Here is a 72,089-nt window from a genome sequence, read left to right on the forward strand (position 1 = left end):
GATTGCCATCACCAAATCACTTGAAAGTTTTAAAGACACAATACAGTAAAAATACTGATACATAAATATTCACTTAACAGGAATGTTCTATTGATGGATATAATTTCATAATAACCCTAAACATAAAAAATATATATATGTATATATATATATATATATATATATATATATATATATATATATATATACACATATATATATATATACAATTTAAACTATAAGGTAAAGTATGTATATATATATATGTAAATCTCACATGCAAATACAAATCCTGTGTAATATCTATTTATTTCAAAATGGGCAAATGTAAGCCCATTATCTCATAAGTGCTTTCATTTTTAGAATACTGCCTATAGAAACAGAATCGTTTAAACCTGGATGGACCATGGCATTCAATTTTAACTGCCATAAAAGTTCTTTTTCTTCTAATTTGAGTGAAGTAGGTCCAACCCTCTTATTTTCACATATGCTATCAATAATCATGAACTCAAATTTATGACTTGGATTGTAATGTATGTGGTTTGCTAAGGCGTTATTCAAATTAGCCTTCCCAACTGCATAAAGATGTTCGTAAATTCGGTTTTTCAGGGGTCTATCTGTCTCTATGGAGAGGGGATGAACAATCTGTTAAATCTTTCATGGAAGAAATAATGAATTATACTGAATTCCTGAAGTTTACATGGGACTTCCACACTGAAAGAATTTCTTATTTAGATGTGGATATAATTAAAGACCGTTCTAACTGTAGATTTCAATCAAAAATATATAGGAAACCCACTTATTCCAACACCTTTTTACATTTTAATAGCTGCCATCCAGAATTTCAGAAAAAAGCTGTATTTAAAGGCCAATTAGTAAGGGCAGCTAGAATGGTTTCGTTGGAATCAGATTTTGTTGATGAATGCAACAATTTGAAAATTATGTTTTTGAAACGTGGGTATCCTGAATATTGGTTGAATGAACTTGTTGATGAGGTTTATCAGAAAAGGGTAAGAGGTTGGGTTAAGCCACTATTGAATGAAATATGTGGAAACCAATTGCTGAATTCAGATGTTACAATTTTAGAATGCCATTCTAACCTCAGTGTACATGATGTTCTAGATCAAACATCAATTGATGTATCTATTAATTCTATTAATAACAATAGTGTAGAACCTAATAATGATAGATTGAGTAATAATGATAGATTGAGTTTTATTACCACATATACTCTAGATTCCTCTATTATTAGGTTTATTCTATATAAAAATTGGGGCTTCCTAATTGAGGATGAGAACATTCAGAAAATTGTTGGTGAACGCCCAAGATTTACCTTTAGGAGAGGTATGAACATCAAATGTCTTTTAGAGAACCAAACATTACATGAATTTTCACCTTATAGTGGCATGTACAAATGTGAATGCTGTAAATGGTGTAAATATATTAAAATAGGTAAGTCTATACATATCCTAGATAATAAATATGACATACTAGGTAAATTTAATTGTAATTCTAAAGGGGTCGTATATATTGGTGTTTGTAAATTTTGCAACGCTTTTTATGTTGGAAAAACAGATCGACCCCTGAAAAACAGAATTTACAAACATCTTTATGCAGTTGGGAAGGCTAATTTGAATAATGCCTTAGCAAAACACATACATTACAATCCAAGTCATAAATTCGAGTTCATGATTATTGATAGCGTATGTAAAAATAAGAGGGGTGGACCAACTTCACTCAACTTAGAAGAAAAATAACTTTTATGGCAGTTAAAATTGAATGCCATGGTCCATCCAGGTTTAAACGATTCTGTTTCTATAGGCAGTATTCTAAAAATGAAAGCACTTATGAGATAATGGGCTTACATTTGCCCATTTTGAAATAAATAGATATTACACAGGATTTGTATTTGCATGTGAGATTTACATATATATACATACTTTACCTTATAGTTTAAATTTTATATATATATATATGTGTATATATATATATATATATATATATATATATATATATATATATATATATATACATATATATATTTTTTATGTTTAGGGTTATTATGAAATTATATCCATCAATAGAACATTCCTGTTAAGTGAATATTTATGTATCAGTATTTTTACTGTATTGTGTCTTTAAAACTTTCAAGTGATTTGGTGATGGCACTGTTTAAAATTGTATATAAGTGAAGTATTTTAAATTGAATTTGTCTAATGAAGTTTACCTATGAGAAGTAAACGAAAGCGCTAACAAAATATTGTGATTGGGTGTTCATTTTTTCATTTTTTGTGTTTATTTTGAAACAATACTAATTTCATGAACTTTAATCAAACCTTGACTTAGGAATGGGATGCATTCCACTCATGGTATTAGAAACCCAAAGGATTTGGAGAAATTAAAATTAGGGAATGAACTTTATATCACTAGATGGGTATCCTGTTGGTTCACTGACAGAACACATACTGTCAAAGTTGGTGACTCGACCTCGAACAGTAGACCCATCACCAGTGGCGTACCACAAGGTTCTGTGCTGAGTCCTTTACTATTCAGAATCTACTTCTCTGAAGTCCAGACAACGTTTGATAGACTTTGACTTACCAAGTTCACTGATGATTGCATATTGTGTGCAATCATTGAGTCCCCAGTGATGTTAACATACTACAGGAAGGGGTAACACAGACAAATGACTGGTGCCAAAGCCATGGTCTAAAACTAAATGCAAAAAAGTGCATTATTATTCCCCTTGGCAAAGTAGAATTCCCCACTAACTACAGTATTTACAATACCTTCCTAAGATCAAACCCAATGGTGCAAGACCTAGAAACACAGGTAGATAGCAATATGAACTTCAATAACCAAGTTTCCTCTGTTTAGGGCCATCATAGAGGTGCAGGCACACTCCAATAAGGCTTTTGAGGAAATGCTTAGGGTTGTAGATGTGGCACAGGCTGGCATGCATGACTGCCTCCACTGTGTTGCCGATTCAATGGATTGGATGAATGACACATTAAAATGAGTGATGTCTATGATGCAACATCTGCTGGGAGGGACACGGCATTCATGTGACATAGGGTCAGCCACATCATCTGATGTTAGCCAATGTGGCCATGCCCGATCATGCTCCTGTAGTGGCATTACTTCCACTTCTCCATCAGTGGTTGAGATGTCTGCACCAAGACATGGCAGGCCATAGGGTCATGGTCCTGGGCATACTCATGTGGACAGTTTGTCCAGCAGACTTCAGTCATGTTCAGGTAGCAGCAATGTAGTGCAACGTCTGACAGAGCCAGTTCTCAGGGTAGGGAACAACGACGATAAACTGTCACCTCTAGCATGCACAGCTTACACCTGTCTGACATACCAGGATGCAGAGCTAGCACAGTGCTTGGCTGTCTTCTTGCAGACACTCACACATCATTTTCACCTGAATTGCCCATACAGACACACACACATAACAGTTACATAGGTCAGTAGTGAGGCTTAAAGCTCATTCTGTCTCAGTGACCATTTGATACTTTATCCAAATGTCTGCCTGTTTCTCTTTCTTACTGTAGAACAGTGACTATGTTCTGTTGTTTTGTACCTTGACAGCCACTGTAGTTAAGGCAGTAGGTGGGGGTGATGCTAAGCAAGTCTTGGATGGGCATGCAGATGGATTTATGTTAGTGTACAATAAACGGCTGATAACTTGCAATCTCTGATCCACTTGTCATTCAACATGGTGTCAGAAGTCATCAGCAACTAAGTCTCCTCAAAGTGCAACAAGTGACTGAAGTGCAAAAGGTAAATGCATATACACTGACAGCATGGCAGAAGGATTTCATACACCTGAACCGCTGGTGTTTGATGGCAATGTCATGGAGAATTGGTATGTGTTTGCACAAGAATGTGATATTTTCATAGCGGCTACACATTCAGACAAAGATGCATGTACATGAGCATTTATACTTCTCAATTTGGCAGGCTTGGAGGCTATCCTTTGAGAATGTTCTTTTGTTTATGCACCCAATTATGCAGGATAGGGAGAAAACCACCATGTCATTGCTCAAGCTGAAATGAGTGAAGATCCAGAATGCTTAATACGTAAATTCTAACAACTGTGTAACTCCCAGATGAATATAACAATGGAGAGTCATAAATTCAATACAAGAAATCAAAAGCCTGGTGAAACTATTGAAGCATATGTTACTGATTTAAGAAATAAAGCAAAGACATGCAGATTTAGGGATCTACAAAATGATTTAAGTAAGGACCGCATTAATAAGCATACAGTGAGGAAAATTCTACTACATGATAGTGAATTAACATTGAACAAAGCTATTGAAATTTGCCAGATACATGAAATCACAGAAAAACATACTACTATGCTTGTTGTATCTGCTGCTGAAGATGTCAACAATGTGCAACAAAAAAATAAGACAATATGGCCTCATAAGTATAAACTAAGGAGCTATGCCACACCACCTCCCATTGTTAGTTGTCGCAATTGTGGAGACAGTCACGAACCTAAATGAGAAAAGTGCTTAGCCTATAGTCAGCAGTATCACATATGCAAAAAGTGGACTCCTTTTAAAAAGTTCTGCAAATCAACATAGACTCATAATAAATGTTGTCCGAAGAAGACCGTGGATCAAATTGAGACTGTAGCAGACCCTGACGACAGTGATTAAACCTTTTATGTGAATGGTATTTCTGTGGTCGGCAAAACAGTTGATACAGTGAATTCCCACTTGTCAGCAAAGAGTGAAATGTTTTGCACTGTACAAATTAATGGGAAAACAGTATAGCTTAAGGTAGACACTGGATCCAAATGTAATGTCATGTCAGCAAAAGTTAAACAAAAGTAAAAGCTGGAGAGAACCTTGACTCAACAATGAGCACAAAACTAGTTGTTTACGGTGGCGAAGAAATTCAGACAGATGGCATTGTAGTTCTTTCTTGCCACTCTGAAAGTGACACCTATGATTTACAATTCTACATAGTCAGAAGAGATGTACATTCATCACTAGACCTAGAATACAGCCTAAAAATGGGATTGATTTCACTGAATAAAGTTCATCATCTAAACACAATTAAAAATGAGTTTTTCACAACATATTTTTAAAGATTAAATTGATAAGCATCCAGTTACATATCCCATGAAGCTGAACCATGAAGTAAATTTAGACCTGCATGTAAGATCCTGGTAGCAATACAAAGTAAAGTAAAAGCAGAATTAAACAAGATGGTAAATTTAGGTGTTCTTACTCCTGTGGCAGAGCCTACTGAATGGTTGCTGCCGACAAGAAAAGCACAGATGACTTTCAGATATACATTGATCCTAGAGACTTAAATAAAGCCCTTAAACACCCTCATCACCCAATGTGCATAGTAGAGGAAGTAGCAGCACTAATGCCAAATTTGACCGTTTTCTCAGTTTTAGATGCCAAGAACTCCTTTTGGCAAATCTCGGTGGATCACACCATTTGGGAGATTCAGGTTTTTGATGATATCTTTTGGGATCAGTTCATCCAGAGAGGCATTCCAACATGCCATGGAACCAATATTTGCTGGATATTCTTGTGCCATTATTGTGGATGACATTATTGTTCAAGGGCAATGGAGAAAAGGAACATAACAGAAATCTCAGGAAAGTTCTAGACCATGCAAGTGAGGTCAATCTCAAGCTAAATCCTTTAAAATGTAAATTTAAACTGAAAGAAGTCACCTACGCTGGTCACATGTTCACACGTTCAGGGCTACAGTCAGATTCTTCAAAGATAACAGCAATCAGTGATATGCCAGTCCCAGAGAATATTACATCTCAACAGCATTTCCTGGGTATGATTAACTACTTAAGAAAATTCATCCCAAACCTTAGTGAGCTTTCTACACCATTGTGTGAGTTGACACTTAAAAATACAAAGTGGTCTTGGTTTGAACAGTACCAAGAGGCATTTGATACTATAAAATACAGAATTGCCAGTCCACCCACACTGAGATGCTATGACATCCATAAGCCTGGGACACTTACCTGTGATGCCTCTTGGTATGGACTTGCTGCAGCATGTCTTCAAGAGGGCATTCCAGTTGCATAAGCATCCCATATCCTGACTCAAACAGAGATGGACTATGCACAAATAGAAAAAGAACTTCTTGTTGTGTTTGCATTCTCCAGATTCAATGACAATATATACAGAAGGCCAATCCAGACTGAAACAGATCACCAGCCACTAGTAACAATTTTGAACAAGCCGATACATACAGCCCCAGCAAGATTGCAACACATGATGTTAAAGCTGCAAAAATAGAACTTTAGCATTGTCTAAGCAAAAGGTAAACATGTATCTTGCTGAGCTTGTCACTTGCACCCAGAAAGACAACAGAACAACACAAAAATGAAACAGCTGATTTTGAAGTCATGGAAGTCAAGCACATTTCATCATCATCACAGCTTGAAGAGTTAAGAAACCGCACTGCTACAGTCCAGTTCTTCAAAAACTGACTAATATTATCAACCAAGGCTGGCCAACATGTCAAGTAAGTCTGCGACTTGAAATTTAGCAGTATTTACCATTCAGGGATGAGCTCATTGTGGAAGATGGCATCATTATAAAAGGCCCAAAAGTAGTAGTTCTTAAATCATTTCAAAAGGACTATATAAAAATTCTGCACAGAGGCCACCCAGTTACAGAGTCAACTAAATATAGGGCAAGAGACATTGTGTCGTGACCCTCAGTTAAAGATATTGAAAGAGAGACATTTTCATGTTCAGTTTGCAACAGTAACAAACATCAGCAAAAAGAACCTCTTCACCTACACCCAATCCTTGTTTTACCATGGTCAACAGTAGCAGTAGATATTTTTGAGTGGAACGGTCAACATTACCTGGTGCTAGTTGATTCATACTCCGGATGGTTTGAAATTGACTTACTAAGGTCTATTAGTTGATAGACGACACATGTTCGCATAAGTCAGTGCTGTCACATCTTGATGTAATTGTTGCAAAAATCACCCACTTTATACTTAAGTAAGAGTATGCAATGATATGCCATTCATTTGTATTCTTAGACATTTGTTTTTCTAGTCCAACCAGGTTCAACACTTTCTTTGGAAATCCAGCAGATGCAAGAGTTCAGGGCTGACTCTGTCTGACACTAGCAATACACAGCCATTAGATGGGTAAGTAAAGGTTGTGAGTGTAGCCTGGCATCAATGTTACTGTAAGTATTACTGTAGGATGAAGGTTTTAGTCCCTTACATGGTGGGTGGGTGTGCTATATATTGCCTCTTGGCCAGTGCAAGGCAATATTATGCAAGTCTACATCTGGCTACATCCACAGAGGCTGCTGGTTTCCCCTCTGACTCCTCACCTGCATGTGGCTGTGGTAACCTTGCTTATGGAGCTAGGATGTGTGGCCCTTTCCCTTGCAGTTCCTGCTGAAGCTGTTTACTCAGGATAATGTTGTGAGCATGGCACAGATGGTGAATATTTCAGCACATGTATGGGGTTGTACTGCAGGGTTCTCCCAAATGTATCTAGGCACCAGAACCATGAATTTAGCAACCCAAACACATGCTCTATATTTCTTGTTTGAGTGTGTGCCTCATTATAACATTCTTCTGTTGGTGTGTGTGCATTTCTGATGGCTGTCATCAGCCACAGTTCCAGTGAATAACCTGCGGCCCCCAGTAAATGATATGGGATATACCCCTAGTAAATCATCTAATACAGTTGACAGTTGTGCCAGATATGTGAGTTGTGGTAACTGCCTGGGTTGCCAGCAGACACATTCAGGATGATTCCCTTAGCTTTACACATGACCTGGCAGTTAATGGAGTGGTAGCTCTTTTTATTTATGTACACCCTTCCTTGTTCTCTGGGTGGTGCTTTGATTTCTGCGTGTGTACAGTCTATGACACCAAGGAATTCAGGGTAGGGTGCTACAGGATAGAACTCCTGCCTAGTTCTGGCTCTGTCCTCAGGTGTACGGGGAAAATATAGGTACTCATTGGCATGTTGCAGCATAGCATTCAGGAAATGATGGAGGATCCTTGATGCTGATGCCTGTGACACCCCCAGCATTTCTCCTGTTGGTCTCTGGAAGGTTCTGTAGCTAAAATTCTAAGTGCTACACATAAGTAAGTCACCACTGGTATTCATTCACCTTGGTTTGCCTTTGCTCTCATTTGAGGATGACAGAGGTTGCATAGTTTGTGCAGTTTGTCTCTACCTACTCTGTAGCTCTCTATAATTTCCACCTCTGCAGATTATGAAAAGGTAAACAGGCTCTAAAAACCCTTCTGTTTCTTGGCTGTGGTCTATTAGCAGCACCAGCAGCATAGACATGGGCCTGCTGCACATACACATGAATAAGAGGAACAGCAGCCCCTAACATTCTTTTCATGTAGCGTAGTTTCCATGGCTGTATTCCAATAGATTTTGGACTTCACAGGGAAAACCAGCACTGAGTCTACATGGTTGTTTTATAGCTTGCAGAATAGCCCCTGCATCTCGGATTGGTTAACTAGCATAAACTTCAGCTGCTTATGCTGTAATTAGCATGCCAAGATATTTACCATGTTTGTGTGGCTGTACATGGTGTGTGGAGCCACTTAACAAATACAAAACAGTGCACTATTGTGTGCCCATCATGCCACAATGCACAAACAGTTTTAGCAGTCCATGCAAGATTTGTTGAATCTGCACCTGTATCTTATTCCAAAAGTCTCTTCATAGTGCCTATATAAAACAACCAATCTTCTTTAATTAATGACTTGCATTTCAACAACAATATACTTTTTACTAAACATTTTTCTATTTTGTGTGGGGTTAAGAAAGCCCCTTATAAGAACTTCGAAGTGAAAAGTTTAAATTATAGTTTTGTTTTCCCCCCTTAGGATATTAAAATATTTTTCCAAAACACTTGGATAGCTTGTTATAAGAACTTCCAGCAGGAAACATGTATGTTATTTTTACATTGTTTAATTTATATATTTTAGATAAGTATGAGTTACAATAGTTTGAATTTGTTAGTAGATTTGTGCAAACGTATAATAAAGGTGGATAATTCATTTTTTCTCATTAGGTCATTAATGTAATACATTAATTAATGCTTTGCAGTATTAGCCACTCAGTCATTTCCATATCATATCTGTGTACTATATAATCAATACTCAAAGTATTAAATCTTTTTAAACACCAATGCTAATATGTAATCATTTTTTTCTTTTAGTTCAAATATTTTCAAAAAGTTACAAATTTCCATACACCTAGGTATACTAGAAGTGGCTCAAATTGCAAAACTCCATTTTAATATTAGGATGTTTGAAAGTGAAATTTCTAAATGTTTTCAATATAGTGGGTTTATATTATTCCAGCAAAAGTGCTGTTGTGCGAATTTGAAGAGTGACACAAATACATCGAAATACATTTGAGCGTTTCAATGTATTTGTCATAGGGCAAGGAGGTAGTTGGCCAACTACCTCGGGTTGCCCTTTCTGTTGCTATAGTGCGATCTTGGGTGTTGGTATATTTAGTTAGGTGGGGTGTGAGGGGCACAGCCCCCCCAAGTTGGGGGGTGTGGATGGCAAAGCCCCCCATCTATTTATGCTTTTAATTTAGTTTTTTTTTTTTTCAGGAACGGCCGTGTGAATTTTTTCCCTAGGAATAAATTCTATTTTGTGTCCGTTCACAATTTCCAGCTTTCGTGCATTATGTGTCAACATTTATGTAGTTGCAGATATAAACCAATAAAAAACACAAAAAGGAAACACATAAAACAGTGTTTTGCAGGGGGGCAAGCCCCCCCGTGCCCCCCACATCCCCGCTACTTAAATATACTAACTCTGAGATTGCACTACAGTGGGGAAAAGGTAAATTCTCTTTTCCCCACTGTAGTGTGTGCTTCGGCGCCCCAGTGTTTCCTTTTTCTTTTCTTATCAATTCGTTGAGCTGATATTCGCCAAAGTGCACTTTCATTTAAGTGCACTTTCACGTAAGTGGTCCTCTACTTTTCTTTTTCAAAATAATGAAATTTCGACAAAGAAAAGTAGACCCTATATATATAGATATATATCAAAGTAGGATACCGAAAGGAAAAGAGGAATGAAGAACAAAACATTCCACTCATTATAACGCCAACAGTGTTCACTGAAACTGCAGTAGAGTATGTGTTACATTTTTGGCCTTTCCCTACTATGAGTTGGTATATACTTAGCAGGAGGTGGGGGAAGCACCATCCCACATGGGGAGTGCAGGGTACTGCCCCTGCCTAGAATATGTAATGTTTACTTTTTTCTGTTCAGAGTCTTGTTTTTTGATGTTTCCACATTTAATCTTTTTCCTTTTGACATTCAGAATGGTCAATGTCCTTGAATGCATTCAATTAAACTAGTTGGCTTGGAATTATAACAGAGTATATACTTAGTTGATTACCAAATTAGTCTGCTATTTGCTGTTCGTTTGTTTGTATAAGTACTTTACCAAATTGTCTTATACATTTTCCCAGTTTGCTGTACATATTGAATTTATCCATAAGGCAACTGTTTTAATTATTGATTCCATTAAATGCATTTCATTGTCTAGTAATGCAATACTTTGATTCTATTCTTAAATTGGTAAAGGCTGTTTTGGAATTCTTAGGATACCATAATAATTTTAGACAAATATTATTAATGTCTTTTATCTTTTTTTAGATGGGAATAACATGTTGTTTGTATTATATATAACATGTTAAGGGGTAATAGAATTTTTATTATTGTAAGTCTATTCTCAATGAAGAAGAAAACAAATCATACCAGTCTATATTTTTCATTCTATACTTTCTTTAACTAAATTACAAGCAATTACAGCCAACTCACTTAAGTTTTGTGTAAGAATAATGTTAACATATTTTTACTTTTGAATTCTTTACATTAAAGTCTCAAACATCATTAAATGAAGAATAAATGTGTTGATTTATTAGTAAAGTGGTAATTTTAATTTGATTAAATTCAAAGACTAATATTCTTTCAAATATTAGTAATATAGATTGCGCATGTTTAAAACATAACTTTATATCACCTATTATTAACAAAATGTCATCAGCAAATAAACAAAGTTTAGATTTATAGCTAGCAGTTATTTTGAGACCTTCTATATTTTGTTTGTTCGAATAAAATTTGCTAATGGCTCAGTTGCTGTTGCAAATAACATAGGTCAGAGTGAAAAGCTATTTTAGTCCCTTTGGTTATTCTCATAGATTGAGGTATTCATAAACCTATTGTAACATACAACAATGAGTTTTGGTATGTGTTCAATTCATTAAGAAATGACAGGGAAGCTAAACCCTCTCAGTATTCTATTCTAATAGATTTAATTAATTGAACTGAACACTCTAAATCTAAACTAATAATGAATACATTGAATGTGTTAGTGTTAGCATATTCAGTCATTTGTAATTATCTTTTTAATGATATACTATGGTTACTTATTCAATATACAATATAAAACCCACCCAGTCCTCATTTATCAAATTTAGTATTATAGTTTTTAATGTATTTGTTATAATCAACAAAAATAGCTTATAATCAAAATTAAATACAGATAATTGTCTGTATAATGATCAGAATGCTGTATTTATCCTACTTTAGTACTGGATAATCCAAGAATATTTCTAAGGTGGAGGAGTGTCCATATTCACCAAGGATATTCATACCACCAGGCTAGTGGCCCAACACAATGCATCTGAAATTCTCCAGGTGAAACTAACACTAGTTAAGACTGCAATCCAAATTGCAGCTTGCTACAGATCCCCCACCATGCCCCAAGATTCTCACTACACCTTTCTAAACATACTGAAAAATATTAAGATACAACCAAACATTCTAATACTGGGTGATTTCAACTACCCTGCCATTAACTGGGAAAACTACTCATGTACCAACACCTTTTCCCAATGGTTCTTGGAATTCATAAATTCTAATGCCCTGGATCAACTAATCCATAGTCCCACCAGGGGCTCCAATATCCTAGACCTGGTCATTACCAACATGGGAAATCGATGCTCCACACCTATGGTCACCCCCTTGTTGGTCAAGTCTGACCATAAGATAATCACCCTTAACATCCATATCCCACCCCCAACCCTCGTAAGGAAACCTCCATAAAAAACTTCTCCAAACCCAACTTCATGCTACTCAAGTCAGAAGTGACAAACTTCATGACACCAATGTAGATGGGAACTGAATGTTCGACTGCTGAATCCTACACTAAGGCACTGTATGAGCACACCCACTCATGTATGAATCCTGCCATCCCAAATAGAACCAAGATGCTGTCCTCCAAAAAAAGGAAGCCAATCTGGTGGTCCCCTGCCATAAAAAATCTTTAAAACAAAAGGAAGAAACTGTTGCCGAAAAGAGGAAATTCCCAGGATGCAAAAAACTCCCTTACCAGCCTCAGTAAGAAGCTGAAATCCCTCATAAAATCTTCCAAAGCTAGTTATGAAAATAAAATTGCCAAAGATTCCAAAGACAGCCACAAAGCATTCTATAACTATGTCAAGAATCTAAATGGCAATGCTCAGATCTGCTCTGAGCTACAACAGAATGGCATTAAATATACTGATCCCAAGGATATTGCCAATATCCTGGCAGATCAATTCAGTGCTAACTTCACCCCCCTCTCACCCCCTAAATGGCCCATCTCAATACCGGAAGATTGCCAAATTCTGGTAATAATGGCCACACAGGTAAAAAAACGCACTCTCCAAAGCTAAGAATACAGCATCCATGGGACCAGATGACATCCCAGGCTGTGTATTACATGAACTACAAAATGAACTGGCACCTCACCTAAGTGTCATGTTTAATTATAGCCTCACCTCAGGCTTTGTGCCTACTGAGTGGCACACAGCTACAGTTATCCCACTCCACAAGGGGGGATCCACCTTGGATCCTGAGAACTACCATCCCATCAGTCTGACAAGCCTGATCTGCAAGGCCATGGAACGTAATATCATGGAACTTATAAACAAAGACATTGGCAACCTTCAAACACTGGACCCCACCTAGTTTGGGTTCGTGAAGGGCCAATCTTGTCACCTGAACTTGATTGACTTCTTTGAATCAGTCTCCAGAGCTGTGGAAGAGGGTAAGGCAGTCCAGACAGCCAATCTGGACCTCGCCAAGGCCTTTGACACCATCCTCCCACTCTGGAATCATAGATAGACATACTAAGCTGGGCATTAGTTCCTATGTCACTCTTTGGGTTGCCAACTGGCTTACTGACAGAACCCACACTGTATAAGTAGCTGACTCCAAATCCATCTCCAGACAAGTGACAAGTGGAGTACCTCAGGGTTTAGTCCTGTGACCACTCTTGTTTGGCATATACTTCTCTGAAGTACAGGCCAACAATAAGGGACTCCGGCTAACAAAGTTCGCAGATGACTGCAAACTGGGAGCCATTATTGAATCCCCAAATGATGTGGATACTCTGCAAAAGGGCCTTACAGAAACAGATGCTTGGTGCCAGAGCCATGGGCTCAAGCTCAATGCCAAGAAATGTATAGTTATCCCCTATGGGAAAAAAAACATGTACCCGTGAATTACCACATAGGTGGCAGTACACTAAACATAAAAAGTGTGATAAGAGACTTAGGGACACAGGTGGACAGTGGTCTCACCGTCAATAACCACATCACCACAACAGTCTGGAAATCCTTCTGTGTAGCACACCGCATCACTAAGAGCTTTTCATCCAGAAAAAAGAGGCCATTGTCCAACTGTACTCATCCCTTATTAGAACCATTATAGAATACAATGCCCCGTTTGGTATGTACCTCTCAAGACATCTGCAATAACTGGAAATACCGCAGAAATACCTCACTAAAAGAATCACGGGCCTAAAGCAGATGCCCTATGCTGACTGCCTTAAAAAACTCCAACTGTACTCTTTTGCATATTGTCTACTTAGAGGCGATCTCTGCTTAACATACAAGGCCATGTCAAACCCAGAGCTGTAGAAATCCCAATCCCTCAGAGCCACACGCTCCTGGGATCTAAATCTTGTCATCATAATAAACAAAACATGCTGGAGGGATAGGTTCCTGACCCAGAGACTCCCCAAACTCTGGAATAGACTGCCCATACATGTCAAGTAGAGTGCCGCTTTGGCCCTCTTCAAAAGGAACCTTGACGATTGGATGGGAGAAAGGAAATTCACCCCGGGGATCACGTCAGTCACCCTGCTAGACAGGGGTCCAGGGAAGTAAATAGTGTGGGAAGAAATAGCCAGGGAATTGTTATGGCTAAGCTTGTATAGGTCCTAGGGCCTATAGCCTAGTACCAACCTATGAACCTATAAGAAGGGGATGTTGTACATTTTATTTATATGTATTTATCACTCTAGTTCACGTTTAAACCTGACCAATTGCAGGTGTAGGCTGGCTAAAAATATTGTTTCACTTTTCAAAGAAGTAGCAAAAAAGTTTTACATTGTCATGAGAACAAATACAGACTATAAAAAATAATAACATCAGTGTTAAAAGAAATAATTTTGACTGAAGGGTATTTGCAATAAAATTCAAAGAATATTGAAATGCTAGTGAGATGGGGAGAAAGATGGAGAGAGGATCTCTTTTGATCAGTCACTTGTTATATGGAGAGTTATAAAATGGTTTGTAGGTTAGTTGGCAAGGCCACCACTAACATCTCTATTACTATTCAAGCTCGTATAACATTGTATTTTTTTATTATTATTTATTTATTTATTTTTTATTGACATTTGTTAACCGGGTTTGTCCAACTGGGCTTGTGGCCCATTTTCAGTGGAGACCTGAGGAGAAAAGCTCCAGTAGTACATTTTAAAACAACTACAATTTTAAACAATATTGATTAATAGCAGTTATAGCAAAACGATTCACATATGTTGGGTTACATGCATAAAGTTAAAGTTGCATTAAAAAGAAACTAAGTAACAATTTTACATTGATATAGTTCAATAGGTCAACAATAAACCTTTTTTTGTTTGTATAAAATTATGCAAATGCATAGTAGACACATTGGAGAGAAAGGTGTAATGAGGTACTAAGCATGGCCCTTTTGGGGGTACATAAAGGGAAGGAAGACTAGGTAGGGTCATGGCAATGGCAGGTTCTGGAATTGAGAAAATAAGCTTTTAGTTCATTATTAAAGTGTGAGGTGTGGGAGATTGAACTTAAGTCAAGGGGAAGTTTGTTCCAAGCATGGGCAAGGGAGTGTTTGTAGAGTAGTTTGCCTACTGACCTTTTTGGGTGGTAGATATCAAGTAATTGTTGGTTAGAAGTACGGAGGGTCTGGGATGGGATGTAGATGGAGACTAAGGAAGATAGAGATGGACAGAAGGAGGGTTTATAAAGAATAGAGTGTAGCATATGAAATTGATAAGACAGCAGAAGTTGGGGAAGTTCAAGTCATTGAAGAGAGTTTAAAGAAATGCTGTGGTGTGAGTTGTATGGGGAGTTAGTAATGAATCTGGCTGTTTTATGGTAAGTCTGTTGGAGTTTGTTTAGAGTGGAGGCCCGGATATTGGTAAGAACTGGGGCAGTTTACAAGAGGAAGGGGAGGAGGAGTGCCTGGCCCAAGGTAAGTCTAGATTCAGGGGTTAGGAATTTTTTGTTCCGATATAGCAGACCTAGTTTCTGGTTTGTTTTTTTTTTATACATTGGAGTATGTGTAGGTTGAACTTGAGTTCATCATCGATAATGACTCCTAGGAGTTTTGTGTGGGTGCCAGGTTGGATAGTTGTATTGTTAGAAGATGTAATAAAAAAGGAGGTTTTGTGATGAGAAAGAGAACGTGGAAGGAAAAGTAGGAGTTTGGTCTTTTGGGGATTTAGGATCAATAGGTTGTGAGAGAGCCCTTGTTCAGTGGATAGTAGGGACTGTTGGGTCAGGGAGGGTAGTTCAGGAATGTTATTTGAGATGGATATAAGTGTGGAGTCGTTGGCATACTTTTCTTTAGTCTGAGTTTATTAGTCATTCATTAAATTCGTCCATTTTTGTTATATATGAGAAAGTCCTATGAAAAAGAGCAGCATTCATTTATGTCATATATATAATCTAAAAGTGATATCATTATGGTCAGATAAGAGACATGAAATTATATTAATATAGATTCCTGGGACCATAACTTTATAGTCAAGAACTATCACTAAATCAATCTAGTAACCATTGCAAGTCCAGCCAATGAACCATATTCAAATACTCATCCCAGCCTTAAGGAGGGCACTAAGAGGTTAATATCAGAATTATTTGAGGCAACTTTTTCAATTGTCAGGGTCTGCCTTGAATGTGGCAAGGTTGCTACTTGACATATAGTGAAAATCTGTTCCAGAAATGAGGAATGCATTGAGATATGAATCCATCATGCCAACATCTTCATCTATTGATGAAAGCTTAACTCCCTTAACTGGGTATTTGACAAAACATTTGTTCTGTAAAAAAATAGATGATCAAGGGTGGTTGAATATGTCATAGCTTAAAAAGCCAGACACACATCACCATGGATGAGTCAATAAAAGAGTGAGTACACTGAGGGCTGCCAGTCTGTCTGTCTGATTAACTGACTATCTTGAGGTCATGGATATTTTTAGCTGGAAAACTGTGAGATCTCATAAATTGGGTAATATGTTTAAACAAATAAATGGCAAAAGGGGCATTATATTCTATAACAGGTCTGATGAGAGATGAGGAAATGAGAGTCGTCTTTGGATGTATGGGAGATGTCACTGGCAATTGAATGAGCCATAGAAGGCCTTCCAAACTACTTTAGAGACATGATAGCTAATTAATGAGAAATTACAAAAAAAGTGCCCAGATCCCTTTTGATACTAAACGGAGGAGTGTACTGCTTATATTTTATGATGCAGAAATGCTTTGCTTACTACAATGAACCATACTAATTTTTTTGCTGCTGTTTCTAATTTGACACGGTCATCCTTACACCAGTTTTTATCATAATCTAAACCAAGGTAGAGCAACTGAGAGTCAGTAGAAGATTGAATAGCAATGCCCAGTTTACAGCTGTCTGCAAAGTTAGATAACAATCAGCCAGGAATGTTGGCATGAAGGTCTTAATTTGATGCAGAAGGGGAAGATACAGCACCAGTCTGTGATTCACACCACTGATTTTTCAGAAATGGCACCTGTCACTTTACTTGTCTGGATTCTAGCAGACAATGGTTAACTATTCACTGCACAGCACATGGATTTATGACTTAACGGTTAAGGTCTTTACCTCACAGATATGAAGTACGGGGGTGGAGTATAACCTTTAGTTATTTGGTAGGCTTGTAATAATCTGCAGACTAATAGCCTAGCATTTACCTATGAACCTAAATAGCTTGTTTTTACCAAGCTACTTTGCTAATTCAGTTCCACATTGACATATGCTAAAATGCATCTATGCCTCAGCATTTTACTGCATAGTTTCTTATGCATATTTCGAATTTTATTTTTTCATATATTCTGATGTTGCATTTACATTAACTGCAAAGTGTGTTTGTAAACATGAACATAGCTGACTTTGGTTCATTTTTTTGGTGCAATTTTTCTGAGTGTTTTATGAATGTATTATATTAGTCAAGAGGTATTACGCTTGCATGATTATAATGTGATTGAGAGTTTTATATCAGTATATGACACAGTTCATTTTTTTATTATTTATTTGCTAGCCACAGTTCATGCACAAAAAATGTCTGTGGTCTCTTCTGTCTTTTTAAAATGCTTTACTTCTCAAGATTAGCAGCAGTGTGAAGTAAAATAAAGATATCTGGGAGAACATTATTTGGTGACAGATACATAATGTAAAATTGAACTGGTGATGGTGGCCATTGTTTTCATTGGTAGGCAGTGATTTGAGGAGAATTGCGAATTTCTGTTTAAAGAATAAATAATGGGAGTACAGTGAGGTATGTATTAATATTCTCACTGTTCATGCTTTCTTTTTAGATTCTTAATAGCCATTTGGTGTTTAATAAGTTACACCATCATATAACCTATAACATGGTTAGGGTATAGGTCACAATGATGAGCATAGAGTGAGCAAAACACAGCAGACTAGTATATAAGTATATCACAGCATAAACCACCACTCACTATCCTTGTAATCTTGTGTGTGTGTGTGTGTGTGTGTGTGTGTGTGTGTGTGTGTGTGTGTGTGTGTGTGTGTGTGTGTGTGTGTGTGTGTGTGTGTGTGTGTACTGGAACTCTGTATTAACCACAGAAGGAGGCCATTCAGGGTGCACTGCAGATGTGGAGACGAGTACTCTTGGCAAATTTCAAAAATTGAGGCAATGCTAATTTCATGACCTTTAAACGTACCCTGACTCATGAATGAAGTCCCATCCAGTTCAGGTTTGTGAAAGGCAGATCATGCCTCCTGAAACTTCTTTGAGGCCGTCACCAAAGCCGTGGATGAGGGTAAGGTGGTTCACACAGCCTATCTTGACCTCGCCAAGGCTTTCGACACCATCCCCCATTCTGGAATTATAGCTAAACTCACTAAACTAGGTATAAATCCCTACGTCACAAGATGGGTTGTCAACTGGCTCACTGACAGAACCCACACTGTAAATGTTGCAGACTCTAAATCTGACCTCAAAGCAGTGACAAGTGAAGTACCACACGGTTTTGTCCTGGGATCTCTCCTGTTTGGTATCTACTTCTCTGAAGTACAAGCTAACACAGAAGGCCTCTGGCTAATGAAGTTCGCAGATGACTGCAAACTAGGAGCCATAGTCAAGTCCCCAAATGATGTGGACATCCTACAGAAGAGCCTCACTGAGACAGATGCCTGGTGTCAGAGCCATGGCCTCAAGCTCAATGCCAAAAAGTGCAGTGTCATCCACTTTGGTAAAAACTCTGTACCCATGAACTACCATATAGGCAGCAATCTACTTAACACCGAATGCGTGATGAGACCTTGGGTCCCAGGTGGACAGTAGGCTCCCCTTTGATAGTCACATCACCACAGTAGTCAGGAAGTCCTTCTAAGTGGCACACCTCATTATAAAAGGCTTCTCATCCAGGAAAAAAGAGGTCATTGTTCCCCCTTTACTCGTCACTCATTAGATCCATTATAGAGTACAACGCCCCTTTTGGAATGTACCTCACAAGACATCTGCAGCAGCTGGAAAGGCCACAGAAGTACTTAACAGAGGATTACTGGCCTCAAACAAATGCCTCAAAAACCTCCAGCTTTACTCCGTAGCATATCGCCTACTCCAAGGTGATCTCTGCCTAACATATAAAGCTATGTCAAACCCAGAGCTGTTGGACATGCTACACCTAAAGAAATCCCAATCCCTCCAAGCTACACACTCTAGGGACCTAAACCTTGTCACCACAATAAACAGGACATGCTGGAGAGATAGATTCCTGTCCCAGAGACTTCCTATACTCTGGAACAAGCTACCCATCAAAAATCTTGATGAGTGGATGGGAAATAGGAAATACACCCCGGGGATCACTTCTGTGTCTCTGCTGGACAGTGGCACAGGAATATAACTTTCTTGGGTGGCGTAAGCTATGGAACCTTGCTGGCTAGGCTTATGTAGGCCCTTGGTCCGATAGCCTAGTACCTACCTATGAACCTATTACTGTCACATTAGAAACCCTGCACATTTGGAAAATTTACAAAAGGAAGAAGGAGCTATTGTAGATGCAATAAAATCCTGAATGGGGGCTATAGGGAGAGGTGATACAACTATTCATAATCCTGAAGGTCTAGCATATGGCACTTTAGGCCAACCTGTTATACCACCATTTTAGACTATAGGGGCATAAGAACACAAAAAGGAGGTCTGCCCGAAGTTTGTATTGATCAAGTATTGGAAATAATGTGAGAGTGTACTGTAAGTGATATGTGCCGTGACAAAAGGCTGGAATGACAGAAGTCAAAGACACTTTGTTGCCATTGCTTGTTACTGAGGAACCACATTACACCACTGTCAAACAGCCTTCTCTTATGTTCTTGCCTAGAATCTAACCCTGGAACTCTCATGACAGCTCAACTACTCAGTAAAATCTGCCTCCATCTGTCACTCCTGAAAACAGCTTCTCTAAATGCAGACAGCATAATAAAAAATGGAACAATTCTTCCACTGCCTGAGTACATATATTACTGGCATTCTTGCCATATCAGAATCCCAGATAAAATGAGATATCTCTAACCAGCACTCACATTTCCAAAACTACAACTATATCTACAAGTCCCTGGCAGGATCCAGAGTTCTCGGAGACACACTTCTTCTCACAAAATCAAATCTCAGCTTCATCCTCATCATTAGGTCCACAGGTTAAATATTAACATTCCAATTAAACTCCAACCAAATCTAAACTTTGCTGTGGAGAATCCCATTATTACCTCATCTGGTTAGATATTTACATTCCAATTAAACTCCAACCAAATCTAATCTTTGCTGTGGAGAATCCCATTATTACCTCATCTGGTTAGATATTTACATTCCAATTAAACACCAACCAAATCTAACCTTAGCTGTGGAGAATCCCATTATTACCTCATCTGGTTAGATATTAACATTCCAATTAAACTCCAACCAAATCTAACCTCTGCTGTGGAGTATCCCATTATTACCTCATCTGGTTAGATATTAATATTCCAATTAAACTCCAACCAAATCTAAGTTCTGCTGTGGAGAATGTCTTGAATTTCAAGATTAAGCTTAGGAAGCTCTTGGGGTTGCCACAGGAGTACTGTGTGCAAGCACTACAGCAGAAAAAGTACTGACATGACAGGAATGTATTAGAATAAACAGTTAAGCAAAAGGTAATGCTATTTATTCCAGTTCAACACAAAAAGCTACAGGCAACTTGGAAGAGTACTTTCACTATAATGAAGACAAGTGATTTTATTTATGTGATGGAGTGACCAGGTAGAATAACACAAAAACAGACTCTTCCATATTGAATACCATGGTAAACAGATACTCATCGTCTGCAGTGTGATAAAGTAGAGATCAGATTGGTGTGAGTGGTCAAGAGGCTGCTGTTGGATGGTCTTTGTTTTTAGAGTGAGTGGTCAAGTATTTAGTGCACAAAGGAATAAGAGTGTTTAGTGTACAAAAGGATAGGAGTATTTAATGCAATGAGTGGTCGAGTGCTTGTGTACATAGAGATAGTAGTATCTGGTGCAGTGAGAGATTGAGTGTTTTGTGTCCCTAGGGATAGGAGTATTTGATGCCATGTGTACATATAGATAGGAGTGTTTGGTGCAGGGAGTGATTTAATTATTTGTGGGCATAGGGGTAAGAGTACTTGGTGCAGATAATAATTTACCTAAGTGGATGACAGTTTGTTGTTTGTTTTTTGTGGGTTGATTGAGTGCTTGAGTATTTGGTGTACACAGTGCCAAGCGTGCTTGATACAGTCAGTGGTCAAATAATTGGTGGACATAAGGACAAGAGTTATTGTGTAGGAAAGGATTTGTTTTTGTTTTTGTTTTTTTTTTATTGTTGTGATTGGCCAATTGTTTGGTGTAGGTAAAGATTTATGTGACTGGGTGAGAGAAAGAGTGTTCGGTACAGACTGTGTGAAAGATGTACATGTTTGGTGTTTGGTGAGGTAGTTGTTTGCCTGAGACTGTATCCTAAGCAGCACTTACCTCAATGTAAATGCTATCTCAGAGTTATTTATATAAATTTTAAAGGGGGAGGAATTTGTCTCACCACTGTAGATGCGGGCACTTGTCCACTCACATTATAGACAAGTGTAGTCTGTGTTTGTATGTCCTAGGTAGTGCAGACACTGTATTTCAGTTAACTGCTGTGATGTGTATGGCTGTGTGTGTTTAAGCATGTGTATGGTGGTTAAAATTGCTGTTGGCTCATTTAGTATGTGTAGCCGAGAAACTAGTTTTGTTGTTACTTTTAAGTAGGCTATTAACTATTCTGCTGTCTACATTGCAGATGTAGGTGCAGATTCAGTAAAGCTTGCATGTTCCACTAAGACCATGTGCATATCACAGCATGATGCACACATTCAGTAAGTGGATTTACACACCATGCAGAGCCACACAAACATGGTAAACATTGTGGCATGCTAATAAAAGCATAACCAGCTGAACTGTATGTGAATCAACCAATCCAAGATGGATTTGCTATTCAACAGGTTATAAAGCAATCATGTAGGTTTTCTCTGCAAACTCCAAAACCTATTGGAATACAGCCATGGAAACTACTATACACAGAAACAATGTTAGGGGCTGCAGTTGCTCTTATACATGTGTATGTGCCACAGTCACAAGTCTATGCTGCTGTTGCTGCTAATAGACTTTGGCCAAGAAGGAAAAGGGTGTTTAGACCTCATTTAACTTTCCATAGTCTGAATGATCTGGAAATTGTAGAGAGTTACAGGGTGGAAAGAGACACACTATAGGAATTCTGCAACCTCTGTCATCCTCAACTGAGAGCAAGGGCAAACCAAGGGGAACCAAGACCAGTGGAGGCTAAGGTATGTGTATCAGTTAGAATTTTAGCTACGGGAACCTTTCAGAGGCCACCAGATGATATGTCCTGGGCATCACAGGCATCAGCATCCAAAATCCTACATCGGTTCCTGCATGCTATACTATAACATGCCAATGAGTACATACAGTTTCCCCATACACCCAAGGACAGAGTTGCAGCTATGCAGGATTTCTACCCTGTAGCACATTTCCCTGAAGTCATAGGTGCCATAGACTGCATGCACATTGAAATCAAAGCACCGCCCAGGGAACAGAGAAGGGTGTACATAAACAGAAAGGGCTTCCACTCTATTAACTACCAGGTCATTTGTAATGTTAAGGGAATCATCCTGAATATGTGTGCTGGCAACCCTGACAGTTACCATGACTCACATATCTGATACAACTTCCAACTCTATCAGTGGTTTTCCAGGGATGCTCTCCCACAGGGTCATTCACTGGGGGATGCAGGGGATACACTGCAGCTGTGGCTGATGACACCCATCAGAAATGCACACACACACACACACACACACACACAGACACACACACACACACACACACACACACACACACACACACACACACACTGAAGAATGTTATAATGAGGCACATGCTCAAACAATATCAGAGAGCATGTTTTTTTTCCCCTGCTGAAATCACAGTTACATGCCTAGATACATTAGGGAAAGCCCTGCAGTACAATCCCCATACATGTGCTAAAATTTTCACCACAGCCACAAGAAGGTGAGGAGTCAAAGGGGAAACCATCAGCCACTGTGGATGTAGGTAGATGTAGATGTGCACAATTTGCCCTCGCCCTGGCTAAGAGGTAACGGATAGCACACATGCTCACAACCTAAGGAGATAAAACCTGCATCCTACACACATACATACAATAACATTGATGCCAGGCAACACTCACAACCATTACTTACCCATGTTATGGCTGTGTACTGCTAGCATCACACAGATTCAGCCCTGAAGTAAAATACTTGAAACTGGTAGACTATCAAGGTAAGTGCTGATCATGGGATATGACAATAAATGTCTAAGAACAAAAATGAATGGCAGATCCTTGCATACTGTTACTTGCTAATGTAACTAAGTAGAAGGTGTGTGATATAAGGTTGTTGTGTTTGTAACATATCACACTCATGCATAAACCAATGCTTAGCCCAAAGTAAGGAATACCAATAGAGTACTGTATTGTTTACCACAGAAATAGCAGGGATGACCACACAATCCCAAGAGCAAAGCTCTTGAAACCCAACTTTTTCCATGGCAGCACACAAATAGTACTTGACTTTCCCACTCCCCAAATAACAGGAAAATGACAGCTTGTATAATCCAAGAAATAATGCATAATTCTCTTGTTATAAATGCTTTCCACACAATTCAAAAAATGTCTGCATATTTACAACACAAATGTCAGTTGTATGCAATTGCTAGTCAACTCTCACTGTGTGCAGCACTCCCCTGGCAGTGACTATGGGCCATCTTAGAAGCATAACACCCCTTTTGTCATTGACAGTATAGTACTTTATATTTCCATGGAATAAGATAGAAGACTGTAAGGTAACCAGCTTTAACAATAACACTTTTAATGACAGTTAATAATGCTGTCTATCAGTGAAAATCAATGCATGCCAAAAATGCCTGTGTCAAGAGTGAACTATAAGAAGTTCATGCAGATAACAGTTTAATCTCCGAATGCATACATATAAAAGTTTTCTTTGTAGCATACACTCAAAAAATACAATACTATCTTAGCAATGTTAAAAGCTTTCTGTGCAGATAAATCAAAAGGAATATCAATCATCTTTGTTCTAGAAATAAACAAGTCCTCTCACTTTCAAGTTTCCTAGCTACATGGTTACCTTCTTATGGTGTAGATTCAGGCCTCTGAGCCCAGTGAAAATGCAAATGAGGTGTGAACGCATTAGAATTCCTGAATTCCAAACTTTTGGCTACATATAGCAGATAAAAACATAGTCTAGGCACAAACTCAGCACCTGTTGCTAATGTATTGCAACTGTGAATGATTAGTGGGAGGGAGAAAGAATGCTCAACAACAATTCAGACTCCCTACCTGCAGAGGATGTGTCACACTGGATGCACTTACAAAGTGTAGAAGTAATTGTAGCTAGCTTTGAAATGGAAGTGAACAGCACACATTTCTCAGTTTCTGTGCATTAATAGCCAAACTCTCCTTCCTTTAATGAAAACTGAATTTTACTGTCATGTAATATTATCATACATGTTAAGGACAATGATATAAAATGCTCTATAGACTGCATGTCTGAGAGAATAGCATACATAAAAGAACATTGAACACAATATAAAGATAAGACAGAGCTGCACTGGTACAAACAATACTCGTAAATAGTTGCGTGATCATTCATTGCACTAAATATGTAAGCAACATGTACAAACAACTGAGAGTGTGCATGTATTATATGCCTTTATAATACTGTGGTGGAAACTGGACTTGCATATATGCACAGTGATTTTCATTCCTGCTTCAAAGCTGTTGCTGTGGCAAAGACAGATAAGACACCTTTACTGTGTTTTGTAGGTTCAGTGATCTGACAATTCATATCCACAGTTATGTAGACTTCTAGTTGTGTTAAAATAACAGCTTGTAATGTTTTTTATGTTTGCTTTTTATTTTTTTTAAATAATAATACTTGCATAACACTAGGCTTAGCGCAAATACGGTACAATACATTAAAATTAATGAAAGTTGCTTATATGATAAAGACAGCATAAATTAAAGTTGTTAATCGTGTGTGTGTGTGTGTGTGTGTGTGTGTGTGTGTAGCACATCTGTTAAATATGGTGAATCACACTGCATGTAGTATATTTAGATCAGGGTACAAGTCCCACATCTATCTTTAATGATGAAACGTAATAAACACTTTTTGGAATAATAGTGCATGATGAGCCTTGCTAATATCATTTGCATGCTCCATGGAAACACGGTGTAATGGCCCAGAGAACAAGTAGACACTTGACAATTTCAAAAAGAATGCATTGTTGCATCTATTGGTTTCCATAGTGCACCTCCACTAAGCACCATTGATCAGCAGTCATCAAGTTTCCACAACATATCCAGGTTCAGAACACTTGCAGATGACAACAAGCAGACACTTGTTAATTTCAAAACAAATACACTGTATCATGTGTGGTCTTCCACTGTGCCTTCTCTGAAGGTTGGGCGCCCAGCTGGCAACTCGACACTGTAAAAATCCACTGCCAATCATAAGCAGACCAGAGATATGCTATGGCAATCCCTAACCGGGAAAAGCCAAAAGTTCACATGTGTGGTCTTCCACTGCGCAAACATGTTAAGCGGTGTTGTGCAGTGGTCAGCACACTTACATAGTAATGAATGTGAAAATACATAGCTTTTGTGTAATTGTTCCTCTGACAGCAGGTGTAAGTTAAGGAATACAGTACAGGTTAGCACGGGTTCTAACCCACCAAAGTCAAAAGTTTTATTACTGCTGTTCCACTTTACTTTATATAAACATTCATAATAGAAAAATAAGTGCACATAGAAATATCTATGTATAGCATGTGCATTGATCACACACAGGATATCAAATATATATTAAATGTATAACTGTGGGTATCAGTACAACTATGGTTCTACACTTACACATTTATTTTCTGAGCACTCACGTCACACACATAGATGGTTAAACACTCAGCTCTGTAATGTATATGCATAACTACTGATCAGGTCTGGCAAACAAGCAATCAGTTGCAATAACCACTATGCACAGTAATGACTGTAAGAACGCACTTGTTGTCTAATCTACCCTGTGGCAACTTGCATAAGTTAATGTTTACAATGCAGGTAGGCCAGGGTTCTAATCTAGCACCCTCCAAATTTTATTAATGTTTGATCACTCACTTTTATAAAATAAAGCACAATCTAAAGATAATTATAACAGTAACTATATGAGTTATATCTCTGACTGAGGGTACACTGGCAATTATGTTTCTGTACTTAAAAGTGTATTTTCTGGCCTAGAATGGACTTCTTACTTCAATGATATTCATATACACATGAATTTATAAACCAGGACATTGTCAGGCTACACATATACATGGTTAACCACACACTGTATCATGTATCTATATAATTAATGAGCATGTTATGTAAGCATTTGTTCTGTCGCAAGGATGACAAAACACCTCTGTAGAAGAATATGCTTTGTGTATTGTATATAGGTTTGAATCCCACATCATACAAATGGGTCTAAATTATTTCAGTGAATACTTAAAATAGCAAATGCTGTTTAATCGGCCCCAATAAAGTTTAAATCCCTAAATCTCAAACACACAGAACAGCGATTTTTTTTCCCAAGGAAAAAATTCACTTATCTGTAAAAAAAAAAAAAAATTCCAAACACAAAATAAAGTGGGGGACTATGCCCCCCCCCCCACATGCCTCTACTTAAATATACCAACTCTGGTATTGCACTACAGCGGAGGAAATGGCAAACTCCCGAACATGGCCCAGGGATTTTTTTCCCTGGGAAAAAATTGCTGTTCTATGTGTTCAGGATTAAGGGATCTCGACTTTATTGGGTCGATTTAACAACGTTCACTATTTTAAGCATTTGCTGAAATAATATAGACCCGTATAAATTACTTTTATCAGTGTGTAAAGCCCCACAAAAAAGTGTCACGTCATAAAATTTATACCTCTAATGCATGTCTGCAAAGTTAACAGCAGCATCCAACCCAAAACCTAATGCCAACTGTCACATTACCCTTCCTAGTTCATAAACTGCCTTCCTTTCTGGTACTTTGCTCTCCACTTAACACCACACAAATACACTAAACATGGTTGCTCAGGTTTGTACACTAGCCATAAAATGTGATCACATGAATTGGAGGAAAATACTCTAACCATTGATGTTTGACCTGTATGGACATGGCAGGAGCTAGAAAGGAAGGTGCCCAAATTAGGGTTCAAAGATGAGGTGAAGAGGAGTCCAGAATATTCACTGGACTCCTTGTAAAGTGCCATAGCCAAAGGCTGTTGCAGGGGGACTATACTGGGTCTCAGTATAAATCAGAGGCTTGGAATCATCTGGCCAAGGCTGTCCCCAGTGCAACTGGCATTTCACATACTGCAGAGCAATGCAGGCACGACTATAATTACCTGAAAAGGTGCAAGCAGGAACAACTCAAACAGTGGCTGTATGAGTTTAGGACTGCTAACATTCCACAGTTGTGTAAGTATACAGATAAAGATACCTTAACTTATATAGAAAGCTGGATATAGCCAAGACTGGTATGTATAATGCTCTTCTGTTTTTCCTCCTCTTTCTTATTTACAGCCATGCAGGACATAGCAGCAAACAGGGAAGCCCATACAGAGCATTTGGAAAGACTAAGAGAAGCAAGGCATATGTATGCAGCACAAAAAATATTATTTTATCAAAAGTATCTTTCTTCTATACAATAGTAGTGAATTAATCATGCGTATCTTAACTGTAAAATCAAATATTTATGCTTCAGTATGTAGCTAAAGCCATTGTAAGAATCAATTGCAATGCTGTATTTAGATGCTATGGGTTCAAATCCCACAAATAAATATATTTTAAAGTAATTAAAAAACATTACCCAAAATTGACATATATGCTATGCTGTTAACTTAATGTGCACTAATGTATACAGCATATGTGCAATATAGGCATATTGTAAGGATTACTTGGAACAATTATTAATCATACTTTGTAGTTGTTAATGTAAAAGTAAATTTAAATAATTTATATCATACTAATTTATTGTATGTGACATATGATGGTTCTAATTATCTTTTCATTTTTTCTGCCATCCTCACCCCTTATCTCTCTCTGTTATTTTTATATGTGTGTTCACAATGTTCTGATGTCATCAGTTTCTGAAAACTGACAAAATGATTTCCAGCAAGGTAGGCCAACCAGTGGGGCTCAGCCTGCCTCCCTTTCAATGGCTGCAGCACTGATGCCCAGCACACCTGAGACCCAACCTGGCAGTGCTGTGTCTGCAGCTCCTGTACTACCTGGGGCCTGCACATCAAGTAGTATTACCACGGCAGCTGATGTAATGGAACCTTCTCGGAGTATTGGCAGAGGTGGTGATGTTGTCGCCCAGCCAGGGGATGCCAGGCATGGTGCTTGAGGTGATGGAAAGCACCATTGGTGCATGCCTCAGCCAGATGGAGAAAATGTTCACCAGAATGTTGAACAAAAGAAAATGTCAAGCACTCCAACAACAGCTGAGGAGGGGGCAGTCATGACAGATCTGAGGGTGAGAACTAGATTCTCACTGTCCCCATGCTTGACAGGCATGAGCATCCAATATCCCCTCCCTATCCCCAATAATGATGTCCCCCAACCTGTTGGTTCACTCACATCCTTGTCTCTTTTCCTGATTGCCCTGTTTGCCTGCAACGACTTCCTCACCTACCCTACTTACCTGAACCTGACATACCTACGTCCCTTACCCAACATTCTTTTCTTACTGAAGTAAAACGCAAACATGGGCACCTGCCCCCCTCCCAAAAAAACCTTCCCATGCATGGCTCTCCATTTCACACGTGTCATCTTGACACACTTGATTTGGTTCAATTGGCTAAACAACGTGATTACATTGTTGTCACCCATCTTTGTTGAGATGACAGTCCAAATTCATTGAATATTCTTTCCATGTTCATTTTACACTGCTAAATAAGTGGCAGCTATGGTTCTTTATTGATTCCCTCCTGCACATTCTTATATTGCTTTCCCTTTGTTCTTCCCCCCCTGCTTGCTCCCCATTTCTCTTCTTTCCTATCTACCCCATTTTCATACCTTTAATCTGGTCAAAAAATAGAATCACGCACCACGTGCATAAATAATATGAATGATGAATCCCCAATGAACCCCGTCATGCACCAATGCAAAGCGGCGGTGAATGGCTCTTCATGTCCTATGGCATGGTGTGGTTACCTCCACACAATACTGCTTAAAAAGGCACTCATTAAAAATTTCATATATTTACTTAGCCTGATGAATGTATAAATATGTAAATTCATATGTGCACTACTGACATAAATTAAGTACTGTTTGTTTTTATACAATACTTCACTGAAGTCATTCCCTCTCACATTTCCAATAATTATCCACATGCATTATTTTAATTACATCATGAATATATATGTAAAAAAATTACAAAGAGCTGGATTTTAACCCTGTATCATCTGCATTCAAAAGAGCTCACTGCTGTTACACCTGATGACACACAGTCAGCTAGGCAGCAGGTAGTTTTTTTCCAGTCATTACTGTCCATATCTCTCTATATAGCGTGTTTGAGTGGAGAAACATGAACAAATAGAACTTTTATAATTTTCTCTATGAAGCAGAGACCCACGTTTGCTCATTGCTTAACTATGCTCAAGTGAGGTAAGCTGTATAAATAAATTTTTTAATGTCCTAATACTAATGACCCAACATTTCTGATATGAGCTACTTATGAACACCATATTATGTGTTAGCTATTTCTAAAGTAGCCAATATAAATAGGTACTTCTCAAATTCAAGTAGTAGTCATTAGATGTGTATCTCGCTTGTACAAACACTTTGCCATCAATGGTGTAAACCAGCTGCTCAGCTGTGTGATATGGAAAGTGCTGATAAGCATGTATTACTTATGTGAGTTAGTCTTAATCCAGTTAAAATCCATGTAAAAAACTTTTTACTGACTGAACACATGTATACACTGATTCATGTGCCCTGTACTCATGCATTTGAAACTTGTGATAGTACTAGTTCCCAAATGTCACCTACAGTACAGGAATAAGTAGCACAAGTGCATTGTTACATCATATATACCTTTATACTGATAATAGACATTCAGATTGTCTTATACATGTATTAATGTGGACAGCAATTATTTACTAATATGAACACTGTATGTATACACATGTAGATCCATGCTGATAATGTGTATGTCTATATGTGATGATAAGTGTGTAATGTACACAACCATACTGAGAAACAGCTGCATATGTCTCATTTCTGCTACATGCACTCCTGACAGCTTTTTGCATCTAGTTTGAAAAGCTGCCTTTTAAAGTATAACTGCACATTGGAAACACAACAGGAAATCCAAAATCCATAATTTGAACATCACTCTCATAACAGGATATGTTACCCATATGATGATGGCATCATATATAAAAACACTATGACAAGGCAACAACATACTTCAAAGGTGTTGCAATCAGTAACCACTGTGTTTAGAAGATGGAAACAAAATACTTACATGTGTGTGAAATTACCACAATAACCACATTATGTGTCTGTCTCTATGTACATACGTGTGTGTGTGTGTGTGTGTGTGTGTGTGTGTGTGTGTGTGTGTGTGTGTGTGTGTGTGTGTGTGTGTGTGTGTGTGTGTGTGTGTGTGTGTGTGTGTGCATATTCAGAAGAGTATCCGTCTATATCCTATCAATCAAGACACAAGCATAACTGATAGCTTGATAGTTGTATATGCCTACCTAGCCATTTCATGCAGGTCTCCCAACATCTTCTCTCAAACATTCAATAAGGATGCCATCCACTATAAAATGCCCAGTGGCACTATCAACGTCAGACTTGTGTCACGGTATTGCATTAAGTACTGAGTTCTAAAAATGGTGTACCTAGTTAGGTAGGGATTCTAATCTTGTTGCAGCCAACTGATGTGTGTGTGTGTTTGTAGTCAGAAGAGTGTAAGTCTTTATCCTACTGTCAGCAATCCGGTCCCATGGCGAACAAGTAATTTTGACAGTCATACATGGCTACCCAGCAATTTTTTATATGCCTCCCACATCATCTCTCAAATATTTGATGAGGGTGTTATTGACTATAAATTTTCAACAGCACTGAAAAAGTCAGACTTGTGCTGTGGCACTTTCATTAAGTACTGAGTTCTCTAGCTGAAGTACCTAGTTAGGTAAGGGTTCTAATCTCCCTGCAGTTAATTAGTGTGTTTGTGCATGTAGTCAGAAGAGTGTAAGTGTGTATCCTACTGTCAGCAATCTAGTCCCATGGAAAACAAATAATTTGGAAAATCATACATGGCTATCCAGCAATTTCATACAGACCTCTCAACCTCTTCTCTCAAACATCCAATAAGGATGTCATCCACTATAAATTTCCCAGTGGCACTATCAACATCAGACTTGTGTCACGATATTGCATTAAGTACTGAGTTCTAAAAATTGTGTACCTAGTTCAGTAGGGATTCTAATCTTGTTGCAGTCAACTGATGTATGTGTGTGTTTGTAGTCAGAAGAGTGTGAGTGTTTATCCTACTGTCAGCAATCCAGTCCCATGGAGAACAGGTAATTTTGACAGTCATACATGGCTACCCAGCAATTTTTATATGCCTCCCACATCATCTCTCAAACATTCAATGAGGGTATCATTGACTGTAAATTTTCAACAGCACTGAAAAAGTCAGACTTGTGCTGTGGCACTTGCATTAAGTACTGAGTTCTCTAGATGAAGTACCTAGTTATGTAAGGGATCTAATCTCCCTGTAGTTAATTGGTGTATTTGTGTGTGTAATCAGAAGAGTGTAGGTGAGTATCATATTATCAGAAATCTAGTCCTATGGAAAACAAATAATTTTGACAGTTATACATGGCTACCCAGCAATTTCATACAGGCCTCACAACATCTTCTCTCAAACATTCAACAAGGATATCATCCACTATATATTGTGCAGCAGCACTATCAAAGTCAGACTTGTGCCATGGTACTGCATTAAGTGCTGAGTTCTCTAAATGGTTTACCTAGTTACATAGGGATTCTAATCTCATTGCAGTCAACTGATGTGTGTGTGTGTGTGTGTGTGTGTGTGTGTGTGTGTGTGTGTGTGTGTGTGTGTGTGTGTGTGTGTGTGTGTGTGTGTGTGTGTGTGTGTGTGTGTGCTTGTCTTCACTTGGTTGACATTCAAGAGACCATTTTAGACTGGCATTCCTACTACCATCTTTTTCTCACCAGTTACTGCTGATGTCATCAGCTGTAAAGTGTTGACTGACATTCTTGTACTGTGGCCCTTGTATTAAGTTCTGTGTTCTGTAGATAGTTAGGTAGGGGTTCTACTCTCATTGTGTTCAACTAGTGAGTGTTTTTGTTTTCACTTGGTTGACATTCAAGAGACCATTTTAAACTAGCATGTGAGACACTCATACTACTGTCTTCTTCTCACCAGACACTGCTGATATCATTAGCTATAAAGTGCTGTTTGACACTCTAACAGCCAGACTTGTGTTGTGGCACTTGCCTTAAATACTGTGCTCTGTAGATAGTTAGAGAGGGGTATTACTGTCAGTGTATTTAATGGGCTTGTGTGTACATTCAACAATCATTAGAGTGACAGTTTTAGAATGACAAGTGAGACCACAGCTATTTCAAACATTCCGCAGAACATCTTCTTGTAGCATACACTGTGATGTCATCCTGGATAGCATGCACTCTGACAATACACAAGAAAAACCTGTGATGTAGCAGAAACATTAAGTACTGTGTTCTCAAACTACTTTACCTAGATATATTAGGGTTTTAATCTGACAGCAGGCAACTTGAGTGTGTATACATCCAAATATTACTTTTTAGACAATTTCACACAAGATCTGACTCCACATTCATGTCAGACATTCCTCCCAACATGTTCTTATCAGCATACAATGATGCTATTATACTTCATAAAGTGCAACATGACAATGTTAAAATCAGACATATGTGGTGGTGCTAGTGTTACATTGCATGGTATTCATCTTCTATACCTACACAGGTGTAATGTTCAAATCAGACCCAGTCTACTGCTGTGTGTGTGTGTGTGTGTGTGTGTGTGTGTGTGTGTGTGTGTGTGTGTGTGTGTGTGTGTGTGTGTGTGTGTGTGTGTGTGTGTGTGTTTGTGGTTGGTGATAAATTATGGCCATTGTATGATCTTTTGAATTGCTGTCTATTGCATTACCATGTAGGAAAACTTTTAATGCAGCCCTACGCATCCACCATCATCCTTTTTCCTCTGGCCACATCACATCTTTCCTACAGAGGACTGGATGATGTCCTCATGTCAGATATTCATACACACATCATGAAGCAGTGTACTTCCATGAGCCTCTACGAGCCATTTCCAGGCCACTGCATGTGTGATTGATAATTCTGTCATGGTGAGGTACACATTTCCTATATGGACAGTGGCAGTATGTAATGCAATCCAACAAATACACACATATGCACAATACTGTTACTATCTTACATCATATAGATATAGGCAGTTTGTTTTAAATGTTGTGATAATGGCTAGGATTTTATGTGCTGTTGGCAATTAGCGTGATAATATCCTATGACCCTATAAACATTGGACATGTCAATGTTGCTGTCATTGATACATGCTGTGTCAAGGTGTGGCTGTACAGTATGCCTTCAAGAGGTTATTACAGTCTGTGATGTGAGCTGGTGTTGGTAACCACTACTGTCAGTTCATTACATGCCCTTTCTATAAGAGCTGTAGTAATATTCTTCCTGAGACTTGTTGACATAGTATGATAAACTTTTATGTATATTGTTGGCTTATTAAGACATGTGTTGTTGTAGTGGGGAAGATCAATATTCTATGCAGTTCTCATTCCACCATCACAGAGATACTTGCCGTATGGCAGAGGTGTGCATGTATCTACTTACCATCATTAAATGCTCACTGACAGACATCAATATAAATTCACACTGGTTATGTGGGCTTGCAAGTCTTGTTTCAGCACATGTAATGTTAAGATATACATGGAAATATCACATTTTGATGCAACTACAACCTTGTGGGATTCATTGTATTGGCAGTTGTATTGCTATTCAGAAGGATGATTGATGTGGTCAGCAGCACCATTATATAACTATTAGCATTTGTGTCAGGAAATGTTCTGCATGTGCCACAAACAACTGATTTGTAATGTGTTCTTATATGTTATCAGGCTGCTCAAACACAACTTTTCCATGGAACATATAGGCATATGTTGCACGATTGATGCAATTACATGACATCAGTACAGATGTATGACTGTGTGAACAGTAACCATGTGTGGCATGTGATGGATGACCAAGACTGTATTTGGAAGTGTTTTCACAATTCATGTATTTCAATAAATGTGACATGTTAGGGGAGCACACAACTAAGCATAGAGCTGTTTCTGGATGCCACCAGCCATATGCAACCAGAAAAAATAGGTTATATGCTAGCTGACAGTTTGTCTTACACTTTACCCTTCAGTCGCCACTGACCATCAGCCTAAGTACGCATGCAATCATTACCTATTTTTTTCTCAAAACAGCAGCTCATCTGTGCATTGTCTAAGGCTAATAACACATAGACTCAATGGGCCCTGAAAACATACTAGGTTGCCTATAGCATGACTTAAAACTTGACCTAGCAGACACCGTTGGATCCCTACTTCAACACAGCCTCCAGACAGCCTAGGTTCTCAAAGAAGGGTGTACAGCAACAGTTATCTGTCTGATGCAATGAGTTACAGACCCATATGCTTCACACTCCTCATCTGAGAGGCAGAGCAATGAGTCATCATGGACATCTCAAAAGGGAAACAGGTAATCTCCTGACATTGTACCACACCCACATTTGATTTGTTAAGGCTACTTCATGTCTGTTATACCTGTTTAATGTCTTCAAGCCACCAAGGGCATGCATGAGCAAAGCACTCTTATACTGTGTAACATGACATGCCCAAGGCATTAGACATAAATCCACACTCAGGTATTACAGAGACACTGTCTCAAGTGGACATAAACACCTACATCACCAAATGGGTAGTCAAGTAGATTGCATACATGATAGATAAAGTTTGTGATGTCACCTCTATCTAGAGTCCAGTGACAAGGTCCACATCTCAGCAGTATGTACTAGGCCCTTTCCTATTCATTACTGAAGTCTCAGAGGTCAAGACTAACTTACACAACCTTTGTCTAACCAGCTTTGCGGAGGACTGAAAATTGTGGACAATCATTGAATCCAAGAGTTGTAGAGGTATAATGCAGACAGAATTAACATACACAAAGGATGGTTGCCAGAGCCATGGAAACACAGTAGATGAACAAAAATCAAGGGAGGATTAGTTCCTCTATGAAAGCAAATACACAAGCTAATTACAATATAGACAGCACATCCCTAAGAGCAGACCAACTGGTATGTGACCTATGCACTTAGGTAGATGGTATGTGGAATGTCCACCAGCATGTCCCCACAGTAGTGACTAATTCCTTGCATGTAATGCAACTCATGGGTATGTGTGGGACATCCACATCAGAAGATATTATAGTCACATTGTTCTCAGTCCTTATCACATGAATAATTGAGTACAATGCACCCTTTTGTATCTATCTCCCAACACATCTTCCAGGGATGCTGTACTCAGATGTATCACATTTGCCACAGTGAGCTCCCACACATCTTATTGGCTATACCTAAGTTTTCAGTTTAATGCATAAGCATTAGGAATTGATAGTGCCAAACTCCCTTCAGGGTGTTATACAAGATACATGTGTGCTGCATGTGATAAATAAATAGCTGAATGACAACACTGATGGCATGGACTGCATCTGTGCATGTGTATATTGTGACAAACAGATGTATGCCATGCATAACCTGTCAACTAGCCAGGATTGCTTACAATTTCAACTACAGGTGTAACAGTGCCCATCTTAATATCTCCAAAAGCTGTACATTTTTGAGGCAGGTGTGCTTGATTTCCCTTACAGATTACTGACAGATTATGACAGTTGCACAAGTTGCAGAACCACACAATCACACATTTTATGTTAATGATATAGATTCATGGTGGTATTGTTCTGATATTGTCCATTATTGTGCATGCTTCTGTTTACTGTTGTCCATGAGGCTGTTACTATGTGTCCGACTTAGTTGAGACCTATGCTGGAAAGACTGGAACAATTCTCTTATTAGCCTCAACAAAAAGTTGAGATCTCTCATCAAACACTCCAAAGCGAGGTATAAAGGCAGAATTGTGGCAGACACTAAAAATAACCACAAAGACTTTTATAGTCAAGAATCTCCATGGCAATACCCAGATCTGCTCTGAGTTACTGCACAGTGGTATATCCTATACCGAGCCAACAGATATTGCCAACATACTGGCCGACAGATTCAGTGCCAACTTTACCCCTGTCTCCCCCCAAAGGACCAATCTCAATACCAGAAGAATGCCAGGCACCCAGCATTAGTGCAGCACAAGTTAAAGCTGCATTGTCTAAGGCCAAGAATACAGCTTCCATGGGACCCAACAATATTCCTGGCTGTGTTCTACATGAATTACAAAGTGAACTGGTACCACATATGTGTGATCTGTTCACTCACAGACTCACCTCAGGCTTTGTCCCTACCAAATGGTGCATCCCTACCAAATGGTGCACAGATACAGTCATCCCTCTCCATAAAGGAGGAGTGACTACAGACCCTGGAAATGATCTCCCCATTAGCTTGATGAGTCTGATATGTAAGGCTATGGAGTGCATCATCATAGACCTAATTAACAAGGATATAGGGTATCTCCAAACTCTGGATCCCACACAATTTGATTTTGTGAAAGGTAGATCATGCCTGCTGAACCCGGTTGACTTCTTTGAGTCAGTCAACAGAGTGGTGGATGAAGGTAAGGCAGTTCATACAGCCTACCTTGATCTGGCCAAGGCCTTTGATACCATTCCTCACTGAGGGATTATTGATAAACTCAGCAAACTAGCCATCAACCCCTATATTGTTAGGTGGGTTGCAAATTGGCTCACAGATAGGACCCACAGTGTGGAAGCAGCGGACTCCAAGTTAGACTGCTGACCAGTCACGAGTGGAGTCCCACAGGGATTGGTCCTGGGTCCGCTCCTGTTTGGCATTTACTTCTCAGATGTCCAGGCCAACAAGGAGGGACTCTGGCTGACCAGATTTGCAGATGACTGCAAGCTGAAAACCATTATTAACTCCCCAAGTGATGCAGACATCCTACAGAAAGGTCTCACTGAGACAAATGACTGGTGTTGAAACTATGGCCTTAAGCTTAATGCCAAAAATGCGTCGTCATCCCCTTTGGGAAAAACTCAGTTCCCACTAATTATCACATTTATGGGAGCCCGCTGAACACTGAAGGCATTATAAGAAATCTGGGGGCACAGGCTGACAGCAACCTCTTCTTAGACCACCACATTGCCAATGTGGTCAGAAAGTCCTTTCGTGTGGTACATCTCATTACCAAGGTTTTTGAATGAAGGAAGAAAGACGTCATCATTTTTCTCTACTCTTCCTTCATTAGACCAATCATAGAGTATAAAGCCCCAGTTGGTATGTATCTCACTAGACACCTGCAACAGCTGGCAAGGCCACAAAAGTACCTCACAAAGAGAATCCTAGGCCTTAAACACATATTACACAGACAGATTAAAAAAAACTCCAGCTATTCTCTGTCTCATATCATCTACTAAGAGGCGATCTCTGCTTGACTTACAAAGCCATGTCTGACCCAGCTCTGTTAGAAATGCTACATCTAAAGAAATCTCAATCCCTCTGCACCACATGCTCTAGAGACCTCAACCTCATTACCATAATCAACAGAACATGCTGGAGGGACAGATTCCTAACCCAGAGACTGCCCATGCTCTGGAAGAGACTTCCCATACATGTCAAGCAGAGCACCTCACTACCCCGCTTCAAGAGAAATCTTGATGAGTGGATGGGAAATAGAAAGTTCCCCCTGGGGATCACTCCAGTGGGTCTACTTGATAGAGGCACTGGGAACTAATTATGGGTGGCACAATGCCAGGGCACCTCTATGTGCTAGGCTTGTAAAGGCCCCAGTGCCATTAGCCTAGTACACACCTATGAACCTATGAACATTCATATTCAAGCAAATCATTTTGCACACCTTCACAGTATGCACCTACCCCCTATTATATATACTGTCCTTGCTGAATATCCTCACTAGCTATCATTTCAGGGTGTTTAAAATCACAAATAAGCCAAAACAGTGGTTTGAATGCCCAAAATTAAAACTAGTAAACCTGGAATAAGGCACAAACAGAGCTCAGCAAACGGACACCTTCTTTAATGGACACAAGCACAAATAAATCCACAGCAAATGAAATCACAGCAGCACAGCACAGCAAACGAACTCACAGCAGCACAGCACAGCAAACGAACTCACAGCAGCACAGCACAGCAAACGAACTCACAGCAGCACAGCACAGCAAACGAACTCACAGCAGCACAGCACAGCAAACGAACTCACAGCAGCACAGCACAGCAAACGAACTCACAGCAGCACAGCACAGCAAACGAACTCACAGCAGCACAGCAAACGAACTCACAGCAGCACAGCACAGCAAACGAACTCACAGCAGCACAGTAATGCTGTACAAGTAAATCCACATACGTTTTCACCAAAATAACTTCATCAGATACCTATCCTCTCTTCCTTTGATGAATAAATAAACTAATCTAGTTCAAATGAACCAATGGATAAACAGATTCAATTAAACATGTAAAATGCATTGAAACACGTGGACCTTAAAGGTAAATGAATCTGAATGTTAAAACCAAATAAATAAATAAATTAATAAATATGTATATATATTTTGTTGTATAAAATACTTCAAATATAAACCTTGGTTAAGAATATATATAGAAAGTTTCATATAGATATTACAAACACAAACCTGAAATGCTTCTAAAATGTTTTTTGAAGTAAAGCTAAACTGAATCTAGATAAAATTAAAGTGGAAATTAAATTAAATGCATGTTCATCTCGTTAAAAAATTATTATATAAAATTGAACCATGAAATGCTTACATATACAATATGAATAAATAAAACATAAAATTATTTAAAAGTAAATATAAATATAATATTGTTATAAAAAATACTATAATTTAGCAGATCTCTATTTCAGCACAGGTTTCAAGGATAACATTTCATTTAAACCAGGGAAAGAGCTTGCATCCAAAATAATTTGCCAATATAGCTCCCTATATTCCAAACATAATAAGACAAATGTAGGTACAATAAGGTTAGTTCAAACCTTTCTACAGAAGAAATGTATACACTTAGTTTATGTAGAGAGAATAAAAATCTTAGAATCATGAAACCTGACAAGGGGGGTGGGGTGGGGTTTATGGATCATATTAAATATGAGGCAAAAATGTTTGATTTGTTAAATGACCAGCATACCTATGAGAGAGTGTCTATGAATGATATTCATACTGCTTACAAAAAACTTTCTCTTTGAATGATTTAGTTTTAGAGGGGCTTATTGATCTAGAAACATAGAACTATTTACATGTTGAACAACCCAAAGTTCCATGTATTTTTGGTATACCAAAGCTCCATAAAAATCCTGATGATCCTCCTCTCAGACCTATTGTATCTGCAGAGGGTTCTATTACTGCCCCACTGGCAAAATATGTAGAGGGGAAAACATATTGGACCTGATCATCACCAACATGGGGACTCTATGTTCCATACCAGAGGTATACCCCTCATTGGTAAGATCTGACCATAAATGAATCTCACTGGGCATCCATATCCTATCCCCACCCCCAGCCAAGGAAACCACAGTGAAGAACTTCTCAAAAGCAAACTTCACACTTCTCAAAACTGAGGTTGAATCCTTCAAAGCCCCCGGGCCAGTGGAAAATATGGCCCAAACCGCAGAATCCTTTACAAACACATTCTATGGACACCTACAGGAATGCATGGATCGTGCTATCCCAAATAAAACCAAGACTCATGCCTCCAAAGGCAGGAGACCTGTCTGGTGGACCCCAGCCATAAATAAGCTATACAACAGAAAGAGGAAGCTACTACATGATAGAGCAAAATCCCAAAAAGGGAAAGCATCTCTGATCAGTACTAGCAAGAAACTACGATCCCTCATAAAATCATCTAAGACCAGCTTTGAAAGAAAAATTGCACAAGATGCTAAAGATAATCACAAGGCCTTCTTTAGTTATGTCAGGAACCTGGCTGGCAACTCCCAGATATGCTCTGAGTTAGTGCAAAATGACAAAAAATACACTGAACCCACAGACATTGCCAACATCCTGGCAGACAGGTTCAGTGCAAACTCCCCCCCCCTTCCCCCCCAAAAGAGCAAATGTCTATCCCAACAGAGTGTATCCTCCCTGACATCACAGATGCACAGGTGAGAGCTTCCCTCTCCAAAGCAAAAAACACAGCATCAATGGGAATGGACGGTGTCCCAGGCTGCATCTTACACGAGCTCCAAGAAGAACTGAACCCTCACATAAAGTCACTGTTCAATCTCAGCCTTACTACAGGATATGTACCCAAGGAATGGCGTACAGCAACAGTGGTCCCACTCCACAAAGGGCTACCACAACGGACCCCAGAACCTATCACCCTATAAGTCTGACTAGCCTGGTCTGCAAAGCTATGGAGTGTATCATCATGGAACTCATAAACAAAGACATTGGGAACCTCCAAACACTGGATCCTTCCCAATTCGGCTTTGTTAAGGGCAGATCTTGCCTCTTGAACCTGGTCAACTTCTTTGAAACAGTCACCAAGGCCATAGATGAAGGGAAGGTAGTCCACACAGCCTACCCGGACCTCGCAAAAGTCTTCGACACAATACCCCACTCAGGCATCATAAAAAGCTCACAAGCTTAAATATCAACCCCTATGTCACAAGATGGGTTGCAAACTGGCTCAGGGATAGAACCCACATGGTCAGAATTGCAGGTGCCATGTCAGACTCTAAACCAGTTACAAGTGGCGTCCCACAAGGCTCAGTCCTGGGACCTCTCTTGTTCGGTATATATTTATCTGAGGTACAGGCTAACACAGGAGGACTATGGCTGACCAAGTTCGCAGATGACTGCAAACTGGGTGCCATAATCGACTCACCGACTGACACAAGCATCCTCCAAAAGGGTCTCACAGAGAGGGATAACTGGTGCCAGAGCCATAGCCTAAAGCTAAATGCCAAAAAGTGCATAGTCATCCCCTTTGGGAAAAACAAAGTGCCCACAAATTACCACATAGGTGGTAATCCATTAAGTGCGGAAGAAGTAATTAGGGATTTGGGGATCCAAGTAGATAGAAATCTCTCCTTTGACAATCACATTGCCAAAGTGGTTAGAAAGACCTTCTATATAGCCCACCTTATCACTAAAGGGTTCATATCTAGATCAAGAGTGGTCATTGTGCCCCTCTACTCGTCACTCATCAGGCCTGTAGTTGAATACAATGCCCCATTTGGGATGTACCTTACCAGACACCTGCAGCAACTGGAAAGACCCCAAAAGTACCTCACCAAGAGGATCAAGGGACTCAAACAGATGCCCTATGCAGTTAGGCTAAAGAAACTCGAGCTGTACTCAGTTGCTTACCGCCTACTCAGAGGCTACATGCTCCAGGGACTTAACCTCAGCACAGAAATAAATAGGACATGCTGGAGGGACAGATTCATATCCCAGAGGCTCCCCTCACTCTGGAACAAAATCCCAATCCATGTTAGGCAGAGCCCCTCAATGACCCTCTTCAAGAGAAATCTTGATGAGTGGATGGGAGATCATAGGTTTACCCCTGGGATCTCTTCTGTGTCCCTACTAGACAGAGGCACAGTAAACTAACCTTAAAAGGGCTATCTTCTGTGACCTACTATACAGAGGCACAGTCAACTAATCTAAAAGGGTGGTGAAAGCCAAACACACTCTGGCTAGGCTTATAAATGCCCTAGGGCAGATAGCCTAATATCAACCTATGAACCTATGTACATCTCAAGAATGTGGTGATGGAACATTCCAATGTGTTGAAGGATTCTTGGGATTTTTTAAGGCACATTAAAAATTCCAATCAGGTAGACACCTCTAGTTTTATCACTTTGGATGTTGTGGATCTTTTTACATGTATTCCTCATGAGATAGGTTTGGTTTGGTTTGGAGAATTTTTGGAAAGCAAGAATAACATTCCTTTTAAGGTATTTCATACATGCTTAGTTTTAATGGGATTGATTTTAAATAATAATTTTATATTCTTCCAAGGGGAGTATTTTAGACAATTCAAGGGCATAGCCATGGGTGCCGATTGTGCACCTACATATGCCAACATCATTTTATTATATTGGGAAGAAAAATGTGTTCACAATTTAAATTTTAAACAATATTGGAACTACTATGGGCGTTTCCTGGATGATGCTTGTCTTTTTTGGAATAATACCTTGGAAAATTTATGGAATTTTTTGATTATATTTCAAACACAACTAATTTTTTAAAATTCACCTAAAAATTAGATGAAGTAGAATTGTGTTTTTTAGATGTAAACATACAGAGAATGGGGGAAGGTTTTATATCAAAAATTTTCAGAAAAGATACGTTTTCTAATGCTTACTTGCATTACACAAGCTCTCACCCACCTTTTCAAAAAAGAGCAATATTTAAAGGCCAGCTGGTGAGAGCTAGTAGGATGACGTCAGACGATCGGGATTTTAATACTGAATGTGAATTTATTAAAGATATGTTTGGAGCAAGGGGTTACCCCATAGATCTATTAACAACAGTTATTGTAGAGGTTAAGGAAGGGAGAGCAGGAAGATTTGCTCCAATTTTGGGGATACCCCTACCTATACTGGAAGTACAAAATATTGAGGCAAACACTGCTAAAGTTACAACTTTAGAAAAAGGTTTTCATTCTGCCATGTTTACCACCTTTGATGGTGAGAGTAATCTGGTGAGAAGTATTCTTAGTAAAGAATGGAATAAATTTGCGATTTTGTCCGATTTGAACCATATTTTTGAGAAACCATTTTTAAATGTGCATATAGAAAGGGACGCAATATCAAGAATATATTGGAGGGGGCAAACTTCAGTAACCCTATTAGTAATATTAAAAAAGGGACAGAAAAATGTGGGCATTGCCCATATTGTGTTAATATTAAGGAAGGTGATTCTATTCTTTTGAAGAAGAGGAGCAAGTATATTACTACTCGAGGTTTTGCCAATTGTAATACCACAGGTGTGGTTTATATTGCTACATGTGAATTCTGTGACTCATTTTATGTTGGCAAGACCGAGAGGAAACTGAGGCAGAGAATTTGAGCTTTTATATGAGATGAGGAAAAGAAAAGATAATAATGCTCTGTTTAAACATCAAAACAATTGTGGCAAAGCTAAATTCCAGTTTTTTGTCATCAAAGTGGTCCCACGTGATCCCAGGGGAGGGCCTTAGGAGACTCATTTGGAATATAGGGAACTATATTGGCAAATTATTCTGGATGCAAGCTCTTTCCCTGATTTAAATGAAATATTATCCTTGAAACCTGTGCTGAAATTGAGATCTGCTAAATTATAGTATTTTTTATAACAATATTATAATTATATCTACTTTTAAATAATTTTGTTTTATTTATTCATATTGTATATGTAAGCATTTCATGGTTCAATTTTATATAATAATTTTTTAACAAGATGAACATGCATTTAATTTAATTTCCACTTTCATTTTATCCAGATTCAGTTTAGCTTTACTTCAAAAAACATTTTAGAAGCATTTCAGGTTTGTGTTTGTAATATCTATATGAAACTTTCTATATATATTCTTAACCAAGGTTTATATTTGAAGTATTTTATACAACAAAATATATATACATATTTATTCATTTATTTATTTATTTGGTTTTAACATTCAGATTCATTTACCTTTAAGGTCCACGTGTTTCAATGCATTTTACATGTTTAATTGAATCTGTTTATCCATTGGTTCATTTGAACTAGATTAGTTTATTTATTCATCAAAGGAAGAGAGGATAGGTATCTGAAGAAGTTATTTTGGTGAAAACGTATGTGGATTTACTTGTACAGCATTACTGTGCTGCTGTGAGTTCGTTTGCTGTGCTGTGCTGCTGTGAGTTCGTTTGCTGTGGATTTATTTGTGCTTGTGTCCATTAAAGAAGTTGTCCGTTTGCTGAGCTCCGTTTGTGCCTTATTGCAGATTTACATGTTTAAGTCACAACCATTCATCTCCAGTGATATGTGACCTTGACTGACAGTCACATAATAGGCAGCAACTGTGGGATGATAGGATTTCTACCTACACAGGAGATGTACACAGCAGTACATACCGTATCATGCACATATGTGATTACTGTTCATGCAGCAACTGGTTTGTCTTTGCGGTGTATGTACATTGACATACCATGTTTCACTTGCCCTCCTCACATGTCCTCATTCCTACCATTCTTGTGTGTGGCCTTATTCAATACACACAATTCCGCAGAATAATTGTTTATAATGCAGTCTACGAACCCTTGATGATCACCACCAACTTTATATCAGTATACCTAAAAAGGTCTACACAATACTCTGCACTGCTTACACTTTCCTGTAATGTGTTAGATCTTTATGCATTGTCTTATAATAAACCCTGGTAGTCATTGTGGCTGCCCTTACAATTCTGCAGAACTAGTTTGTCCATAAGTAAATGTATTAGAATGTCTGTAGGTGTTTGTGGCACTTTACACTGTTTCTTGGCTGGAAAAACTGTTCCATGAAACCACGCTTGTTTACATTTGAGTGGTATGTGGTGTATGCATATGCAATTAGCACTGCTGCTGCTTATCGCACAAACATGTAAACTCTGTGTAGGTTTCACTGTAAGCCTACATGGAGTTTATTGAATCCCCATGGTAATCTACATATTGACTATTTATTTCTTTATTTATTCTCCAAGTACAGCAGTAGCTCAGTGGCTAAGATTTTGTAGTGAGATGGGGTATTTTTCATACCAGTGTTCCTGGCATAACTTACACAACTTTTTTCAGTCTTTTTGTTTTTCTAAACGAAAGGAAAAATGTGTGGGATTTCACCTCTTGAACTATGCATCTTTCTATGTACAGTTCTGTTCCAAAGTTAATTCTGCACCCATTTTGCAAAATTACTTTATTGTCAAGATAGGAGAACATGGATCACAGACTGCACACCATAGCAGGGTTAGCCACTCAGTGGTGAAAAATATGGCTCTAGGTGATTCGGTCATGTTGACTAAAGTTGCCAAAATGGGCATGGGTAGTTACCAGTGATAAGTGGGTTGAGGTCCCGGCCTACTCTGACCTATGCCAGGGACCATTGCTAATGGTGGGAGGGGTATATGTGCCCCTATTAGCCAGTGTGTGCCTGCCAGCAGTGCTGGCCCAGCCTGGATTGCTTGGGATAGCTCTGTTGAGCAAAAGCTGAATGTAAGACCAACCAACCTGCCAAACATGAACTGAGAATTGCTAAACTTAATGTAGGTTCACTGACAGGATGTAGCTTGGAAGTGGATGACATGATGATATGGTGAAGATTGGACATCCTATATATCCAAGAGATGAGCTGGAAGGGCAGTGCAGCAAAGATCTCAGTCTACCCCACAGCAGGGTTGTGATAGTGAGGAAAAGAGTGCATTCAGACAGTTGCAGGACTTACTAGATATATCAGGACAATATGAATTGGTGTTGATAATGGGTGACTTGATTGCACATATTGGGATAGACAGAAGCCTGGGTCCACATGGGTGGGGCAACAGGTATAAAGAAGGAGAAGCCATTCTAGACTTCTGTCTGGAAAATGGCTTGCCACATGGTTCAGAAAGACAGACAGTCACAAGATCACATACAAGAGTAGCCAACATGCAACTCAGGTAGACTTCCTCCTACTAAGGAAAAGACACTGGGGTAGAATGCATGATTGCAAAGTCATCCCCAGCAAAACAGTTGGCCCACAGCATAAACCACTAGTTGCCACAATCCTGCATGCAGTGGTCAGAGATGCCTCTAAGGTTAATAGAGACCAGACTGAAGACCTGGAAGTTGATTGGAGAGAAAGTACAACAGTTCAAGGAATTACTCAGGGCTCTAGTACCCCAAAAAAGAGGAAGAAATAGGTGGAGTTGAACAAGAATGGCAACATCTAAAAACAGCATGGGTTAGTGCTACAGAAAAGATATGTGGCCAAGCCAGGTATGGAAATAAGGTACGTAAGGAAAGCTGGTGGTGGAATGCAGAAGTCCAGGAAGTCATCAAAAGAAAGAAGGAGTGCAGAAAGACATGAGCGATAGAAAAGACTGACCAGACTAGGAAGGACTACTGGTTGGCTAACAAAAAAGCTAAGAAAGAAGTTGCAATAGCAAAGAATAGTGCCTCCGATGCCCTATTCTTTGCAATAGCAAAGAACAGGGCATCAGAGGCACTCTACCAACTTCTGGAAATTGACTCAGTAAGTGGCACAAAGAGATTATATCAGGTTGCAAGGCAAAGACAGAAAGATAAAGAAGATAGTCAGACACCCTTCATAAGGGATGCAAGCAACAACCTGCTCACCAGTCCACAGGACATCAAAGGCAGATGGAAGGAGTATTTCCCGCAGCTTCTGAATGAAGAAAACCCCGCAGAAGCTGTACTGCCCAAGCTTATGATGAAAGAAGAAGAGAAGCCCACTCTAGAAGAAGTAAGAACAGTACTAAGGAAAGGAAAGCAGCAGGCCCAGATGAAGTCACAGCAGATATGATAAAGATGCTGGGTGAGATAAGGGAGAAATGGTTCCTGAGGGTACTAATAGCAGTGTGGAGAGAAATGCATATCCCAGATGACTGAAGAATAAGCATATTTGTCAGGGTACAAGAACAAAGAGACATTCACAACTGTGGGCAGTACAGGGGCATCAAACTCCTATCACATTGCATGAAAGTTCTGGACAGGGTGATTGATAAATGGATATGCAGAGTAGGAGAATGTAAGATGGAAGATGAGCAGTTCGGATTCAGATCAGGATGCAGCACAACTGACCCGATGTTTGCAGTGATACAGATACTTGAGAAGTAGATAAAGATGAGGATAGAGTCCAACTTGGGCATTCCTAGACTTGGAGAAAGCATATGACAGGGTCCCAAGAAAGCTGATCTGGGCAGAAGTGCGGTGGTTTGAAGTCCCAGAAACAATGGTTGAATTAGTGCAGGCTATATACAAGGCCAATGACTCAAGTATGATCAGTGTTCAGCCTCACAGAGGGGTTCCCAGTCGGAGTAGGTGAACACCAGGGTTCAGCTCTGATCCCACTGCTGTTCATACTGGTGATGGACTACAATAACAAACAGGTCAGAGGGAACACATCAACAAAGTTGCTGTAGGCAGACAATGTGGCATTACAGGCAGACTCTGAGATAGAGCTTCAGCAAAGGATAGAAGAATGGAATACAAACTGAAGGGATAAAACTAAGCACAGATAAGATGGTGGTAATGGCTGCTAAGTTGGAAAATCAGAAGAAGCTGATAATAGAGATAGAAGGGAACATAGTGGAACAGGTAAACTGCTTCAATTATCTGGGAGGGGTAGTTGAGGAGAAGGGAAGTCTGTAAGAAGAGGTCAAAGCTAGAATCAGAGGGGCTGCAACTAACTGGCATAGAGTGTCTGGTGTAGTCTATGACAGAAAAATGCCAAAGAAGCTGAAATGTAAGGTGTACAAGACACTGGTGCAATCAGTACTGTATGGTACAGACACCTGGGAAGTAAAGACAGAACAGTTGAAGTTGAGCTGATGTCAATGAAGTGCCTGAGAAGGGTGGTAGAATGCATACTGTGGGCCAGTGAAGAAATGAGGACATAAGAGCAGAAGCCAAAGTAGCTCCAATTGCAGAAAAGATCAAAGAGAACAGATTATGGTGGTTTGGATACGTGCAGAAAAGCAGAAGACAATCTCGTAAGGAAGATTTGGGACAGACAGGAAGAAGGTAAGAGGAAGTGAGGACATCCAGTAAAGAGGTGGATGGATTGTGTGAAAGAAGATCTGCAAGAGTCAGGGATGAGTACTGAAGAAGGCAGGAGTGCAGCACTGAATCGAGAGTTGGTGACAGTTAACATGGAACCCTGACCCCATGTAGAAAAAAATGGGAAAAGGGGGGCTGATGATGATGATGATGAGTAATGCTTTGCAAAAACTAACAGAAAGGATGGAATATTTCTAAAGAAAAGTCATATCAGAGAGTTTAAGATACATTCCAAAGTGTTCAAAAGCAAGTTATGTACAATTTAACGCTAGTGGATATTGAGGTACTGTAATAAGAAAACTAATTGCCACTAACACAAAGGTCACTTGAGTATTTCAAAGTATGAAACATGTTTCTTATAGGAAACAATTCATATACTATGTGAGTTATTTGTGAATAAATTGATACATTGTTGTTTATAGCATAATGCAAATAAAAGTCTAAATGATGCATATTGTTATAAACTGACAAATTTTGCAATTATCCCACATAAGAACTGCTACATTACACAGAAAAATGCTTTCTTTGGTAATGCTACTAATAAATCTGTTCTACTATGAAGTGATATTTAATATTTTCATTAATGAAGTGCACTGTTTGTGAATCAGTATGGATTTCATTGCAGGTTTAAAAGATTTACAGTAAATACTTTATTTGTTTGTCTGAAACAGCTTTAGAATTCTGTTGCTTCTCTTATGAATCATTCAGTTGTATCTCAATGAGGTTCCAATCTACTGAATTCAGCTTTTCAGAAATACAACCTAGAAAATAATAATTGCAGAGGAACAAGCCTTCCACCCCAAACATGTATACCAAGTCCACAGACAGTTTAGACACAAAAACACAAACAAAAGGCAAATTACTGAAAACATTAGTCACAAAAACACAAACCAAAGGCAAATTACTGAAAACATTAGTCACAAAAACACAAACCAAATGCAAATTATTGAAAACATTAGTCACAAAAACACAAACAAAAAGCAAATTACTGAAAACATTAGTCACAAAAACACAAACAAAAGTCAATTTACTAAAAACATTAGTCACAAAAACACAAACCAAAGGCAAATTACTGAAAACATTAGTCACAAAAACACAAACAAAAGGCAAATTACTGAAAACATTAGTCACAAAAACACAAACCAAAGGCAAATTACTGAAAACATTAGTCACAAAAACACAAACAAAAGGCAAATTACTGAAAACATTAATCACAAAAACACAAATGTCAAATTACTGAAAACATTAGTCACAAAAACACAAACAAAAGGCAAATTACTGAAAACGTTAGTCACAAAAACACAAACAAAAGGCAAATTACTGAAAACATTAGTTACAAAAACACAAACCAAAGGCAAAATCTCAAAAATATAAGAATCGCTGCTGATGCCAGTTAATAACCACACCAGTAGCGATTTCCTATGGAAAAACGTGAATGAGGAGTTGAACATCAGGGAAGTGAACTCAGCACTTAAGTTCTCATCCAGTAGGAACTCAAAAAGGTATAGGGAAGCAAATTATCTTCCATATCATTTGAAAACAATTCTTCTGGGACAGAAGCATGCTGTCAATGCAAAAAAATAAACCATGGTATAAAGTTAAGACAGTGTGGATTATAATAATGTTGTGATACATGGATGATGGCGATTACTCCTCAATATCTGGAAAAAGACAGATCAATTGAGCACTATTATAGCAAGAGACCTGATCTTAACAAATGTTAAGCACCCCCTTCTTGTTAAGTTCAAGTTTCATATTAAGCAGAAAAATCTATCTGCACTGACCAACAAAAGACAGCAACAGAATGGGACTAAATTATACTGTCTTTCTGAAAGTGCTCGCTAAGTGGCTTACTGCTTTGAAAGCAGCAAAACACTTAATGTTTTCCCCCTCTTTAACTAATAGTACATGGAGTAGATAAATCCCCATGCACTACAAAGAATTATGATCGTGTCTCTAATTATAACTCTTAAATGTATATACAATCAGTTTGCTTTAACCTCTGCACATTGCTTATCTCCTAATTTCATGTATGTTATTAGTGCTCTTTGTGCCTGGATGATGGCTGAAAAGGGTCTGTTGACCAGTTCACTTACCTGCTAATCAAAAAAGGATAAATTATTTAATAATAAATCCAGATGGATTAGTAAGTATGCTGATGATTAGAAAACTGGTTTTGCCATCATCATCAGTAGGGATTTTCTTGAGGGTAATAACTACATATATAAAATAGCTTTTTAGGCATCTTGCTCTTGTATAACATTCAGTACAGAAAAATGCAAGTTCATGAACATTCAGAAAGCTTAAATACAGAAAGCCTTGACTTTGAGTGTTTCTGTCTTAGGTGAAGTGCTTGTATTTAAGGATCTTGGAGTAACAACTGCAAAAACTTTCAGTTCTCCACTTATATGGAGATGATTGTAAATAAAGTCATGAGACAAGTAGGAATGCTATTAAGTAATGCAACAACAGCAAGAGATAGCCACTGAATATTAAATGTTTATAAAGCACATATCAGACCAATATTAGAATACAATAGTTCATTCTGTGTTTGTATACTGGGTCATTTAAAACATCTGAAATCAGAGCAGAGAATATTCATAAAAAATCTTATTCATGTCCAGTTTAAGTTATGATGAAATATGTTATAGCAATAACCCATGGCTGTGTATGGTTAATGCTGTATTTACCCATGGTTGTTGTGGCTTGGTCACAAGGAAAAGTAAATTCTCACAGACTCATGATGTAAAAAAGCAGCCACAGCTGGCACTTGTGTGAGAAAAAATTTAAAATCCTGGCAGACAATCAGGTTTATTTATTTTGTTTTATTTACTCTTTATTGACTAGTTTGTTCTAATAGGCGAGTAGCCTCTTTTCAGTGGAGACCTGAGTTGGTATTTATACTCCAAGGGGAAATTTGGCCAGGGCATCATGGAACTTTCCTTACTCTTTTTAGTAGGTGCTGTGGGATATTTTACATCCAATAGAGCTACCACCAGCTAAATCAGATGGTGTCTCAGCTTAACAACTCATCCAAAAGGCTGCACACTTTGGAGTACACCCCCCCCCTCCATGCTGCATGCTGCACAATAGTGTCAGCAATTGCTCTACCTAGTGTGAGAATAGACACCACAACCTTCTGCACCAAAAGCAAATTTGGTATCAGTTGCGTCTTTGACACAAGGTATGGGCAGTTGATGGCTTTGTAGGAGTTCTTGAAGTGACTGGTCAGCAACTGTGTGTTTATGTGAAATGGAACTGAAAGACACTATAGCTCTTATGAAATTTTATAATTTTTTTTTATTTTAATGCATTTAGCATATGAGATGTATACAGATAACAAAGTAGCTATAACTGCTGGACTAAGCATGGAGGTGTATGTGGATTAAGAATGACTGAAAGCATTTACTTATTGTTTAAGGCTGACTTTGCAGGATTTCTGTGATTTGTGTGAATCAAGCTGGAAAGAGTCAGTGTGAAAACTGTGTGAAACAAATTTGAAATGCATTACTAGGGTCATTACTTTTTATAACAGGCATCCATTATTTTTTATCACAATTAGAAGTCTGAGGATGGCACAATTAGTAAACTTGCAGTAACTACTGGGTGGGTTTGGGGCAGTCTTTGGATATACATAACATGTTTTCTTGTGATTTGCTTAGATTAAACATTCTAGATTTACAGCACTAGTGTACATTTGTGTGAAATAAGTTTGAATTATTTACTGTGCCTTTTAGCTATGTAAAACAAAAGTTGCAATGTATTACTGTGCCAGTTATTTTACCACAATTAAATCAGGTTTACACAGTAAGCAAAATAGCTATAACTGATTGTGGAGGTGGGTGATGTCTGTCCTTTTGTCATATGTTCAGTTTTAACAGTCCTACTTTGCAGGGCTGTTGTACATTTGTGTGAAATAAGCTGGAATACTTGTAATTATTCATTTATTTATTTATTTATTTACACTTCATTGACCAGGTTGGTCCCAATAAGCCAATGGCCTCTTTTCAGGGGATACCAAAGGTGGCATTCATCAGGACAAGGGCACATTTGTTCAGGGTGCCAGGAAACTTCTCTGGTTCTATTTTCAGTAAGTGCTATAGGATCTTTAATGTACACCTGAGCTACCACCTACTCCAGTAGATGGGGCCTTGGTTTAGCACCTCATCTAGAGGATGACACAGTCAGGGGTGTGGCACCTTTCTTATGCTGTACTATAGTGTCAGTACTGGAAAATCATTCCAACTACCTGATATTTTAATAGAACAAACATCTCTCTGAACATCCAGCACCAAAGGTGGGTGTTGTACCTGTTGAACTGCTGAAACAGCTAAGACTTAACGGTGACTCTTGTAGTTTTGTGAGAAACAAATCTGAAATATGTTAGTCAGTAGTTTTTAATTATTTCTGACCATAATCAGAGATTTGAGGTGTATACAGTTAACAGTGGTGTTATAATTGTTCTGCATGGGGAACTATCTGTGTACAAAAATGACTGTTGTCATTTGCTGATTATTCTTACTTAATTTTCTAAGCCAATGTGATTTATGTTAAGTAAGGTGGAATCCTTTGCTTTAACTAGTGTTTGTGTGAAGCAAAATTGGTATACATTACTGTGACCTGTTTATAGATGAACGTAACTTAACTTCTTGTCATATGTTCATTCAAAGAATCATTCATCTAGTTTTGTGGAAGTCAGGACTAGTTTGCATTTGTGTGACATAAGCTAGAATGTTTTTCAAGATTTAATTTGTGTTTGTGTGAAACAAAGTAAAGTATGTTATTATGGTCATATTTATTAATTTCTACATCCCAACTGGACATCTGATATGTACACATTTCAACACTACAGCTATAACTGCTGAGTACAGGGATTACCTGTGGATGAAAATGACTGACTCAGCTGTCACGATCAAGTTAAACCATAATTAGTCTGACTTTGCAGGATAGTGTGCATTTGTGTAAAGCAAACTGAACTACATTATTGTGGTCATTTTCATCACAAACACTTGAGGTGTACACATTTAAGTGGATGTAGCAGATGGACATGGACATTGATGTATGATATTAATAACAACAGTTTGAGTGGTCATTTATGGTTAAAATGCTTTGAGAATGGTAATGCTGTCATTATTAGTTAGTAAATCTTGCATAATCTCTTGTTGTAAATGTTCTTTTCTACTCAAATTTAAAACAGTACATGCAAATTTTGATTTATTAAGCAATGAATACATTTCAAAATAATCTGGTAAATAATTATTCATTTCAAACATTCAGGAAGGAGAATCAATAAAAGCACTTGCATTTATGCATGATAAATAAAGTATCTGAGAGGATTTCTGGTTTAAGAACCACTATAGTCTGATGGTAAACTTAATCCATCACAGAATAAATTATTTTGGGTTCAGTATAATTACTTTAAATGGATGAATGCAATAGAATACATGTGACAGTTTTGCACTGATGTATTTATTTTCAAAATGCCCTATGAAAAGGGAGCTTAATTAGAAGTGGAGTAGTCATTTCTAGATAGTAGGATTATTAGTAATTAATGTATAAATTATGTAATGGAATTGATTCCCCTAATGTTTCATGCCATATAACAAACCTTGACATTTGTTTTAATTTAGGAATAATGCACAAAAGGGGCATGTTATATTGAGGGATTTAGTTGGATCTGGTAAGGCTTCTGCCAAAGCAAAGCCTAAGGTATAAAATACTCTGCAGAGTATGAGTAAATCCCACTACTGTATAGCACACACATGCACATGCGCGTACACATACACACGTGTGTGTGCATGTGTGCAGCATGTCTTAGTATGCTTTCATTCTGGTAGAGGTACTTTTTGCTGAGATATTTTCTTAAGAGGTTCATTATCTGTAGATAATTTAATTATCATTTAATTTCAGCAAACACAATACATTGTATGACTCTGCTCCTGCCATGTCAGATCAGTGAATCTTTAACAATGATCAAACGACACTATGGACAACCATAAATATCACTAGGGTGACCTGGGTTTGATTAGTGGCTCAGGTATCTGAAGCACTGACCAGGGAGGGAATGGTATACCCATCTTGGGGTGAGGGCTTTCATCAAAGACTTTTCTTGAGAGGAAGTGGGGTACACAGTGAGGAGTAGTCTTCAGAGGTTGTCAAAAAATGCAGAGGTGGCTGAGCAAACAAGGGCAGCTCATAATATAACTCCAGTCAAAAGCAGATGCAGTTGCCAGCACTGCTCCCTCAAAGATGCCCTTAGGATCCATGCTGCTGCCAGCTCACATAGAGTAGTCCAAGTTCAGGGAAGGAATTAGAATCAGGTAGATCCTGCATTGGATGAGGACACAGGGACAGCTAGAATGGATGAAATGATTATAGCTACTTTATTGACTGTGTGCACTTCAAATGTCTGACTGTTATAAAATAAAATAACCACAAACTATTCCAATGTGCGTTACGCAAATGCATACTAGTCCTGCAAAAGCAAGGTAATGACTGCTTAAACTGAGCAAAAGACAAGAGGTTCAGTTATTGTCATCCACAGATAGAATACTCATCTATCAGATAAAGATACTCTGCTGGCTGTATACATCTCAGATGTCTGATTATGCTAAAATGGTGGCCACAGTAGAAAAAAAACACTCCAACAATTATTAAGGTCAGTTTGCATCCCCATACAGCCCTCCCTCCCCGTCACAGCAATTCCAGACTATTTTGTTTGCTGTGTACCTCTCAGATACCTTACTATAATAAAAATAATATCCCAGTAATATAGATTTTCAAGTCTGTATTACACAAAAGATATCCAGCTGCATAAAAAACTAACTCATAGCACAGGAATCATGGAGACAGCTAAAAATGGTGGGACAAATACTTAAAATCAGGGACAAAATATAAGCAAGACTCTTGTATTACATTGCTGGAATTATAGGTTTTGCATATGGCAGTTAGTGCAGAGGATTAAGGTTATGAGCTGTTAATGTGCTGCTTCCTGTAGTCTATGGTTTCATTCCCTCAGCTTCTATTTGCATATTGTGTGACCCAGAGTCAGTCACTTAATCAGACACTGCTGCCAGATAGTCTTGTAAACAGAACTTGTATCTAGTGGGCTTACCTGGTAAACAACTAAGTGGAAGTGTGATTTCTGAAGTATATGAAATTCTTAAACTTAAATGTTTGCATATTTTTAATGACTGTAGTCCTCAACGATTTGCCAAAATGCATATATTTTTTGAGGAATTGTTCAAAATATGAGTCAAACAAAATCAAGGACATTATGTAAAATCTAGAATGGTTGAGAGATATGATAGCCTTTTAAAGCCATTGCTCATTACAGCTGGTTGCCCGCCAGGATAAAAAAACTTATCTAAGCAATTCTGTCAGAGCATCAGCAGAAGCTGCATAATCCTGACAACAACATCGATTAGATACAGGGGTTTAGCCAGAAATTTACAAATTGTAGACACAGAAGTCATGATGCACCTCCATAAGATGTATAGTTCATGCCAGAGTACTGTATTACACAGTTACAGCCTTACTGCACCCCTCAGTAAAATGTATAAGCTATGACTTGGCACAGCAGGTGTATATCACATCATCAAATGCTCAAAATTACAAAGCGCACAACATCGAACACAATACATCGAACTGCAGAACATCGAAAGGTGGAGAAAAACAAAATGTGTTGTGCACATTAACAACAGATTGCTACATGCAGGGGCAAGACCCACTGCACCTCCTACACGCCCTACATGCCCCACACCCCCTGCCACTTAAATATACCACTTTGGAAATGCCACTTCAGTGCACTACAGTGCGGAAATGGAAGATTTATGTTTCCTACACTGTAGCGCAATCTCGGAGTTGGTATATTTAAGTAGCGGGGGTGTGGGGTGCAGGGAGGCTTGCCCCCCCCCCCACCTACACCCTTAATGTTCCATGTCCCTGTTGGGGACAGCTATTGACAATGTTTCAATGTTTTGGTGGTTCGTGATATTGTGTTCAATGTTGTGCGGTTCGTAATTATGAACATTCAATGATGTGATATAAACCTGGCACAGCAGTACATTATCAATTTGGCCACATTATGCAGACTGCCTTTTAGGTTACAGAGCAGAACTGCAATAATTCTCTGTAGAGCAGCCAGAAAACTGCACTTACATGGCAGTATTATAGCAAGCCTCTATGTCATGTCATAGTAGCCAGTCCCACAGATCTCCATTCCCTACTAACATTCAACATCAAATGTTTGTGCATATCACAACAGCCAATCCCAGAGGTCTATCTGTAACAGTGTCAGTGTACATTACCAAGACTGTATGCTATATCACAGCAACTAGTCCAACAGATCCAGTCACACTGATCGCACTATGTATCACAACATGGATGGTGGTTCACAATATAACATTTATTCTCTGCACTCATGCAAGCTGGGTTAGCACACACACTATACTCTGACACCTTACCCATGACCAGCATAACAATATGAATGCATCTAAGTTTACAATAAGCACCTCTTAATTCAAGGACTTTAAAATGACAAATCTATTATATTAAAACTATATGATGACCTTTCAAAATGCATTTGTAAAATTTCTAGCCCACATGTAACCTCAGCTGACATTTATGCCAATGAATTGCACTCCCATTTAAAAACTTGGATAAACCAAACTGTTCCAGTAAGCACAAAATATATTGGTGAACATAAAGATAAACCATCTTGGTGGAATACCCACATTAATAAACTATATACTAAAACGACTAATTAAGGTTTATAATAAATCAAAATCTACCTGTATTAAAGACTCTTATTAAAAAAACTCATCAAAAGTCACAAAGTTACTATCTGGAAGATTATAGTAGGACACAAATTAAAATTGGAATAAGAAGCCACAACTATTCTTAAATCCTTGCTTGACTATATCAGAATATTACGAAATAATACTCAGCTATGCTCTGAATTAATTCCTTAAGGGTATTACCCACTGTGACCATATATAAAGATATTGTTAATATACCAAAAGAAAATGCTTTAAAAAACAAGGTCTAAACACATAATGCATTGTTGGTTGTATCCTTTCTTTAATGAAAAACAAACCCTGAAGCAATTAGCAATACTAAAAAATACCTTGCTTACCATTAATTTATTATCTCCTCAAAGCAGCAATAGACAGAAAACTAAATGAATCAGACTTTGATTTTAGTTTGTTACCTCAGTCTGAAGAAGTCTCTGTGTTTTAAGTAGAGGAAACAAAAGCCCTTACTTGAGGTGTCATTTCGTATTAAATTGTTGGTTGCCGTCAGATATTGCGACTGTTTTATTTTTACTATTAATTTATCATTAAAAGCTATATAAAAATATTTTTAAAAACTTGGGTAATCAATAACAGAAATCATAATACAATTCTTCCAGTTCAAAAATAAAATACCTAGTTGTAAAGCACATATGTATGCTATTATAAATATTATAATAAGCTTAATTTTAAGTAACAATACCCATATATACTATATTATGATATGAAGTATGCATGTATATATGGGTATTGTGTAGAATTCCAGACACTGGTTGGTCAAGTCTTCTCATGGCCAGCCTTAGGCATAAGCGAACTAGGGGTGTTTCATGAGTATGGTGTGGGTGGGGCTTAAGGGGCAAAGGAGCACTACTTTGCCTAGGGTGCCATATCAGCTAAGGCCAGCCCCGAGTCTTCTAGTGATAGATTAGAGGTGTGTGTGTGTGTGTGTGTGTTTGTGTGTATGTGTGAGATTTATTTAAAAAAAATAATATGATCAATTTATTCATAATTCATTCGCCATTACATTTGAATGATGCTTACTGTCTATTATGGGCTATAATCAAGTTGCACTCATGGTAGCCTCCATTTTACTCTAGCTTAGCTATGGCTTTAGTTTGTGGTACAAAACTGGCACAATTTTTACAGGTATATTAATAATACTGTAACCAAGTAGAATCAGCACTGCAGAAAGTCTGCCAACTGGTCCCTACAAGTCATTTATGTGATTGCTGGGCATGAGAGCACTATCTCAAGTCATTTAAGCAGCCATGGTTAAGTAGAAAAATAATAGCTACTTACCCAGAGGACTTTTTGCTCCTCATCTCTACTCTGTGAGGAGGGTGCCAACAAATGGGTTGCCTAGAGCACTAGCTGACCTAGCAACATCTCTGCAAAAACAGTTACTGAAGCTCTACACACTCAAGTTGCTTCCTCTCCCAAGATTGTTATAGAACATATCTTAACCCTCTTAAGCTTAAAATACCAACTCTGTGTACTCTGACAATATACCAGGCTGTTTAATCTACAGTAATAAACACGCCCTCTCTAAATCCCCCCTAAAACTGTTCACTTTAAGCATAGTCATAGAGTGCACTCTCTTGACTATTAATTAATCATTAAAAGCTATACCAATTTTTTTCTTTTCAAAACCTTGTGTAACAAACACAAATCACAATACAACTGCATTATTTCAAAAATAAAATACTTAATTATAAAGCATATATGTAGATTATTATAAATATAATAAACTTAATTTTAAGTATTATGATTACTGTTAATATATTATATCTGATTTCATAAGCTCTGGAATAAAAAATATATGTGTTTTGCCAAAAGGAAATCATGTTTACTTAATTTAATAAACTTCTCCAAGAAAGTTACTGAATCTGTAGACAGTGACCATGCAGTTTATACAGTGTATCGGGATCTGGACAAGGCCTTGGGCACTACACCTGTGTTAGAGTTGTGAATAAGCTTACATACCTAAATGTAGACCCATATGTGGTAAGATGGATAGCAAACTGGCTGATACTTAGAACCGGCGACTGCTATAGTTAAAATAGTAGGTGCCACCTCAGAAAGCAAAGAGATGGCTAGAAAAATTCCTCTAGTCACAATGACTGCAAATTATCAGCTGATACTGTGATACTACAGCAAATACAACACAATCCTAATAACAATGCAGTGTATTAGAAATAGTCGAGTTAAGTACAAAGTATAACATTGTCACCTTTGTTAAATAAGTCACGACAGCAACTTGCATTACAGTCAACCCACTACGGAATTATACAGTTATCAGAGCTCTCTGCTGCTCAATAGATAACTCATGATCTATGACTACTGTGTAGCAAAACTATTCAGGAAATTCTTCTGTTTAGCTCAATTAGTAAGTAAAAGTATCTCATCCAAATCAAAATAAGTTATTCTTCTTCTTAAAAGTATCTCATGCAAGTCAAAAGAAGTTATTATTCCTCTGTACTCCACCCTGGTCAAACCAGTTATAATATAATGCCCCTTTTAGTATGCATCTATCCAAACAGATCACACAGTTAGAAAGACCCAAGAGGTTCCTAAATAAAAAGATTACCAGACTAAGGATCCTAAGCTACTAACAGAGGCTTGAAACTCTGTTCGTATACTCTGTCTCTTATACACATCTGTGTTTTTAACATTCTGTGCAATTATTGATCCAACCTTCATGTATCTCATATACCTTCCCAAAATAAATGAATCCATAAACACTCTAACTAAAGGCATGAATCTCAGTCAACAAACAAGACATTTTGCAGAGATAAATGTATTGCTCAGTGCTTCCAGATCTCTGGAATAATCTTCTGTTACATAGAATAGAATGATAGCCTTGCTTCTTTTAAGGTAAACCTTGACAATTGGATGGGCACCTGTAAATTCATCGTCATCCTGACTTGTTTTGCTATCATGCAGAGAGGCTGTACCTTATGACAGAGGATACTGAGAAGGAAAGTTTTGCTTTGTAAACTCTATGAATCTATAGATATGTGTGTCAGACAGCAACTTGATTACAGAAATATGCTACTGACAAATTAGTGAACCTCAGGATAGTTCACCAAGGTAAAGCTATGTGAATCAAAATCGAGCACAACTTGAATGTCTGAAATATCTCTGCCATAGAGTAACACATACTACATCCAAGCATTTAAACATACTACATGTAGATCAGCATTCTTCTGTGGTGAATGGGTATTTGAACAGTATAAGCAGGTTGCCATTTTACTTGGTGCCAAGCGCACTAAGAAATACAAATAAGAAATACAAAGAACTCCACATGTTCCTGGAAAGGATGCACTGTTATTACACAGTCAACGAAAGGAATTTGCAAGAGTTGGGGCATGTAACTATGTAGCATTCTGCACTTACTTACTTACTTGATTTAATTTGGTAAATAAATTACTGTGGTAGGCTGTTACTTGCAGCTGAACTAAATTGGTACAGACTCTTGCAGTCTTATTTCTATTTATGGCCGGCTTAAAAGTTAAGTAACAGTCCCACACCAGAGAGAAAAAAAAAAAAAAAAAAAAAAAAATATATATATATATATATATATATATATATATATATATATGTTGTGTCTTTTGGCTTTTCCCGGTTAGGGGTCGCCACAGCGGAACTCCGGTCCGCTAATGATTGGCAGCTGATTTTTACGTGCCGAGTTGCCAGCCCTGACGCACAACCTTCAACGAAGGTACGCCCATTTATGCATGCCTCCACGCAGAGGACGCTCTACCTGAGAATTGAACCAGACAGCGTTTTACTGTGAGGCGACAACGCTACTGCACCACCACCGCGAATCATATATATATATATATATATTACCTTAAATTGTCGGTAAACTTTGATTGACAAAAAATGCATCAAACAAGTCCATGGGTGATTAGTAACATCAAAACACAAAAACATCAAACTAAAGTGATCGCAAATATAAACAACCTGTTACATTTGCAATCTTATAAAACTACTCTAAACTTAGCTTTTATTGGGGGGGGGGTTCATACCCCATCCCCAAATGTGGTGCCTTTGCCCCCACACCCCCAGAAATTTAATATACTAATTCCACAAGTTGCACAAGAATGGAGAAAGGGGAAAATTCCCAAACTATATCACAGCAGAACTGTTGCTGCTCAACTGTAATATAATGTGACCACTTTCACCAACAACAAAAATTACCAAAAACTGTGGCACACAATAAATACATGTCATAGTGTAACCAATAGAACCCATAACAAAATAGAAAACAAGATTAAACCCACCAGCCAAAACTGGTTCATAAAAAAACACGTTTTGTCTCAATGACTCCAATTCCCACAATAACTACAAAGTTAGCATTATGTGATCGTACCTGTCGATTTCTTTACTCAAGAATTCTGAACAAACCTAAAAATAATGCGGGGGCAAAGGCTGAAAATCAGGGACAATTTTTAAATGCAACTCTAATTCACTTAAAAAGTTAATAGAACATAATAGAAGAGATTTTGCATTAACTTGCATTTTCAAACAATAAACTCTAAAGGCTGGCATTATTGACTGACTGTTGTTGTCTTTCGGCTTTTCCCGGTTAGGGGTCGCCACAGCGGAACTCCAGTCCGCTAATGATTGGCAGTAGATTTTCACAAATGCCGAGGTGAAGGCATGCCCATTTACGCATGTCTTTCGAACGCCCACCAAACTGCGGGGAGGAAATGCAGACTCCACACAGAAAGCACTCCCCGCACTCTAGCTGAGAATCGAACGGGAGAACCTCTTGCTGTGAGGCAACAATGCTACTGTTGCACCACTGCAGCATTATTGACTGACTGTAATCCTCAGTAAGACACCAAGTAATCAAAAATGTTATGAGGGATAGGGTAAACATAACAGGTAAAATCAGAGATATTAAATATATCTATATGGCTAAAATAAATGAAATGAGAATTTCACAGCAATATCTGCACTGACTAGGTTAAAGGTGGAGGGAACTACTCTTTAGTGGGGAGATACATTTCTAGAATCTTCACTGTACACTGAGGAACAATTGAAGATACAAAAGAAAAAGGTGAAATCCCCGTTTGGAAAACAGTTGTAGGTACAAGATTTGTCCATTTCATATGTGTTGGGTGGGTATGTGCTGCATTGGATATATGGTCAACTTACACCAACTCACTGTTCATTGAATACATAATGAGACAGTACATCAGGATGGTGCAAGGACATGACAGGCTAGCATACGACAGTGATACTTTTAGACCTTAGCTTTGCAACATACTGTGTTTATATTTGTCTCTCTCACTCTCTCTCTTGCTCTTGCCTAGTCTTCTACCAGCATGAGCCAAGTAGGTTGCCAAAGTCCAATATGTAGAAAGAGAAGGTCAAAGTGTCAGTAGTGAGCATGACTGGTACTGTGGATATCATCTCAACCCTTGATCTGGAGTATTCATCCACCAGATTTGCAGACAGATCCTTTTGGTCTAAATTCAGGCACAGAAGCATTTCCTGGGGAATCAAGGACCTACTCTTTGCATGTTTGTGAAGAAGCAGTTTGTACTTGTATGTATGGAAAAATAACAATCAAACGCTGACTGTCACTCTTGAATGTGAGTACCAGAGGGTACCTTTTGAAACAACCTCATATTGCAGATGAGAATGCGATAATGCCTTCTCATTTGAAAAGAATCTGTGAGCTATCTAAGCTAGGCCAGTTGTCTCATCTGCCTTGATAGAGGGAGTCCTGGTAGCCAAATAAAGATTATCCAAATGATATTACCATTGCATAGTTTTCTGACCAACAAATGAGTCAGACTTTTGTTAATGTGGTTTGTAGGGCATTCCACTAGAGGAACTCTAGCCACAGTTCAAGTTTTTGAAACATATCGTAGCTAACATTCATTTTGCAATTATGTATAGACTACCATAAGCTACACATGCAGTCCTGAACTCCTTTTGTTTTAGGTTCATTGATTGTAGGTAAGTGCTGAGCTCACTGTCCTTGTGGGCCATTTTAAGCCTAGTCAGTTTTCCTTTTTGTGCTTGAAATAATTGATCTCATTTTGTTATAGACTGGCCTTATGGCCTTACCTATCCCATTGTCAACAATTACACATTAACATTAATGAGAATAACTGGGATCATACCATAGACAATTTGAGGGAACCCATGCAAGGGATAAAGCATTTAGGAGCTACATCTGTCCGTTAGTAGTACAGGGGGCAGTCCTGGTAAATTTATGCAACTAGACAGGGCAGCTTGCTCTAAATGGCCACTGTCTTGGTCTTTTCTGTTCTGTCCTCTCTCAGTTGATCTATCTGAAATTGCAAGGAATTTTCAACATCAGTCTTCCCAATGCAGAAGGCCCCTGAAAGTAAGATAATTCTGATACTGGGATACTAATTACATCTATAAATTTAAGAGAAGTCACTCTACAGTGGGTCTTTATTTTGTGTCCATGTTTAACCTCTGTTCTTGCATGCTTTCAATAGTCCATGCCACATAGACTGATATACATTTAAATTCCAAACATATGATTTTATAGTTTTGCTACTTTATGCTAATGCTTTTCTAAAAGTGATAAATAGTTTTAAATGGAACAATACTAGGAAAGGATGGGTATATACACAAAAAATCTAGAAGTTTCTAGTGAAGTCTAAATGTGTCACATTCCTCCATAAACCTGTCTATGTTACTGCACAAACATTGAGCAGGGCCTCAGCAAAGTCTGTTATTCTACCAAGGTCTTAAGTCTCCTCCATAAGAAAAAATTAATGCCACAAAGGGAAGGGAAGAATTAGATATGTATAGCAACCAGCTATCAGAAGTGGCCTGATAAAAGGAGATATAGCAAACATTCCACCCACACATATGCAGGTACACTCATGCACACACACAGACATACTGAAATCATGAGCATTTTGCTCCTTTTCTGAAAAAAATTTACTTAGCTGTGTAGAATGCATATCTCTGCAGACACTTGTGACTGGATAAAAAAATTTTTATCAAGGATTTCAGTCAGTCACTAAACCAACCCCTTGTATTCATTCTTTAGTTTTTGTAGACTCAGTTTCTTGGCATTCTTTATGCCTGGATAGCTGTTCTTTTAACTCAAGCTCCTCTAAGCTGTAATAAGGTAGGGGAGTAAGTCGGATCATGCCTCTTAACTGTACAGATCTTCACAGAATGTCCAAATTTTTGTCTCATAATTTTGGTCTGTTTTTCATAAAATTGTGGTTTTCTGGGAAATTAGTGGCAAATCATTAAGGATTGATGTTAGGACAGACATATTAGCTTCAGACTTCATACCCTTCAGAAAATGCATGCTAATGCCAAACCTGTTATTCTATTAAGTTTCAAAGTTTGTAGGAGCACTATTTAAAAATTGTCCCTATATTTGAGCCTCTGTCACACTTTTATTTACGGCTTTGTCCAGATTTCTTGCTCTGAGAGTTTGAGAGGCATGAGCAGGCAGTAGTGTTCCCTTTTTGGAAACACGATGATGATTAGCTGAGCAATGTGACTTTTCTACTCTATTTTTTAATCTTTGTTTTATTCATTTTCACCATTAGTCTGAAGAACTTTTCCTGTACAGGAACGAGAGCTCAAAGTAGTTTTGGTGAATTAGATAGTGAATTAGCTGAGTGTTTGTTTGTTAGGGGCATTTTTGATTATCTATATGCAGCTTTTATTTTCCATTTTTATATGAGTACTATATTAAGCAAAAATTAGTAATAAAGAATGCTTGATGAGAATTTATGTGAACAAAATTTATTTCAGCGTGTATCTACTTCTGTTGGGTGCAAATAGAATGTATGTGTATTTCACTTAATAGCTGTATTCATTAGATTTTCTTTATTGCTATATTGCGTGAATAATACCTTAAGGCAATGTCCCAAATAGAAAATGCATTAAGAAAGCAAAATGGATTTGACTGACATCCACTTATCTGTGATGTCTAATACCAAGAAGTCATAGACAAAGGGTTCCTGTCACAAAATCAAAGTCTGAATTTTGGACTTTGGAATGTTGAGTCCAGAACATTGCAATTATTAATTACAAGTGTGGTAAAATGTTAGTTTGGAGAAATACAGAATTTTAATACTCCTAGTGTGAGTATGCATGTAAATTAGGAGTAGGGTTAATGTTAAGGTTTAGGTAAGCATTAGGGTTAGGCTTAGGTTTGGTTTGAGGTTCATATTGGGTTAGATCTGGGGTTGGTGTCAGAGTTAGGGTTATAGTTATTTGCTGGTATAGAGGTGTTAGGGTTAGGGATAGGATTATTATTATTATTATTATTATTATTAATTAATTTATTTATTTATTTCCAGTTTGATGACTGGGAAAGTCCACTGGGCTCAAAGAGCCCATTTTCAGTGGAGGCCCGGGGAGAAAAGCTCCAATATTACATAAAAATAAGCAAAAAGTAATATTATATAGTGAGACTTAGCAAAGTACAATTGAAAATAGAAGAACATTCATTACATACTTACATACTAGATTGGAGAATAATTTGAACAGAGTTTAAGTTGTACAGAGGCAGTAGATCATGTGTACAAGGTTGTAAAAACTAGCAATTGTAAATCATCTGTACATAGTTATAAAAACTAACATTTGAGAGATTGCAGTAAATACAATTTTTCTGCAGAATATGGGAGAAATAATGGTGGAATGTACATTATTTGCTATGTATACATTCATGATATTTATGTATTCAGAGAGAGGCAGATTGTATAATAGAAAAAGTGGAGTGCATACATGGAAGCGTTGATGTTCTTTGTTAAATAGTGTCAACATTTATATGTAGGCAGTAGTGAGAGTCATTCCCTGACTGGGAGAGAGAAGACAGAGAGTATACTATTTACAATATATACATTCAAGATAGTGATGTTAGATTACGTTATATTCAGGGAGAGGCAACTGTTTAGGAAATCAGAATGCAGTAGAGTTTAATGTAGAAGAGTCATTAGCAGGTTAGGTAGGTAGAGTGCAATTTCATTTCCAATTATGGGAAAAGTGGGAATGGAGCTGGGTTTTAAAGTGTGTAAAGTTGTCAGAAAATCTTAGAGAGGGTGGGAGAGAATTCCATTTTTTGGCTAAGGAAAAGGATAGGAGAAGCTGACCAGTGGGATGGTTTGGTTTGTGCACAGAAAGATTTTGGTGGGCAGATCTTAGGGTTCTGTGAGGGGTGTATGGTGGTAAGATATTTGTTAGTGCTGGGCATTTAGTTGGTTTAAAAATTAATTTGTGGGCTGTAGTGAGCTGGAGGTAGTCAAGGTGGTTGGGAAGTTCTAGCCACTTTAGCAGGTGGAGAGATGTAAAATGGTGGGAGGAGTATTTAGATTTAGTTGCGAATTTTGAGATTTTGTTATAACAGATTTCCAGTTTGGAAGAGATGGAGGAAGATAGGTTGGTTAGTAGGGAAGCACCATACAATAGTGATGGTAGTAAGTAGGCAGTGGCGAGTTTTTGCCTTGTAGAAGGAGAAAGTGGAAGTTTCTATATAGCATGCCAAGTTTCTGATGTGTTTTCTTAATATTTAGCTGAATATGTGTATCGAATAATAATTATTATCATTATTATTAAGGTTAGGGATAAAGTTAGGGTTAGGGCTGGAATTAGGTTTTATATACATAAGTAAGGATAGCGCAGATGGGGAGAAAGACATCTGCCTTCCCTTGTCTCCTCCTGGACTGAGGCCTCAAGTATATTCAAGTTTAAGTCCGTCCACAAACTGTATCCCCAACTTGGGCAGTTTATTTTGCCTTGTTTTTAATGCTTGTTATCACACCTGTAATTTCCAGTTTGCCTCTGCAGAGTTCTGTATTAATTTCTTCAGTGCTTATCTCTGTAATCTGATGCTTGAGCATTCCTTTCAGGAGTAGCATGTGTCTTCTAATCACAGTGTTTATCCCTTCCTTTTATTTATCTACTTTTAGCAGGCAAAAGTTTTCAGGTGTTCCTTACTTGGAGCACCCAATAACTTCCCACTCTTTTGCCATCCTGTTCCACAGTTTGTTCACACTTTTCCAACTGCACATCCATGTGGTATCCCTGCCTCCTACTCAGTGAACCTCTAGGATTCACCATCATCCATCTTCCCTGCTGTCCTGAGTCTGGTCAGTACCACTGTTGTAGCATCCACAGGTGGATGGCCCAAACTGTTGGCATGATCTTTGTCCCTCATCTGTAAATATACCTCCTCACAGATTTCATCACTGCTCTACCACCCTTCTGTTTGCATTTTTGTTTGATTTGTTTTCTTAATTATCCCTCTTTTTTAAATCCCAATCACCTTCAACATCCTTTCCCTTTCTATCCTGCCAATTTCCTGCGCATGCTTCTCTCCTTATTTACTGCACCTATTATAACTTTCCAAATATGTTGTCCCATTTCCTGTAATTTCTTTTTCTTCCTCATCTTACTCCACCATCCTCCTGCTTCTCATTCCCAACTTGACTCCAACGCCTCTGTATCAGATCTTTACCCCTCCACACACATTCTGTTATTCTGAGTAACTGATCTAGAATTCTCCATCTCCTTTTCCAAGTCAGGGATTATCACTTAGACCATTTTTTCATCCGCTTTTCTCTCCTATTCCAGATTCTCCTGTAAAGGCATATTAAACTCCTTAGTTTTGTATGGTATCCCAGAAGAAAGTGTTATAGTTCCCCCATTGGGAAAGTTCTTTGATGGTTCTCATCATACATGTAACTCATGGTTGGGGTTGGCAATGGTTAAGGTGTTTAGCTCACAGACACAAGGTACAGGGTTTGATTCTTATCTTTGAGGGACAAAGGCTTAGAATGGTCCACAAGAGCAGCTAGCCTAGTACTTACATACTGATGAAAGCACAGCAAAGCAATAACAGAAGCTCAGAAGCAGGCCAACCAAAACAAATCACCAGAAAATAGAAGTCCAAAAAAAGAAAAAAGAAAAAGGTTAGCACGGGATCTGAGTGCATGTATGTTTACACTATTTTATTAAATGAATGTGCTTCATGGGTCTCCACTGAACCAGTCTGTGTTTTGTTTGTGTCCATAAAAGTACTGAAAGATACAGGTATATAGTTTGATTATCATATCTACTCTTCAATTTATATGAAACTTGGTTGACTTGCAGCCATCATCTAAATAGACTGGAGGACAACATCACCCTCATTGAGACAATAATTCTCAAGCATAAGCTCTGCCATATTGAGCATTCTGCTTGCATGTGGAATTCCTCTCCCAAAAGACACATTACAGTCTTAACAGAGCCATGACTAGAACTTCATTGATAGTCAAAAGAATGCTACAAGGACACACAGAAGGCACACCTCAGGTCAAGAAGCAGTTATGTACATAACTCCCCCTTATCTCTCCCCTTTACCCTCCTTCTCTTTCCAGGTATGCTGTACCTTTGCCTACATAAATACAAATATCTCCTATATTTCTGAGTATTACATATAATGTAAGATTATTCACACTGTCATGGTTAAATGATTGTCTAAATGTTTGTATTTTGATCTTGCTTCTTGCATTGGAGCTGTTGTATGTTATATGTTGTTTGTATTGTTTGTATTGGATATATACACACCTGTTAATTCTACGCATGTTCTTGATATTACTTAGTAAATATTCATTATAATTGTTCATTTGTAGTGGAGCGTTTCTCCCCGGGCCACCACTGAAAATGGACTTCTAGCCCAGTCAGACCTTCCTGGTAAACAAATGTCAAATAAATGAATAAAATAAAAAACATAACAGCAAGAGGGGCACTAGCCATCAATCATTTTTAGTGGAAATATAATTCTAATTAACCAGTAGCTTGCATTGAAGAGGAATGCCTTAGTCTGGAAATTGAAAAGTAAAAAAGCATGAAAAGTAAAATTCAATAAACTCCAACTAAAGGGCAACTGTTCTTCATGGAAGAATCAGCACTTTTGTGCCTGGATCTGTTGTTCCAAGATCTGAGTACTGAGTCATGTCAGAAATCATCAGGAAGCAATGCTGCAGATCATACTTGCATCAAGAGACAACCACCATTGTCTGCCAGATGGGACATGGTAGGAGAGGGTACATACATGGTCAAATCAGCTGCCAGGAGTGAAGGAGAAAAATTATCAGCTGGTGGATAATTAATAACTCTTGTACATCCTCAGAAGAAAGCAAACATGAAAGAAGAAGAAAATCATAGTTTATAGTACTGCACCTTCCCAAATTCAAGTGCTCGCTTGTTTAATAACACATTCCAAATATATATATTTGTGCTTTGTTTAATGCAAGATAAAAGCGAATAAAAGAAAAACAAATGCTTACATGCAGAACAGTATGTGAATTTTTCAGCATACATCATATACAATAGAGGTGAAGAACACTGTAGTTTGCCCATGTGTTGTACTAAACATACGTTAGGAGCTGCATATACCTATGAGTTACGGTCAGTTCATGGCAAAATACTCATGTATATTCAATGAGTCCTGGTTCTGGTTCCTGGTTAGATTAAAAAATTGAACTGAAAATCAAATAGACTAGGAGGGTAGTCCCTGAAATTTTATGGATCAATGAGGCAATCCTGTTCAGCTGGTGGATGCTAAATCAGTTATACATGAGTTACACTTCATTAGTAATTTTGTTTTGGTTGGCAGGTCATTTGAAGTATAGTGGCAGGAGTTTGTACATTAGATCAAGGCAGTGGATTTACCATTTTGAGATTGATGCCTGCATAGCAGAAATCGCATCCTGCGAGTCTTATTGCCAGAAAGTGGGAATCCAAGCCTTACTAAGAGCTCTGAAATGGGCAACCCATGTAAAACTAAGTGTCAGTTTTGGAATGTCAATACAGCTTGTCATTGCCTCATGTAAAGTAGATAAAAACCAAGTAAGAAAACTTGAGGGAAGAAGCTGGCTTGGGAAGCAACCTTTTTCACCTGATCTGATGCTTGTATTGCAAACTAATTTAGTTCAGCTGATTAGTCATACAGAGGTCAGTTGCTGTTTAGGCCTAGAATATTATTTTCTTCATTTTAGTCAATGAAAGCTTTAACACAAATGTGATCATGAAATATTGGCTAACAAGAGAGATAAACATGCTCTGCTAATTAATTTTTGCCAAAACGATTTCAAGCCTTGCTATAGAGTCTGTCACTATTTGATATGCATTTTTAAAGATTCAGTGTCTCATTTCTTAAAGGAGTACAACAGGTTTCACTAATGTATTCCTCAACTTCACGGCCCTTTTCCTCCCTATTTACATTGTCCTCTGTAAAGCAACAACAATAAAGCATTTACAATTTTTATAATTCCCCTTACTTCGGTAACAGAAGCCTACCTTCTCATACTGTGATGGTTTCACTTACAAAATGATTCTCTCACGTTTGAATAAAGCTTGCTGGAGTCGCCCAATTACTGACATCATCGAGGCCAGGCAGTGCAGTTACTTTTTTTTTTTTTTTAAATCAGTTCCCTCCCCCAAAGTGACATCACCATAGCCGTCATCTGATTCTAACTAAAATAATAAGACCCACCCATTCTGTGATGTCATGGCTCCCTTGTCATTCCCCCAGCCTGAGTGCTGTTCATTTTATTCAGTAGTAGTGTAGTAACACCGATGTTTGGTAACACAGAAATTTGGTATGCATACTTGTACATTCTGCATGACAAATGATGCTTAGGTGGTGTATTGCTTGCATACTTATCTGTTGTATTTGCACCAGATACTGCTAGTGTGGGAATAGAAAGATTAAAAACATTACCCTGGTATCAGAGGTGGCAGTGCAATATATTCATAGTGGCTTAACATGAGAGTAGCCCTAAGCAAGCACCATGTGAAACCTGAACAAGCACCTATAATTATTCAGTGCAGCTTCCACACCTTAAGTCTGAAAATGAATTCACATATTCACATGAACAGGAGTAACTGCATATTGATGGCTAAAGGTGTATGGGCATGTCAGGTGGTTACTACACTGCAAAACTGGTATGTAATGGTGGAGATATTTGGAAGGCAAACACACCAGTATATTAAAGCCATAGCACCAATTGAACTGGAGGCTGGCAAATAGATTTAGTAAGGGATTTTGTCCATGCACAAATATTTCAACAGTGATTCTTTGCAGTGGCATCCATTATCTGATTTAAGGTAAGTTAACCTTGATGTCCTTTATTTAAAAAAAATCAATAAAAAATTTACTTTGTTATAAGTGACTTCTGGACACAAGAAAAAGGAAGGGGAAAATATAGCAATGTGGTTTGTATGTACAAAGACAAATCCAGGGACACTGCAAAAAAATTTTTTGCAAACCAACCAGTGGAGTAAAAACATGAAGGCAAACACTGCATACCAACACACTTTGCACATGTAAATCTCAATATTTAACAAGGTGGAAGCATGAAGTGATACCTTAACACTTAAATTAATAAAGATATAAACTGGTTAATAGTATAAATGTTTTATTCTTTAGCTCCTTGGTGCAAGACCTTACTGGATGTGATTGCAGTCAAGTAAGGCCATGGCTATAGTGCAGCAGAAAAAATGTCCCCTCTAACAAAGGAAATGCTAGAGCAAAGATTAAATTACATGAGTCAAGCACCCTGCTGAGATCTGCCACTCAGTGGAATTACCAGGTCAAATTACCCTCAGGACTTTGATAGCTAGGGAAGCTAAGTGTTATGGGGGAGGGGAGAAGTAAATGGACTGGAATTCATTGTCTCACAAATTAGTGCCATTTAAACTAAATTAGAAAAAAGGGCAGCAGTAAACAGCACTTTAAGTGTGTTCTGTGGCATTTGCACTGTTTCTGTTTTAAGTAGTCATCCAGCAGCAGGGAATGTTACTTGCACTGTTCTATTTTACTCAGTACTTTGTACGCATGCAACATCTATGAAATGACAGGAACTTTAGGCAAACGGAGGCCTGCATGATGTAACATTTTTGAGCCAAACAGTGATTTCTGGGATACTGGATGGCAACCTGGTTTATCCAAACCACGTCAATAT

This window comes from Protopterus annectens, chromosome 8.part0 (genome assembly GCF_019279795.1).
Source record: "Protopterus annectens isolate FY-2018-M chromosome 8.part0, PAN1.0, whole genome shotgun sequence".
Lineage (NCBI taxonomy): Eukaryota > Metazoa > Chordata > Ceratodontiformes > Protopteridae > Protopterus > Protopterus annectens.